This window comes from Vipera berus, assembly GCF_964194415.1.
Source record: "Vipera berus genome assembly, chromosome: W".
NCBI lineage: Eukaryota > Metazoa > Chordata > Lepidosauria > Squamata > Viperidae > Vipera > Vipera berus.
In genome coordinates this window covers 59,079,812-59,151,900 of record NC_138210.1, presented here as the reverse complement: position 1 = coordinate 59,151,900, position 72,089 = coordinate 59,079,812, and the positions used below count along the sequence as shown (strand labels likewise).

The 72,089-nt window shown below is 41.8% G+C and overlaps 1 protein-coding gene and 1 pseudogene across 5 annotated transcripts; one reads left to right on the top strand and one right to left on the bottom strand.

The window, feature by feature from the left end:
- Nucleotides 1-20,860: 20,860 nt before the first annotated feature.
- On the bottom strand, nt 20,861-27,712 carry LOC308676533 (serine protease 27-like; annotated as a pseudogene). Its single transcript has 6 exons — nt 27,545-27,712; nt 24,287-24,313; nt 24,043-24,205; nt 23,426-23,697; nt 22,686-22,852; nt 20,861-21,139 (listed from the first exon to the last, which is right to left on the bottom strand). The product of its transcript is annotated as a serine protease 27-like (transcript).
- A 10,151-nt stretch (nt 27,713-37,863) lies between these two features.
- On the top strand, nt 37,864-63,848 carry LOC308676532 (RING finger protein 112-like). Of its 4 annotated transcripts, none has more exons than XM_081342372.1 (15): nt 37,864-38,283; nt 41,538-41,614; nt 42,729-42,797; nt 44,860-45,157; nt 46,498-46,713; nt 47,282-47,419; nt 48,870-48,974; nt 49,069-49,119; nt 51,167-51,223; nt 52,790-52,876; nt 53,020-53,146; nt 53,999-54,129; nt 56,453-56,506; nt 60,237-60,308; nt 61,189-63,848. In XM_081342372.1, exons 3-15 carry the CDS (start codon nt 42,772-42,774, stop codon nt 61,747-61,749), a joined length of 1,923 nt encoding a protein of 640 aa, XP_081198498.1. In that variant the 5' UTR covers nt 37,864-38,283; nt 41,538-41,614; nt 42,729-42,771; the 3' UTR covers nt 61,750-63,848. The 4 variants fall into 4 exon arrangements, with proteins under 4 accessions (XP_081198498.1, XP_081198501.1, XP_081198499.1 ...); XM_081342373.1 differs by lacking the exon at nt 37,864-38,283 and adding an exon at nt 40,662-41,228; XM_081342374.1 differs by lacking the exon at nt 37,864-38,283 and adding an exon at nt 42,439-42,599 and having other exon boundaries at nt 41,550-41,614.
- Nucleotides 63,849-72,089: the final 8,241 nt, after the last annotated feature.

Sequence of the window (72,089 nt, the reverse complement as noted above, 5' to 3'; positions counted from 1 at the left end):
GCATGCGCAAAACAATAGGCTTGACAAAACAGTGGAGCCTAAGGGGAGACATGCAGCTGCCCTGCCCCCTCTGCTCTCATTCACTCACCTTTGCTTGGAAAAGCTTCTCTATCACTATCATTCACTCATGTTTTGTTTGCAAAAGCTTCTCTCTCGCTCTCTCATTCCCTCACTTTTGCTCTAAAAAGCCTCTTTCACACTCTCATTCACTCACACTGCTCAAAAAACATTTCTCTCTCGTTCTCATTCACTCACCAACTCAAAAGGCCAGCCACAGCACCTCCATTGACTTCCATGGGGATGCTTGGCAATGAAAACCACTCCCGCTATTGCTGCTAAATTTTTCACTTGCTGCTTGGTTCCGATTTAACCCGCAGAAACAAATACCCATGCCGGCCCCCATGGCAGCAGCGAGCCCCAAGGAGCAGGGTGCTCTCGCCGAAACACTGGAGCGTCTTTGGCAGCAGGAGTAGCAATGCCTGCCTGCCGGGCGGAAAAAACAGAAAGGTTGGCAGCGGTGGCAGCGGCGGCTGCTTTTCAGGCAGCTTAGTGCCTCTCCACTGTTGGTGACTCTGAACAACTGGCCCTGACCTCCGCCGACTGGAGGCCATTGGCGGAGGTCGGGGCTGGTGGTACAGAGTTGTCAGCTGATCAGAGGCCCTGTGTATGCATCCTCCCAGGCCCACGGGAGCTCTGGCGACTCCGTAAGGCCAGCCCCAAACTTCACAAGTGGAAATCGAGGGAGATTACCAGGAACACAAAATCGGCGTTTCTCAGCCCTCGCTGATCTCGCACTCCTTACAGACTCCCTCTCTTTGTTTCAGTTTGCTTTCTGCATTTGGAATGAAGACATGAGATTCGGCATTTCTCCACACCCGCTGATCAGTGCGTGTGGAGAAACGCCCATTCCCTCTGCTGAGCCATCCCAGTTACTTCCCTGGAGCACCTCCATATCTCACAAGGGCACATAGGGAATCTGCATTTCTCCGCGCCCGCTGATCAGCATATGTGGAGAAACGCCCATTCCCTCTGCTGAGCCATCCCAGTTACTTCCCTGGAGCACCTCCATATCTCGCAAGGGCGTACAGAGAATCCACGTTTCTCCGCACCCGCTGATCAGCGTGTGTGGAGAAACACCCATTCCCTCTGATGAGCCATCCCAGTTACTTCCCTGGAGCACCTCCATATCTCGCAAGGGCGCACAGGGAATCTACGTTTCTCCATGCCCGCTGATCAACGTGTGTGGAGAAACACCCATTCCCTCTGCTGAGCCATCCCAGTTACTTCCCTGGAGCACCTCCATATCTTGCAAGGGCGCACAGGGAATCTGCATTTCTCCGCACCCGCTGATCAGCACGTGTGGACAAATGCCCTTTCCCTCTGCTGAGCCATCCCAGTTACTTTCCTGGAGCACCTCCATATCTCGCAAGAGCACACAGGGAATCCGCGCTTCTCCACGCCCGCTGATCAGCACATGCGGAGAAATGCCCATTTCCTCTGTTGAGCCATCCCAGTTGCTTGCATTGCAGAAGGCAAGCATTTGGAACGAAGACACGAGATTTGGTGTTTCTCAGCCCGTGCTGATCTCGCGCTCCTTACAGTCTCCCTCTATCAAGTCTTCATCCCAAATGCAGAAAGCAAGCTGAAACAAAGAGAGGGAGACTGTAAGGAGGGCGAGATCAGCACGGGCTGAGAAACACTGAATCTCGAGTCTTTATGCCAAATACTTGCCTTCTGCAACACAAGCAACTGGGACGGCTCAGCAGAGGGAATGGGTGTTTCTCCACGCGCGCTGATCAGTGGGTGCAGAGAAACGCCGAATCTCGAGTCTTTGTCCCAAATGCAGAAAGCAAGCTGAAACAAAGGGAGACTGTAAGGAGCGCGAGATCAGCACGCGCAAAGAAACACCGAATCTTGAGTCTTAATTCCAAATGCTTGCCTTCTGCAACGCAAGCAACTGGGATGGCTGAGCAGAAGGAATGGGCATTTCTCCATGCACGCTGATCAGCGCGCACGGAGAAACGTGGATTCCCTGTGTGCCCTTGGGAAATATGGAGGTGCTCCAGGAAAGTAACTGGGATGGCTCAGCAGAGGGAATGGGCATTTCTCTGCGAGCAGAAGAGGTCTGTTAGGGAGGCGGTGGCCCGGTGTTGTTTACCTCCCTCCTGTGTGTATGTGTCGGACCCGTGGGGAACGACTGGTAGAGGTGGCTGTCCGGCATTTCCCCCCCTCCTGTGTGTGTGTCGGGCCCACGGGCTCGACACACAGAGAGATGCAAACACCAGACTGCTGCCGCCTCTACCAGCTGTTCCCCACGGGTCCAACACACACACACACACACACATAAACGAGAGGGGGGAAAATGCCGGACTGCCGCCTCCCTACCAGCCGTTCCCCACAGGTCTGACACACACAGACACACACAGAGAGAGACAGAAAGAGAGAGAAAAGGGGGAAAAGAAGGAGGGGATCTGGCAACACCAGAGACTCCATATGTTGCTCAGAAACACCACCACACCTGCATGCCCCATCCAACCGACCCACTACTTACCTTTCCAGCAGTCCTCCCATCTCTTCCTCCGCTGCCACCATGTGCAGTCCAAAGAAGAAGAGGTTTCTGGGCAGTCCCACAAACCAAAGAACTTCAACCAACAATTCAAACTTCACAAGTTTTTTCTTTTCCATGAGAAGTTTGAATTGATTGGTTGAACTTTTTTAGTCCCACTTTTTTTTGGGACTGCACATGGTGGAGGACTGGGAGCTGCAGGAGACAGCTAAAAGAGCCGCATGCAGCTCCGGAGCCACGGGTTGCCAACCAGTATCATAGAATGCTCAGAAAGCCTATTGCAGGGCTAGGCAATCTTGGCCCTTTTTTATGACTCGTGGACTTCAGCTCCCAGAAATCCTGAGCAAGCCATGCTGAGGGGAAAGGGACAGGTTTCCAAACTGAGCCATGCTGGCTCAGGAATTCTGGGAGTTGAAGTCCTTGAGTCATAAAAGAGCCAAGGTTGCCTTCCCTGCACTAGAGGAGGACATTACAATTATTTACAGGGTTATTTCTTTAGGAACTAAACTTTTAGAATCTAAAACAGCTAATTCAAAAAAGCCAACAGGAAAGAACCTCACATTTTTCATCTGCTTCTGTCTTTTGGAAAGTAAAATTAGATAACAAAATAATCTATTTCCTATGTTAACATCTCTGCAATGAAATCAATAAATGTAACAGGAAAGAAATGAGAAACATTTTTCTCAATGTAATATTTATTTATTTATTTATTTATTTATTTTTGGGACTTATATGCCGCCCTATCTCCCGAAGGACTCAGGGCAGCTAACAACAATAAAAACAACAATACAAAAGTTAAAAGAAATTAAATAAACAGCCCCAATAAATAAGTTAAACTAAACAATTAAAATTAAAAAACATTTCAAAAAACCCTGTCGTCAGTCCAGGTCACCCTGATGAAAAAGGAATGTTTTAAGGCCGCAGCGAAAGGACCGGATATCCGGGGCCATCCGCAGCTCAAGGGGGAGTTGGTTCCACAGGGCTGGCACTCCCACAGAGAAGGCCCTCCCCCTGGGGGTCGCCAGCCGACATTGTGTAGCCGACGGCACCCTGAGGAGGCCCTCTCTGTGTGAGCGCACTGGGCGATGGGAAGTCGTTCCCAGCAGCAGATGGTCCTGCAAATATCCCGGGCCTAGGCCATGTAGGGCTTTAAAGGTAAGTACCAGCACCTTAAATCTCACCCAGAAGACAACCGGTAACCAATGCAGCTCACGCAGGAGGGGTGTAATATGGGAGTATCAGGATGCTCCCATCACTACCCGCGCGGGCGCATTCTGCACCAGCTGGAGCCTCCGGGTGGTCTTCAAGGGCAGCCCCATGTAGAGATCATTGCAGTAATCTATCCGGGAGGTAACGAGTGTGTGAGTGACCGTATGTAGGGCATCTCGGTCCAGATAGGGGCGCAACTGGCGCACCAGGCGAACCTGGACAAATGCCCCCCTAGCCACGACTCCAATATGATCTTCAAAACTGAGTTGTGAGTCCAGGAGGACACCTAAATTGCGTGCCCTATCAACGGGAGGTAACACCTCTCCTCCCATAACCAAAGATGGAACCTCTTGGACAAGTTGAGATGCCGGTACGTAAAGCCACTCAGTCTTGGCCGGGTTCAGCTGGAGCCTGTTCTTCCCCATCCAAATCTGTACCGCTTCCAGGCAACGGGACATCACATCGAGGGCATCGCTGGGTTGGTTTGGGGTAGAGATGAAAAGCTGGGTATCATCAGCATATTGATGATACCTCACTCCGAAACCATGGATGATCTCACCCAGAGGCTTCATATAGATGTTGAACAGGAGGGGCAAGGAAGCGAAGGTTGGAGACAGGACTAAAGTTATTTAAAATAGCTGGATCCAAGGCAGGTTTCTTGAGGAGGGGCCTTACCACCGCCTCTTTCAAGGTGGCAGGGAAGCACCCCTTACTCAAGGAAGCATTAATAACTGCCAGGAGCCAGCCTTGTGTAACCTCCCAAGCTTCATAAACCAGCCAGGAGGGACACGGGTCCAACAAACACGTGGCGGCACTTAATTTCCCCATGATCCTGTCCACTTCATCCGGAGTCACAGGATCAAACTCTTCCCAAACATTATCGGCCAAACTCATCGCTTCCCCCTCGTCAGATATTGCCCAGTCGGAGTCCAAGCCAGCCCAAATCTGAGCGATTTTACCCACCAGATACTCACTAAACTCCTCGGCCCGTCCCTGCAAGGGGTTCTCTCCTGTCCCCTGATTTAAAAGGGAGTGGGTCACCCTAAACAGGGCGGCCGGGCAGTTATCTGTGGATGCAATGAGTGTGGCGAAGTGAGCACACTTCTAGGCTCTCTAGGCCCCTTCTCCGGCGCTTCATCTCCTGCAGTTCTATGGAGAACCAAGGAGCGAGCTGGGATCTGTGCCGGGTCAGAGGCCGCAAAGGCACAACACAGTCGAGAGCCTCCGAAGCAGCCCGTTGCCAGGCATCAACTAAGGTCTCGACCGGGCTGTGGGAAAGGGAGGAAGGAATCAATCCAAGTGCTGTCTGGAACCTATCTGGGTCCATCAAGCGCCTGGGGCGGAACCACCTGGTCGGTTCCATCTCCCAGCAGTGGGGAGTGGCATGACGGAGGCCCAACCACAGGAGATAATGGTCTGTCCATGAAAGGGGTTGAGATGTTGGAGTAACCCCACCCAGACCATTAAGCCACTGCCCAGAGATAAAAATAAGGTCGGGCGTGTTTTCCCCCTCGTGAGTCGGACCCTGAATAATCTGGGTCAGGTCCATGGCTATCATGGAAGCCATGAACTCTCGGGCCACCCCCAACACACCGCCCAGGGAAGGCAGGTTAAAATCTCCCAGAACCATAAGCCTGGGAAACTCAACCACCAACCCCGAGAGAGCGTTGAGTAGCCCGGGCAGGGCCATTGCCACGCAGCTGGGAGAAAGGTACGTGAGCAACAGACCCAACTGACCCCCAGGACCCCACCTCAGGAGGAGGGACTCACATCCACCTATCTGAGGGGCAGTGGTCTCCCGCGGACAAAGGGCCTCCTTAATAACAACTGCCACCCCCCGCCCCTACCCTGAGCCTGAGGCTGGTGAAGCACACGGAAACCTGGTGGGCATAGCTCAATAAAAGGGACCCCTCCCTCCGGGCCCAACCAGGTTTTGGTAATGCATGCCAGGTCTGCACCTTCCTCCTCAAACAAATCCTGGATGAGGGGAGCTTTATTCACCACAGACCTGGCATTCAAATAAACCAGCCTGAGCTCAGGTACCTGTCCTCCCCCACCCCTGGAGAAGCAGGATGAAGCCAGAGGGTCGGAGCACGCCACCGCTCGAAGATAGCCGGGGCACAATCCCAAGTTTCGATATGGCCCTCTGTTCATCTGTCTGCCACCATTCCCAATCACCATGGGGATCACTGTCCCCACCCCATCCCCTCGGGCCCCAAGACACCCCCTCACCGCTGCGACCATTTACCAACCTGGACTGAGAAAGGTCCAGCAAAATCCCCCCATCTTTCTGCTGGAACTTACATCCCTCCCCCCTCCCTAACCCATTAAAAAGTTTAAATAAAAAATCCCTAAGCCTCCTTTTTGTGCCATGCCACCTCTTGGGATCCCAGGATCCATCATTAAGGAACCGGTGGCACAAACCAGAGGGCCACACCTGGGAGAGGGGGGAATCTCTCAGGGCAAGCAATGTGCCCTCAGAATAAATCATCAATAAGATAAAAGAGATAAAATAAGCTAAAAGCAGGAGGAGATGAATCGGCAGGAATCAATACAACGCCAATTGATGATAAAATTACAGAGCTGGACAGCGACTCCCGAGCGAGGTCACCCTCTCACAGTGACAACAAGATCAGGGAATGCCACTATAAAGCTCTGGGCAGGTCCCAGAGAGGGAAAAAGAAAAGTCCAATGACTGGGAGGTAGTAATAGTCCATTTGTCGGTGGAGGCATCCATAGTTCCAGCGATGAACAGATGTAATCAAGTCTCTAGCTTCAGGTTCCAGGCCCGGCCAACAACAGCCGGGCCCCCCTGCTGCCCAACATCACCAGGCCCCACCGACAACACCTCAAAAGCCACCACAAATGTAAAATGGCAGCAATAAAATTCAAACCAGTCATCCATCCCCATCTCCAATTAAACTCACGACCAAAAAGGGCTATAGCAAGCCTCAGAATATAAATATCGTCCAGGGAAATGGGGTGGTCTCATCTCTAATCTTTGGGCGGCATCGTCGGCAGCCTCGATCCTCAACGCCCCAGCGCCCAGATCATCAATGGCCTCAAGGGAATTGTCATGGCCGCCACAGGCCCTAGGCGTCTTGCCGCCCTGATCATCACCCCGAACGGGCCTCAAGAGATGTTCCTGCAGTCGTCGTAGGCCCAAAAAGCCTCGCCGTAGCATTCCAACTGCCGTAGGTCCCAGGCACCTTGCCGCCCAATTGTCATCCCGAACTTCCTCGAAAGGAGTCACCGCAGTCACCGCAGGCCCCAGGCGCCCCACCGCCCAGATCATCCCGACTGCTTTAGGCCCCAGGTACCTCACCACCCGACTCATCTCCGGCGGCCTCAAAGAAGTTGCTGCGGCCACCTCAGGTCCCAGGCCCGGACCACCCAGACCACCACACCACCATCTCCCACGGCCTCAAGCAAGTTGTCACGGCCCCAGGGACTCCCGGTGCCCAGCCAAGGCCGTGCAGCAAGCAACAGCCTCATCAGGATTCAACAAGCCGAAACTTGTCCTCCTGCATTCTCTAGCTCAGCCGCAGGCCGTGGCCATCTTCTCCGGAGGTAAAAAAAAAATGTCTAATTTAGCTGATGCTAGAAAAAATAGTATCTTTTGTACATACTCTTGAAAACTATTTTGAATCTAACCATCTATTACAACTAAACCACTTTAAGTTATACAATTCTTAAGAATGAAATATTCTTAATTTGGACTTTACCTTTCCTGTCTGGACTGTTATGTGTTTTGAAAAATAGATTATTTGGAATTTAGTTATGTTGCACATCAGTCTTTAAATAATTAACCTAGTAAATACATAACAATATATGATGTTTTCCATGGTGAGCTTAACATCAATAACAACATTTATTAAAAAGGCTAAAATATTTCTGGTGGTATTATCTGTACATTAAAATTTTGTTTAGTCACAATCTTTCACTTTTCACATTCTGGAGAAGCATTGGTCATGTATCCTAGCAAAAGATGTTACATATGTGCATAAGTGTAGTCAGTAGCATATGCCTTTTTAAAAATGTCAAACATGCAAAGAAACAAAAATAAGTCCAAAATATCTTTATTACATCCAGAAATCCCAACTTTGCAACCAATATTTCTCATCCATAACTATGGCACCCTAAGGATACCTGCATACATGCAAATGCTTCTCTGGGATCAGTAACGCAGCAGGGATTGCTTTTTCCTTCCAGTAACAGATTGCTGGGAAATTCCAAACATGGCCTTGAGAATTCCAATGTTTGTTACAAATTTTTCTGGATGTGGTTGGAAAGAGGCTATTTGGCGCCGGAGACCATTGCCACGAGGAACACAGGTCTGGGTCGGGGTTCGGAGCAACTCCGGGTGGGGGCTCAGCACAGGCCGCGGCATGGCAACTGCGGGGAGGGGAATCCCTGCGGCATGTGGCTCCGAGCCGCAGGGACGGGGTTGCAAAGGATGGGCAGCGACGCCATAGCAAGACACCGGCATCACTCCCAGTGACAGTACCTCTGAGTTCCGGCACCTTTTTTTTTTTTTTAGAAAAAAAGCACTGCTTAAGGGAAACTTGGCTTGAAGCCCAGACTCAGATAAGACTCTTTGTTTTTCCCTGACACTTTCACTTTTGCAGACTGCGGCTGGGAAAGGGGAAAAACAAAAATTCTTGGGCTGCTTTTCTGGGTTGGGGACCATATTGGATTATAAAGACTACATACAAAAACAAAGAGTGTTCCTTACCCAGCCTTAAATGGGAAAAAAATCATCTTTAACACCTCTCTCCAAAGGTTGCAGCTTGATATATCAACAAGAAAATGCTAATGAATCTCAGAAAGAAATTATTTCCATGTTGAAATCATTCCAAGAGACAATTGTTTTATTTCAGGATGAGACTAAAAATAACGCAAATGATATAAAAGTACAATTTTCTAACCTAAACTTACAAATCAAGACAATTTAATTTAATTTAATTTATTAATATTTCTATACCGCCCTTCTCCCGAAGGACTCAGGGCGGTGTACAGGGCAAGAATAAAACACAGAAATTACAAAAGATAAAAGATAATTAAATACATGCCCAATTGAAAAATACAGTTAATACATACTAAAAACCCCAATAAAAATAATAAAAACCCCACCAATCCCCCCTCAGGCCAGGCCAGCTTGCTCGAACAAGTATGTTTTCAGATCGCGGCGAAAGGAGCGAAGATCGGGCGCCGTCCGGAGCTCAACCGGTAACTGGTTCCATAGCTCCGGGGCGCCCACAGAGAAGGATCTCCCCCTGGGGGCCACCAGTCGACATTCTCTGACCGGTGGCACCCTGAGGAGGCTCTCTCTGTGGGAACGCACATGACTGGAGCTCTCTCCTCCTCTTTATTCCTGACAACACCAACCCTGTCAATAGGTTGGGATGGGAGAGGATGACTGGCTCAAAGTTACTTAGTGAACTTCCACAGTTGAGAACATGGGTCCTCTCAGTGTTAACTATGGACCTCAGTGGCTAGCTAATTGTTCTTTTAGTTGCTGAAATATTATGGATTGGAAAAGAAATAAAGGTTTGGATGCATCCTGACAGAGAAGTACTTTTCTTTTAACAAGCATTTAAATCAAGCACATTCGGTATAAATCTGAAAAGAAGAAACCTTTTTCACAGTTAAATTTATAATGCTTATACCTTTTGGCATTTCTTGATAGAGATAATTAAATTGAAATTAACTTCCATGAAAAGGTTACTTGTCCCACAATGTTATCACAATATATATGATGATGATAGATATCCATTTAAATATATCCAGTACTTACACAGAAGAGATCTAATATATATTAGTTTATATTGAATAATATTTCAACACTTGCTGCACCCAAACTCATTGCCTTTATTGGGTGATGTCATAGGGAACTTATTTACAATGGCAGAAGAAGAAATGGAAATAAGGTAAATGTTAAAAAGCTTGGTTTCTTACTTAATTTCATCAAACACTGTCGGAAGTGGTTTTTCCTTGAAGATTAATGTATTGGAGACAATAAAGCAATGAGAAGCAATGACACCAATGATGAAGTCTCCTGACTGATGATAGGTCAGAGGTGGCAAGTGAGGAACATGCAACCCACATTTAACAGTTGGAGTCTTGCTAATATGCAAGGAATTAGTAGAAACAGTAATGCCATCATCCCGCACACAGATCTCTCCTCTGTTCCCTCCATTGTTTACTGAGTTATTTTTTTCAATCCTCTATTGTTTATATCTAAAGGTTTTAGTGGAAAATATAAGTTATTAGATAACAGATATGAGAATCTGTGGTTGCACCTATATCTTGGCCATATCTGTAAATGATAGAAAGTATCATCATTTTGTAATTTGCTATGTTGTTACTGAAATTCAAGCAACTACCTTGAATTCCTATTCACTGTAAAATAGTATAGACCCTGGAATTTAGTAATTGAAAATATTAATGATAGAACAGATCCATACTTGTTCCTAACTCCTGCCTACAACCTCTGAATGCTACAGGAGATATACATTACCTTTCCTAGTTTTATTATTCAATTACTGTATGTTACCACCTTCAGCCACTCTATTCAAGTGGTCTGGGCTTGGCAAGCAGCAACATTAATTACAGTACTTCTGATAATAAAGTTGAGGAATCCCCAAGGAACTGCAGATAGGAGCACGTTTGTGAATTTTGAAGACCAGAGGATAAAATGTCAGTAAGTATGAATATATTCTTTATTATTGTTAAATTTCTGTAACAACTTATATTGTCTGAATAAATATAAAAAGAACTAAAAAATAAAACAAATTATAAACAAGAATAAAATACAAGAACATGACTTTGTTGTTAGTTGCGAAGTCGTGTCCGACCCATCGCGACCCTATGGACAATGTTCCTCCAGGCCTTCCTGTCCTCTACCATCTTCTGGAGTCCATCTAAGCTCACGCCTACTGTTTCAGTGACTCCATCCAACCACCTCATTCTCTGTCGTCCCCTTCTTCTATTGCCCTCAATCTTTCCCAGCATTAGGCTCTTCTCCAGTGAGTCCTTCCTTCTCATTAGGTGGCCAAAGTATTTGAGTTTTAGCTTCAGGATCTGGCCTTCTAAAGAGCAGTCAGGGTTGATCTCCTCTAGGACTGACCGGTTTGATCGCCTTGCAGTCCAAGGGACTCGCAGGAGTCTTCTCCAGCACCATAGCTCAAAGGCTTCAATTCTTTGGCGCTCAGCCTTTCTTATGGTCCAGCTTTCACTGCCATACATTGCAACTGGGAAGACCATAGCCTTGACTATACGCACTTTTGTTGACAGGGTGATGTCTCTGCTTTTTAGTGTGCTGTCTAGATTTGCCATGGCTTTCCTCCCCAGGAGCAAGCGTCTTTTAATTTCTTGGCTACAGTCCCCATCTGCAGTGATCTTGGAGCCCAGGAAAACAAAATCTGTCACTACCTCCATTTCTTCCCCATCTATTTGCCAGGAATTGAGAGGGCCAGAGGCCATGATCTTGGTTTTCTTAATGTTAAGTTTCAACCCAAGTTTTGCACTCTCCTTCTTCACCCGCAACAAGAGGCTCTTTAGTTCTTCTTCACTTTCTGCCATTAGAGTGGTATCATCTGCGTATCTTAGGTTGTTGATATTTCTTCCAGCAATCTTAATTCCAACTTTTGATTCATCTAGCCCTGCCTTTCTCATGATGTGCTCTGCATATAGGTTAAATAGGCAGGGTGACAGTATACAGCCTTGCCGGACTCCTTTCCCAATTTTGAACCAATCAGTGGTTCCGTGTCCAGTTCTCACTGTTGCTTCTTGACCCGCATATAGGTTTCTCAAGAGACAAATAAGATGGTCTGGTACTCCCATCTCTTTAATAACTTGCCACAGTTTGTTATGATCCACACAATCAAAGGCTTTAGCATAGTCAATGAAGCAGAAGTAGATGTTTTTCTGGAACTCTCTAGCTTTCTCCATGATCCAGCGTATGTTAGCAATTTGATCTCTAGTTCCTCTGCCTCTTCGAAATCCTGCCTGTACTTCTGGTAGTTCTCGATCCACATACTGCTGAAGTCTAGCTTGTAGGATTTTAAGCATGACTTTACTAGCATGAGAAATGAGTGCAACGGTGCGATAGTTTGAACATTCTTTGGCACTGCCTTTCTTTGGAATTGGAATGTAAACTGATCTTTTCCAATCCTGTGGCCACTGTTGAGTTTTCCAAATTTGCTGGCAAATTGAGTGTAGCACTTTTACTGCACTGTCTTTTAAGATTTTGAATAGCTCAGCTGGAATACTGTCACCTCCACTAGCTTTGTTGTTGCTCAGCTTTTCTAAGGCCCACTTCACTTCACATTCTAGGATGTCTGGCTCGAGGTCAGTGACCACCTCATTGTGATTATCTGGGACGTTAAGCTCATTCTTGTATAGTTCTTCTGTGTAATTTTGCCACCTCTTCTTAATCTCTTCTGCCTCTGTTAGGTCCCTACCATTTTGGTCCTTTATCATGCCCATTTTTGCATGGAATGTTCCCTTCATCTCTCCAATTTTCTTGAAAAGATCTCTGGTCCTCCCTATTCTATTGTTTTCTTCTATTTCTTTGCACTGTTCATTTAAGAAGGCATTCTTATCTCTTCTAGCTATTCTCTGGAATTCTGCATTCAATTGGGCATATCTATGTTTTTCTCCCTTGCCTTTCGCTTTCCTCCTTTCCTCAGCTATTTGCAAAGCTTCCTCAGACAGCCATTTTGCTTTCTTGCATTTCTTTTTCTTTGGGATGGTTTTGGTTGCTACCTGTTGTACAATGTCGCGAACCTCTGTCCATAGTTCTTCAGGCACTCTGTCTATCAGATCTAATTCCTTAAATCTATTTGTCACCTCTACTGTATATTCAACAGGGATATGATTTAATTCGTACCTGAGTGGCCTAGTGCTTTTCCCTACTTTCTTCAGTTTAAGCCTAAACTTTGCAAGGAGAAGCTCATGGTCTGAGCCACAGTCAGCTCCTGGTCTTGTTTTTACCGACTGTATAGAGCTTCTCCATCTTTGGCTGCAGAGCATATAGTCAATCTGATTTCTGTGTTGACCATCTGGTGATGTCCATGTGTAGAGCCGTCTCTTGGGTTGTTGGAAAAGAGTGTTTGCTATGACCATCGTATTCTCTTGACAAAATTCTATCAGCCTGTGCCCTGCTTCATTTTGTACTCCAAGGCCAAACTTGCCTGTTATTCCAGTTATCTTTTGGCTTCCTACTTTAGCATTCCAATCCCCCATGATGATAAGCACATCATTTTTTGGTGTTACTTCTATAAGGTGCTGTAGGGCTTCATAGAACCGGTCAATTTCATCCTCTTCAGCACTGGTGGTTGGGGCATAGACTTGGACTACTGTGATATTGAATGGTTTCCCTTGGATTCGAACTGAGATCATTCTGTCATTTTGAGGATTGTATCCCAGTATTGATTTTCCTACTCTTTTATTAACTATGAAGGCTACTCCATTTCTTCTGAGGGATTCTTGCCCGCAGTAGTATACCTGATGGTCATCTGAATTAAATTCACCCATTCCTGTCCATTTTAGTTCGCTGATACCTAAGATGTCGATGTTCAGTCTTGTCATCTCTTGTTTGACCACGTCCAGCTTTCCTTGATTCATGGATCTTACATTCCAGGTTCCTATGGAGAAAAAATCTTTACAGCATCGGACTTTCTTTTCACCACCAGACACATCCACAGCTGAGCGTCCTTTCGGCTTTGGCCCAGTCGCTTCATTCTTTTTGGCGCTACTAGTACTAGCCCTCTGCTCTTCCCCAGTAGCATATTGGACGCCTTCCGACCTGAGGGGCTCATCTTCCAGCGTCATATCGTTTTGCCTTTTGGTACTGTCCATAGGGTTTTCATGGCAAAGATACTGGAGTGGGTTGCCATTTCCTTCTCCAGTGGATCACGTTTTGTCAGAACTCTCAGCTATGACCTGTCCGTCTTGGGTGGCCCTGCACGGCATAGCTCATAGCTTCATTGAATTACGCAAGCCCCTTCGCCACGACAAGGCAGTAATCCATGAAGGGGAAGAACATGACTAATAACAGGCAAAATAAAAGAATAAAAATATGAACCATCGAGGTATAACAACTATATATCAAGTATGAAATAATATATGAAAGTTAAAATTAAAACAAAGAAACCATTATTTTAACTGCCATAAAGTCCAGTCCAGAAGGATACAATATTTTTATTCACTTGACAAAGAAGAATATATCTGATTTTCTGAAACACTCTTGGAGAAGAGCAAGAAACTATTATTTTAAAACCATCTAAAAGAAATGTTCATTGAAGGGTTTCCAATGGAGATCAGAACTTAAGTTTAAAAGAACTTTGAACCATTTTCGCACAAATCATAATCCACAAGTCGATTTTTTTTCCTATTCTTGCACAGAGTAGCGTTGATTTCTATCAAAACTGAATAATGCAGAATTACAATCCTGTTACATGATCTTCTGTGAGGGGAAGCTGGGCAAATATATTGGTGGCAGCTATTTTGTCAACAGAACACCTTCAGCAAATAAAAGTTATTAATCTTTTTTTTTATTGAAAAGTTTTAACATACAATTTTTCTTTAAAAACCCCCCTCCCCCTCCCTTCACCCTCCCCCCTACCTCTCCCCCCTCCCCCCCTCCCCCCCCGACTTCCCAGAGCTAAATACAAGGTATATATAAAAAAAACCAATCATAAACAATCATATACTAACAACTATAAGCTCTAAAATCCATCACTCTCTAGCTTATATAGGATAAAACAAACCTTAGTAATATTAAATATATATATAAAAAAAAACTAAAAGAAAAAAAAAGAAGAAAAAAGAAAGAAGACTTATTCAAATGCTACATAAAACTTCTTAACCCTATACTTATTCTGGATAAACTCAATCCATTTTCTCCATTCCATAATATAGCGTTCTTGCGAGTGATCTTTCAAATAGGCCGAAATCTTCGCCATCTCTGCCAGGTCGGAAACCTTTAAAGTCCACTCTTCTATAGACGGCAATTCCTCTTTCTTCCAATACTGACCTATCAAGAGTCTTGCTGCCGTAATTAAATTCAACATCAACTTAGTGTCCACAACTGTAGCATCTGTAATTATTCCCAACAAAAAAAGTTGCGGACAAAACTTTATCCTCTGTTTAAAAATCTTCTGCATGTTCCACCAAACTTTTATCCAAAAGGCCTTAACCTTTTTACATGTCCACCATATATGAAAATATGTTGCATCTTCATCACCGCACCTCCAACATTTAGGCTGATAATTCGGATACATACTTGCGAGCTTTTTGGGATCTAAATGCCATCTATAAAACATTTTGTAAAAGTTTTCTCTTAAATTTTGAGCTTGTGTAAATTTTACGTTCCTCACCCAAATCTTTTCCCACGTGTCCATTGTAATAACTTCCTGGATGTTTTGGACCCATTTTATCATACAATCCTTAACAAGTTCTGTTTCTGAATCAATCTCTATCAATGCAAGATATATCCGTTTAATATGTGCCGGTCCCTGATTTCTAATTTGCTTTATCAAATTTTCATCAGTCATTGTAAAACCATTTTTCTGATCTTCTTTCCACCTGGCCCGTAACTGAGTATATTGGAACCAGTTTTGAACAACCTTCTCTTCTCGCAAGAGACTATATGATTTCAAACACCATACATTTCTTTCCAAACTTAGGATCTCCTTGTACGTAGTCACATCATGTTTGAAACCAGCATGTATATTTTCTATTGCGTGTTTTGGAATTGCCCACAGTGGTATCTTGCAATCTAGCTTATGTCTGTACTTCTTCCAAACTCTCAGCAATGCCTGTCTTAAAATATGCACTCTAAACACATTGTCTACCTTCTTGTCATACAACAAATATGCATGCCAGCCAAACAACAAATCATGGCCCTCAAGATTTAATAATCTCTTCTGTGTCAAATTAATCCAATCACTTATTCCTACTAATGCAGCAGCTTCATAATATAGTTTAAGATTGGGCATTTTAAGCCCACCTCTCTCACGAGTATCCTGCATAATCTTAAGTTTAACTCGTGGCTTTTTCCCTGCCCACACAAATTTATTGATACCTCGCTGCCATTCCTCCAAATTAGAATCTTTCTTAAGAATCGGTATCATTTGAAATAGAAATAAAAATTTAGGCAGGACATTCATTTTCACTGCTGCAATCCGTCCCAACAAAGACAATTGCAATTTTTCCCAATTCTCCAATTCTTTTTGAATTTTCCCCCATAGTTTTTCATAATTATTTTTATATAACTTTGTATTAGAGGGCGACAAAAACACCCCCAAATATTTAACCCTTTTAACAATCTCAAATCCAGTTAGTCCTTCTAAAAGAGCCTTTTGCGAAACTGTCATATTTCTGACCAAAATTTTGGTTTTCTGTATATTAACTTTAAATCCAGAAACCTTCCCATATTGTGTTATTATCTCCATCAGGTCCACAACAGAGTTCTCTGGCTGGGTCACTGTAACAACCAGATCATCTGCGAATGCTCTCAATCTATAATCCTGATCTCTAATTTGTATCCCCTTAATTTTTTCCGAATTCCGTATTTTAACCAATAATATCTCTAATGTTAACACAAATAACAAGGGCGATAACGGACAGCCTTGCCTTGTGCCCTTCTCAATATTACATGCTTCTGTCAAGCTATTATTAACTATAATTCGGGCAGTTTGATTTTGATATAATGCCCTAATCGGTTGCAAAAAATTTTCCCCAAAATCCATTTTGTCTAAAACTTTCAACAAAAATTGCCAATTCAATTGATCAAAAGCTTTTTCAGCATCTAAGAAAATTAGTGCCGCAGAGATCTGGTTGTTCCTTTCCAAAAACTCTAACACATCAACTATATGCCTCACATTATTTTTCATTTGCCTACCACTAATAAACCCCGTTTGGTCCCCATGAATCACCTGTTGCAGAACCCTCATCAATCTATTAGCCAAAACCTTAGCAAATATCTTGTAATCTGTATTTAAAAGCGATATCGGTCTATAATTTTTAACTTGAGTAGCATCTTGGTCTTCCTTCGGAATCAAGGAAATAAAAGCTGTTCTCCAAGACGGTGGCACCTTTCCCCCCCTCTGGATTGTCTGGAACAGTTCCTTTAACGGTTTTATCATCTCTATTTGTAGATTTTTGTAATAGGCCGCAGTCAAACCATCCGTACCTGGTGCTTTATCCACCTTCAATTCCTTAATTGCTGTAACAATTTCTTCTTCTGTAATCAATTGATTAATCCCTTCTTTTTGTACTTGCGTAAGAACCGGGATGCTAGCATTTTCCAAATATATATCAATGTCTTTTTCATTAATTTTCTCCTTAGCATATAATTTAGAATAAAAATCCACAAAAGCGTCCTTAATAAGGTCCTGTTGAAACACAACCCTTCCTTTATGCTCAATCTTGTCTATATTAGAAGCCCTTTGTTTTTTCCTCAATCTATAAGCTAACCATCTACCTGGTTTATTAGCGTTGCAAAAAGTATTATGCCTGGCAAACCGCAAATTGGTTGCCACTTGGTCAGCCATTAATTTATCAAATTGTCCTCTTAACAATTTAATAGCCTCCTTAGTTTTCACATCCTCTGAGTTCAAAATCAAAGCCTTTTCTTTTTCCTTTATTTCATTCTCCAGTTCTTTCCTCCTTGCTTCCACAGCACGTCTATGTTTATTATTCATATATATCAACACCCCTCTCATGTAGGCCTTGCTAGCATCCCACACCATATCCATAGAGGTACCTTTGTTCATATTAGTTTCAAAAAAATCCTTCATCCGCTGTTTACATTCTTCCACATTTCTCTGATTTCTAAACAAATTCTCATTTACGCGCCACGAGCGCCTGTCTCTTTTCTCCTTATCAATCTCTAACCAAACTGGACTATAATCAGAGATAGTTCTTGCACAAATCTTCACCTTTTTAGTCCTCAAAAAAAAGTCATTAGTCACCAAAATAAAATCAATCCTCGAAAAAGATTGATGTCTATCAGAATAAAAAGTATAATCCTTTTCCTGCAAGTGTCTCTCACGCCAAATATCTCGCAGTTCCAAGTCATCCTTCATTTCAAAAAAAGATTTAGGCAGTCTAGCATGACTTGGAATGCGCTTAAAAGCTCCAGCCTTATCCATCTGTACATCCAAAACACCATTCCAGTCCCCCATAAAAATAAAAGATTTATAATCCAACTGGGTAAGCTTTGTATGAAGTAAACTAAAAAAGTCAGCCTGTTGTTGTTGTTGATTAGGGGCGTACAGTCCAACTAAAAGCGTCTTTTTGCCTTCTAGCAACAAGTCTATCAGTACATATCTTCCATGCTTGTCTGCTTCAATTAAGTCCGCTGTTATAGCACTTTTAATATAAACAACCACTCCATTTTTCTTATTCATTGCAGAGGCAACAAAGTGCGTACCCAGTCTTGAGTTCAATAAAAGCTTTTGGTCCATAGCCCTAATATGCGTTTCTTGCAAACATATAACATCTATCTTGAATTGTTTTAAATATTGAAAAACTTTCTTTCTCTTCTGTGGTGAATTTAGTCCATTAACGTTCCAAGTCAAAAATTTAGTTGCCATGCATATCCTCCCAAAGCTCTTGAAGCACTGCTTTGATAGGACTATCTTCTTTAGGCCGTGCTCCTCCCACTGCTTGGCTATGAGTACGTTGTGAAGATTCCGAAGACTTTTGCTGGTCTTGTTCTTTTATTTTCTTTGCTCGTTTTAAAGCAGCACGCGTTACCCTTTGCTCTCTAGGATCATCCAAAGAAGCTATAGCTTGATCTCCTCCAGCACCGTTTTCCTCTACTTCAACCTCTTGATGTTCTCCCTCTCCAGATCCCTTTGCAGCTTCCAGAAGTGTTAATGGGGTTGTTTTTAAAACGTTATTATAGAAATCACGCGCTTGCTTCACAGTAATCAGCCGATACCTTTTACCTTCATACATCACCATCAACCCATCTGGAATGTCCCATCTGAACCTTATATCTCGTTGCTTGAGCTCTTGCACAAGAAATGTGAAGTCTTTCCTTTTCCTTAAAATCTTTGGAGGAATTTCTTTTAAAACCAAGACTTCTTGATCAGCAATCACAACTTTAGCATCATAGGCAGCTTGTATAACTTCATCTCTAATTTCTCTTTTTGCAAAGTAGACCACCACATCTCTAGGCAGCTTTCTCTGTCTAGCAATCCATGAATTCACACGGAACACTTTATCCATAGCTCCTCTTATTTCAGATGCTGGCTGATTTAATACCACTTCGAGAGCCTCAGAAATCAGCTGCTTTAAATCTTCCTTAATATTCTCTTTTAAGCCTCTGATTCTAACAGCAAACTGCATCTGGTAATATTGAGCAAGACTTAATTCCCTTTCCATTTTATCTCTTAAATCTTCATTCTCCCGTACTTTTGCTTCTAATATGGCATTCCTTTGAGTCAAGTCATCCACTTTTTCATCCAAATCATCCACACATTCCGCCACTTTATGCACTGAAGACAAAATGTCTACCTTCATCACGCTGCACTTCTGTTCCATCCTCTCTTCTATTCTCTCCTCCAGTTTCTCCAATTTCTCCTCCATCTGTGCAAATTTATCACCCATTGATTGATTAATTGATTCCAAAAGTTTATCCAGAGCATCTCGTAAGTCCTTCGTTGTCAATACATCAGGAGGGTGCAACGCCTGTAATGATGATTGTTGCACCGGAGAAGATCCACCACTCCGAAGAGTTTTAGGGGGAGGTTTAGCCGCCATCTTTTACTTTCACTTGTGACGCACTTTCACTTAAAGTTTAAAAAATCCATCAAGCTCGAGAGTAAAATAAAATAATCCTCTTCACCTTTTCCTCTTGTACCGCTCTGCCTGCTCCTTTTAATCCATAGTCCTTTCTTCAGGCAGGGGTGGTCGCAGACGCCTGGCTCTGCTCCAAGAAATCCGGAGCAGAGACGCCGGCCAGCTGGGAGCAACCCAGGCTTCGGGGGAGTTCAATCCTTCAGCCGCCCAAGCTGCAAGCTCAGGCGGCCCCGGAGAACTCTACCCCTACCTGGGGCCTCACCCCCTCCTCTTCTCCCGAGGAGGGGGCTTCAAATTCGCCCGAACAGCTGATCGGCGCTGTTTCGGGCGAAAAAACACTCAGCTGAGCCGCGGGCAGCCCGGGAAGGCTGTCTCCGTCGCCGCGGAGCCACCGGAAGTCCATCTAAAAGAAATGTTCATTGAAGGGTTTCCAATGGAGATCAGAACTTAAGTTTAAAAGAACTTTGAACCATTTTCGCACAAATCATAATCCACAAGTCGATTTTTTTTCCTATTCTTGCACAGAGTAGCGTTGATTTCTATCAAAACTGAATAATGCAGAATTACAATCCTGTTACATGATCTTCTGTGAGGGGAAGCTGGGCAAATATATTGGTGGCAGCTATTTTGTCAACAGAACACCTTCAGCAAATAAAAGTTATTAATCTTGTAGTTGCTATATTTCATTATTGCTTTATTCCTTTAGTCTGTCTTCAATACCTATGACAACCCAATATTATAAGGACTCTTAATAAAATAGGAAAACAGCTCTGTTTCATATGCTCATAATTATATAAGCAAATCATTGCACACTGAATTTCAAGAACTGTCTTGTTTGTGTGTATTTTTATATGCAAAGTATAACACAGCACATCTAGCCAAACTGTACAGATCTGGCTTTCCGTGAAATTTCTGGCTTATTTTATGAAGCCTCTGTAGGACTCCTCTACACCTGCCATTCCTGAAAAACTGATATAAATTTACATTGCTATAACTCTGAAAAAAATAATAAGTATGAAAAAATATAAGAAAGGTTCATGGCTTATGATTCTTTAATGTTATGTAAAAGAATAAGAGGAAGGGGAAAGGGAAGAGGAAAAAACAAGAATTAGATGAAATTATGGGGATGATATATATATATATATGATTCCAGAAGAAAATACCATACAGTGGGAGCTTTGTCATACAGATTTGACAAAGATCAGTTTCCACAAACTACAGCAGGCAATCTAGACAAATTCAGACATGCTCTACCAAGTTTTGTTACTATATAATAGAGATAATATTGATAAACAATGAAAGAAGCATAGCTATATTAGCAATAGCAACCAAGGAACATCCATTGTTAGGGATAATTACGTTTAGGGCACTAATGAAACTAGATTCCACTTCTGGAGCATGTCTCAAGATCCATCTGGTGTGGGCGCTAACCCGAGTGTAGACGCCAGGGCGTTTGGGGGCAGCACAGACATCTCCCTAGCTCACTACACCAGCCAAAACCCAATCTCCATTCCATGGACAAAGCAATGGCCCCCCTGAGTCCCCCTGTAAAATAAAGAAATAAAGCATTACTCTCTAAGAATATAACATGAATTTTCTGTCAGAAAGGGTTCTTACATATGACTGATAGGTGAATCTTACTTCGACACTAGAAATATGATCATATTCTACTGTCCAAAAGCTATGAGCAACAGTTTGGGTAGAACAAACTACTCTGTATTTCAAGAAAAGAAAATGATGGGAGGGTTCAGAAGGAATAATCTCACTGACTTCCACTCATGTCCACAGCATCTTCTACATGGGGTGATTGCCTCTCTCCACCTAATGGTAAACTGATCTTGTTCTATCAGCATATTTGTAACAAAAGCAAATATTGAAAACATTCACAAAATCAAAAAGGGAATAAATCTTGCTCAGGGAAATAGATGTAAACAGACAAATAACAAATAGATGTACACAAACAAAATAACTCAACAGCAACTTCATTAGCAGATGCCTTTACAATGGAAAGGAACTAGCTCACATTAAAAGGTGCATTAAAATGTATGGGGCATACAGAAGCCATTTAATGTTTATTTAATTGTTCAATACACATTATGAACATTGCAGAATGTTTAATGCTGTTTAAATGTTTAATATCCTTAACCAGTCCCTTGAAAATTTGATATCTATATTCAGGAAACATCCTAGAATTTATGAATAATTTTGGTAATATAGCAAGTTCCTGTCCTCACCCCAGCTCCTGCCAATCTAGTGGTTCGAAAGTGTTCAAATGCAAGTAGATCAATATGTAGCACTTCAGTGGGAAGATAACAGCACTCCATAATGTCATGTTGGCCACATGACCATGGAAATGTCTTTGGACAGTGCTGGCTCAATGGCCTTGAAATAGAAATGAGTACCCCCCCCCAAGTCGGCCTTGGTGGAGCAGTGGGCTAATGCCTCCTTAAGTAACACCAGCTGCCTGCAATTAGTGCAGGTTCGAGTCCCACCAGGCTCAAGGTTGACTCAGCCTTCCATCCTTCCAAGGTAGGTAAAATGAGGACCCAGATTGTTGGGGGCAATAAGCTGACTTTGTAATAATGCCGCTTGGGGGGGGGCGAAAGCCCTAATAAGCAGGCATATACATAGAATGAAGGCTATTGCTAAGCACATTGGTTTGTGCTTAGATTGTAAGCCGCCCTGAGTCTTCGAAGAATGGCGGGATATAAATGGGATTAAAATAAAAAAATAAAAATAAATATAGACTAGCGGAGTAAAATCCGCAGGAACTCATTTACCTTTCCCTTAACCTATATGTATAGTTGGGGGTGGGGGAATGCAAGCTGCTTAGAAAAATAAGATTGGGGGGGGCGAAAATGTTGTATTCAGTATGGTGTAAAGGTTAGGTCACTAGGCTAAAAACCAGGAGACTGTGAGTTCTAGCCCAACCCTAGGCACTAAACTAGCTGGGTAGCCTTGGCCAAGTCATTCTCTCTAAGCTCTAGAAAGAAGACAAGGGCAAGCCACTCCAACAAAATCTTGCCAAGAAAAGGGACTTGACTAGGAAATCAACAGAAGTCAAAAGCACATGCACACAAATTATTATTACCTGGCAAGCATCCTTCTTTCCTTCCATGTAGCCTGCACATATCATGTCATCTTTTATTATGGTCGCCATCCCAGGCTCTTTAAAGTCACTGTAAAGAGTCTCACAGGTAGCCCTGTCAATAAGGGGAAGAAGCACTTCCTGCAAAATCTCGGGTTCAGGAAGTGGGACTGAGAGAAAGAGAAAAGAAAGTTATTTCTTCAGATTCCATCAAAGGGAAAAGCAGAACATCTAGGTAAAAGAAGGAATTTCAACAAACTGAACAGCTTGTCAATGTATTTACTGCTGCTGAAATTTAAACAAATTTAAACAATTACTCATCAAATATTATACCTGCTCTTTAAACAATTATTTAAATCACACAAATTCTAAATAATTATTAAAGGTGCATAAGCTCCTTTTCTCTTGCATGTGTCCAGGCAGTTATTAAAATCCTTGATAATTTAATTCTATTTTTACTCATTGTTTTTCCTCCAGAAAAAGTATCCTTAATGTCAGGCTTTCTGAATCCATCTGAAACACTTGCTCCATTCCAATAAAGCCAATTAGTAGAAGTTGGGGGCAGGGTAAGATTCTATTTATTTTATTACTATTATTTTATTATTTTATTTTATTTTTGGTGTTAAGGCTTGTATTTTTGGAACATATATACCTATGAGTTGCTACAAACACCAATAGATATGGAACTTCAGATATATATAACATAATATATCACATAATATAGAAATATATCTGATACTCACCTTGTGATTTAATGTTCCCCCATCCTGCAACCCAACAACCCAATCTGGGAGGGAAAACAATGGAAAGTCCTGGTAAACAGGCAGGCTGGATAAGCTGGGTGAAATTCACAGAGCTTTCAAGTTCCATTAGTGCAATATCATTGCCTTTTGACAGCCCAGTGTAGTTGGCGTGGGTGATAATTTGCTTCACATTCACTAGTACCGACTCTGGTCCCAGATAGGAGAGATTGTAGGATCCCAAAAGAACAGCAAATAGAGAGGGATCGGAGATACTGTAGATAGAAAAATTGGCTAATAAAACATAAGCAGGATATGAGAATGAAAACAGACATATTGTTCAAAATTCAGCTAGGAAGAGGAGGAAGTTGAAATTGATAGAATCTATTAGAAAGGGTGTGACAGTAAAATCACTTCCCTAGGAATGGGAGAACAGTGTTTGTCATGAGTGTCAATATTAGCTAATAGCTTGAATGGTAGAAAGAATGGTAGAAACTGACCTTGGGGGTGACAGATCTCTTGGTAAAGGAAATGAAGTTTTATAAATTAGTTTCAGAAGTCTGAGAATCAACCCTGTGGGGTTTTGTATGAAGGGAGTAAAGTTTGGAAACTGTTCTCACCTGCTAAAGCAATGCGCTGCTGTGAGAACCCAGCGTGAGGCAATGAGGGTTCTCCCACACTGATGTGAGTCTAAAATCTGTATGCTGGCCTGCCATGGCCATGAACCCACCTCAGCCTCTGTACCTCCTACTATTCGGGCAGAGGGGATAAATCGGCCACAAGCTGTGGGGAGATCAAGATAGGCAGGTTAGTGTCTGGGTCCTGAGTTCTGTACAGCTGAACTCCATGGAAAACTTTATTCACCTGGAGGTGCCTGGGCCTCTGTAATGCCTGTGAAGACAAGAAGAGAAACATCAAAAGAGACTGAATGGACCAAGAAAGGTAGCCAAAAATAAAACAAAATATGCTACATTAGATCACTTTTTAGATCAGCAATGTCTATAATGACATTGTTTAGAATTAATTATTCATTAATTGATAATTAACATATGAGACTTGGAACTTTAAAAATATGCTGTGTGTCATTCAAAAATGGTCATTCCCATTACAGCACATATCACTACTTCACTTATCTGTAGTAAATAAAGGTACAGATCTGAAGGAATTCTTGACCCAACATCATCCAATGAGTTTCAGGGCTTGGGAGGATTTGTGTGAGATAAAAAGAGTAAGACAACTTCAGCACTTTTAAAAATCAAAGCTTACTTTGATCCCAAAATAAAATTGAGTTGATGAGAAATATATGAGGGAATAAAATAATGTATGCATACGTGTATGGATAATGAGGACGTATGGATGGTGTGTAACACTAGATAGATCAATTTTATTTTTTCATATTTCCTCTCTCCATTTTCTTTTGCTTCTTTCTTATTTCATCTCCATTCTTTCCTTAATACCATGTTTACCTGAAAGTAAAACCTACCCCCAAAATAAGCCCTAACTTGATTTTTGAGGGTGGGCCTAATATAAGCCCTACCCCAAAAATAGACCCTAGTTATGGGGCGAGACACACACCTACAAATCAAGCTAGGGTGGAGGTGGGAGATGGAGGTACCCCACATGCTCTGCTTACCTGGCAGCTAGGCCTCTCCTTGCCAGCCCACTTCTTCTGCAGTGTCTCCAGGCCTGCATTTCACATTCAGGCCTTTCTACAAGGCCTCTGCAGTTGAGAACTGAGCTATGGATTGAATCCATTGCTCCATTATCAGTTGCAGAGGCCTTCCGGAAAGGCCTGACTGTGAAATGCAGGCCCAAGCTCCATTCTGAGCTATAGAATGAAGCTGCTCCTTCAGTCACAGAAAAAGTGGGCCAGCTGGGTGGGGCTGTCGGTGCCAGTGGTGAGTGGAAAAGCCACCCCACAAAAATAAGACCTGGTGCCTGTTTTGGAGGCTAATAATAATAAAATAATAATAATAATAATAATAATAATAATAATAATAATAATAATAATAATAATAATAATAATAATAATAATACCCGGTCTTATTGTTGGGGAAACATGGTAGCAATAGCACTTAGATTTATATACCATTCCACAGTGCTTTACAGCCCTCTCTAAGTGGTTTACAGAGTCAGCATATTACCCCCAATAATCTGGGTCCTCATTTTACCAACCATGGAAGGATGGAAGGCTGAGTCAGCCTTAATGCTGCCTATGTTGAAAGGGAATAGCATGATGGATAGGTGCATAAGCATGTATGTCTGCCATGTACAGGAAATTAAGCAAAGCATATGTCTCTGTTTCAAATGTGGGCATCCATAATCTGTACCATTGTTTCCTTTTCCATCAGATCCTACTTGGTAACAAAATAATAATGCAGCTAGGTAACAAAATAATAATAAAAACAATAACATACATATTGCTGTACCCAAGAAATTTCAAGAATCAATAGTTTACAAAAAGTTCCCCCAAATCTCCTTAAATAACTCCCTATGTCATTTTGGGGAGCCATAAAGATAATAGGGAAAAAAGTGCTACCAGAAGAAATGATTTATCTGTGCTATGGTATCATCTCTATTTTTAAGAATACTTTTGGAAAATGCATAAGTCTCATGGTCACTTTTTTAAAAAAACAAAATAGTATAAACAATATCAGCAGCTTTCTTTCACTGCTGGAAAAATATGCCTACCAGCTCCTTGAGACAGGCAGGGAAAATAATTAGACAAATAGAAGTTAAAAAGCATTCCTGAAGGACCATTGGAATGGATCAATTTCACCATTTTTACTACTGCTAAATGGATAACTTGCAATTTCTCATATTCTTAATCACATCTATTTTATGAAAAGATGGTCTGTCCTGGAAACAATTTTGTAAGAGTACCCAAAACATTCTCTCCAAATGCTAAATGTGGCCCCCAGAGCACAGTGATTTTTGACTACTAATTTAGTTTATACCTTATTTATTTTCTCTTTTTGTCCATATATGTATGCGAGAAAAGACAGAAATAGCAAGAAGGAAGAAAAAGTTTCAAAACTAACCCAGGCCAGGCCCACAGAATGTCAGTAGTTATACTTTTCCTGTTTTACTCTTATCTGTATGTAAATATGTCTAAATGTACGTGAAAACATTTGAATCTAGATTTCTGAGTCCAAAGCCAACATTCTGTCTAACATTTTGTAAGAGACAGAATTACTGAGCTTAACATTAAATAGCAACACAGTAGCACATCTTTACTAATTTTCCTCAAAACACACAAAAACAGTTTCCAGGTGGTGAATCAGTTCCTTTCTGTCCTTCAAACTGTAAAAGAAAATATAATCACAGCTGAATAAATCTTATCAATCCAAACATACTTCTAAAATATCCAATAAAACAAAACAAACCCTTTCTCAGAATCCAAATAATAAATTCAAATTATTTTTTAGTTAAAAAAAGAACATTACTTAAAACTCTGCTATTTAACAATCCTTTATAATGCCAGCCTCAGCTCAGCCTCTTCCAACAATATTTGGAAGAATGCCCTGGAATCTATGCGTCAAAGTAATTATTTTATTATCTACATTTATCAAACAAATGCATAGGTAATCAGAACACCCAGTAGATTTTTTGCCCGACTTCAGAAATTTCTCTCCTTAAAAATAAAAGACAAGGATTTCTTTGAATAATTGTTTTGATTAACATAGGAAAGAAATACCTAATATATTTTCATACAATCTATGACCAAATCTAGGGTCTTACCCAACTGCATTCATTTAACAGTAGAACCATTTCTAAAATCAAAGCAAGTAAAATAAAATTAGTAACTTGCCCTGGGCTAAATAGGGTAAACCAGGGGTCTTCAAACTTGGTCCTTTTGTGACTTGTGGACTTCAACTCCCAAAATTCCTCAGCCAGCTTGCCAAGTTTGAAGACCCCTGGGCTAAACTTTACCTTTTATTAAAAAGGGGGGGGTAGATTTCTCTCATCATCTGTTTATGTTTAATGTTTGTGTTTAATTTTTCAAAGTAATAAAAAATTGGGTACCTAGTAAACAAGAAAGGAGGGATGAATCTTTTTGTATTTTATACACCCACCTGTTTTGAAAAAAATAAGTGCCTTAAAGAAAAAATATTCTCTTACCCATCAGAAGAGAGAGAAGGGCCAATTCTTCAATCCCAAGAAATCTCACCATCTTTGTTTATGAGTCTATCTTGATTGACTTTAAGTCAAGTAATAAAAGAAGAAAGAAGTTAAAAGGTAGACAAAGCATAGAAGAATATGAATAACTGTCACTGTACTCTGGCCTCCTTTTGTAAACTTAATACTCCCTATCTAGCTCCTCCTAGCATCTTAAAGGAAACAGTTTGTTGTTTTTGTTTAAATAAATTACTTGTGATTAACTTCTCCAAGGGAACTGAGAGTTAACATTTGACTCCTTCCCAGAGTAGGGAGGAGCTTTTTTAATTGTATTATTCAAAGACATGGGTGGGACTGTAAGAACCCAGATAGATCAAAGACCAATCAGGTATTTACAAAGAGCATAAAAGGAGTACAGAAAAGCAACTGTGTTATGTGACTATTCATTCCAGAGTGGCCATCTTTCCAAAGAATACTGTATTTGAACATAGAATGTGCATTTAAGTTTTCTCACTTTACAGATTTCTAGGACCGTTCATGTGCAACTGACCCCACTGATTGAAGCTTCTGGATGTAGTATAATGACTGTGGAGGGCACCATATTTGTAAAATATCACAGATCTTTTCTTGGAAAAGCAAACTTACAATAATTTCATATTTGAGAAGGAAAAACCAGTAATGGACCCACTGTAGGTCCATGGTTTGGTTCTGCTTCAGTAAAGTTATTTGTGCCCCAGAAACAATGAAGTTCTTTTTATCTGTCTAAGAATGTAACGTGAAGCATTACTGTACAATGAAATAGCTATGCAGCCTGTATGTCTTGTATTCTGTCTGTTTAAAATCATATAGTCAAGTATTGTTCAAGTCTGATTCAGCTTATGATGACTTTATGGATGCATTTATTTATTTGTTTATTTATTTATTTTTATCCTGACTTTATTATCTTTATAAATAACACAAGGTGGTGAACAAACCCAATACTCCTTCTTCCTCCATGCTGGTTTCTCAGCAACAGTATGTGTTATGTTCTTGGTTTGGTTAGGCATTGATGAGGCAGAGTGGTGAAACAGCAAGCATGTTTATTAAATAACAACAGAAGCAACCCTAACGGCTGCTTCACAGCTAGATTCAAGGTGCTGGTGATGACCTATAAAGCCCTAAATGGCATGGGTCCGGATTATCTCAGGGAGCACCTGCTGCCAGCATCAACTTCCCATCGTCCTGTGCAGGGAGGGCCTCCTCAGGGGCCCACCGGTCAGGGAATGCCAGCAGGCGATCCCCAGGGGGAGGGTGTTCTCTGTGGGCACGCCTGCCCTATGGAATCAATTGCCGGTGGAACTCCGGATCGCCCCCGACCTTTGTTTGTTTTGCCGGGACCTAAAAACCTGCCTTTTTGAGTTAGCTGGCCTGGACTGAGGGGTTTTAAGGTTTTTAAATTCTAATTTTAAATTTTGGGGCTATTGATTTAATTTTATTTTAATTTTTATATTGTATTGTTTTAATTTTGCCCTGTAAACCGCCCTGAGTCCTTCGGGAAAAGGGCGGTATATAAATTGAATTAAATAAATAAATAAAATAAATATACAGATCGCCTCTAGGTGGCAACCAATAGATGTAAAGCAATAGTTCGTGTGCGAAAGCATAGTTACTTGGAGACAGACAGTCTGTGTTTCAGTTAAGCAATCACTCAACTGATTAGAACAATTAAGGCCAATACATTCCACCCTTTCCCCCTAGATAGTTCATACTCTCAAATGCTTGATATAGTCCTGTAAATACTTAGGAGGCCTTCACGACCATTCCGAATGCCTGGGGGTCTCTGGAGGCTCCCGGTCTACCCGCTCGCCTACAATGCTGGGTAGGCTGGGTCTTTGAGGTCCACTTGCTTCGGGCCAACTCAAGTCCCTTTGGCTGACCTGTTCTGGTAGGCTCAAACCAAAGTCTATTTGGGTGGCAGAGTCTGCTAGGCTGGAACTCGGTGCCGCTTGCCAGTTCTGCTCAGTGGAAACAGTTTGTGTGTCTGGGGAAAACTCACTGCCAACCACAACCCTGTCTCCTTGGCTGAGAGTCCTGTCGGAGCATGCAGGCTCCTCTGTTGAGCCATTGTTGCGCTGCCCCTGTGGATGGCCTTCTTGAGAGTCTTGAGCCAGCAACTGATTCACTAGCCTTCGACGCAGTTGGTCAATGTGCCAGCAAATGACTTGGCCATCTTCCAGGACCACCTCATATGAAAGTGGCCCTGACACCTTAGCAACCACAGCTACCACCCACAAAGGCCCTTTCTCATAATTCCGGGCCCAAACCCGATCACCAACTTGAAAATTCCGTGGTGGCTTTGGCTGTGCTGTGTCCAAGGCAACTCGGTCAGGGTGCACCTGATCCAGCTTAGTGATTAAATGTTGGCCCCATCTGAGTTCGGCTGGGCTTCTGCCCATGGCTGTACAGGGAGTTGTGTGTTGGCAGAGTAAGAAGTATGCCAGTCTGTGGTGCCAGTCCCCTGTGACATCCTCTTCAAGGATTCCTTGGTCATTCGGACCATGTGTTCTGCTTGGCCATTCAAGGCCGGGTGAAAGGGAGCCGAAGTGGCATGCCTTATTAAATTAGCCCTGAGGAAGGACTGAAATTCTGCAGCAGTGAATTGGGCCCCATTGTCTGAGACCAATACGTCTGGTAACCCATGCGTTCAAAGATCCTGCACAGTTCCTGGATGGTCCTGGCAGTAGTCATAGTTGGAACTGGTGTATCCTCTAGCCATTTGGAGTGACTGTCCACCACAATGAGGAACAGCTGTCCCTGAAAGGGCCCAGCAAAATCAATGTGGATTCTTGAACACGGTGTGTGTGTGCCCTCCCATCGGTGGATAGGGGCTTGCAGCATCTCGGGTCTTGATTGCTGGCAAGTGTAGCAGCCATGTACTTGGGCCTTAATAGCTTTTTCTAGCCCAGGCCACCAAAGGTAGCTCCTTGCAAGTGCCTTCATACAGACTATTCCCAGATGTCCCTCGTGCAGAGACTCTAAAGCCCTGGGCCTCAAAGAGCTCAGGACTATGACCTGATGTTGTGATTCAGTGTCAGCCTATGCTCCCAGCAGTTGAGTCTGAGGAATCTGAGGAGGAGGAGGAGGAGGAAGGGTTTGGAGAGCCTTTGGTGTCGGAGGGAGAGTCTGATGCACTGCAGGACTCTCAGCCTGGCTCCGCCAGTTGTGTTCCTCATGAGGCTCAGCTGTGTGAGGAGGAGGTGTCAGACTCAGAGGAGTCACAGCTGAATCTGTTCAGAGATGCTAGAAGCAGAAGGCAATCCAGCAGAGTAGAGCAGAGAAAACCTATGAGGCAACTCAGTGAAAGGAGGAGAAGGCATTGAAAAGCCACGCCTTGGGATAGATAATAAAAGGGGAAGGCGTGGGCAGTGCTGGTTGCTGAAGGCAACTGTTCGGAGACATTCAAAGAATATCCTGGTCTGTTCTTGCTAATCTGTTTGACTCTTGTTTGACTCTTGTTGGATGTTTTGAATCATGTATTTTTGGTTGAAGAAAATATTCTGCTTTTTTGTTTGAAAGACTTTATTATTTGGAACTTTAAATAAATTTGGGTTGGGTTTTTTCCAGCCCATTGATTGTTAAAAGGAAAAAGTGGTTGTCCCTGACACATAATCAGGGCCGGTCGTAGGCTGGAACAGAACACCTGACTCCCCCAAAGAATGCAACCCTTATGAGCTGAGAGCTCATCTCTCCTTGTGTAAAAACTCTGGAATTCTGGCCCTGGACATTTGTCTGGCCATCCTGTGTGTACCCAGTTTAACACATGGGTAAGCTACTTGTCCACAGCTGTCTCAGCAGTCATGTCTTTAGCATGAAGGGGAGACTCCGGCAAATCCTAGATAGCCAGGATGCGTGCCAGAGCGGGATCTGGCTCTACATGTGGCAGGGGAAACCTGCTAAGGCCATCTGCATGGCCCATTTTCCTGCCCGGTTTGTGAATCAGCCTGTAGCCATAGGCTGAAAAGAAGATAGAGCACCTCAGGAGACAGAATCTGAGGTGTCTGTTTGTTTATGGTGAACAACCCTAGAAGTGGCTTGTGGTCCGTGAAGACCATGAACTGGTGGCCATACAAGTAGTCATGGAAGTTTTTTATGCCGACCACTATGGCCAAGGCTTCCTTGTCAATTTGTGCATAGTTGCATTCTGCGGACGACAGGGTCCTATAGTAGTAGGCAATGGGAGCCTGTCTCCCGTCAGCCATCAAATGGCTCAACACAGCCCCAACCCCATACAGAGATGCATCACACGCGATGCAGATGGGCAGCTTCTCATTAAAGTGGGTGAGGACTGAGTTCGAGGACAGCAGTGATTTGACTGCCGTGAAGTTTTTCTCGTGGACACTAGTCCACTGCCACTGTGCCTTTTTGTCCAAGAGCTGGTGTAACGGCTCTGCCACTGTGGCCTTGTGTGGAAGAAAGGCATGGTAAAAGTTCAAGAGCCCCCAAAAGGCCTGAAGCTCCCTCTTAGACTTTAGACTGAGGGGCTTGCTGGATTGCTTTAAGCTTGGAGTCCACTGGATGAATGCCTGGGGCATCAATGCAGAACCCAAGGAACTGGTTGAATCTACCCCAATCTCGCACTTCTCTCTTTTTAGTTTCAGCCCTGCATCGTGGAATTGCTGAAGGACAGCTTTAAGCCATTCAGCCAAAATCTCCACTGACTCCCCTGCTATGAGGACATCATCAAAATAGGGGCACACCCCTGGAATGCCCTTGAGCGTACGCTCCATCACTCCCTGGAAAAGCCCTGGGGCTACACTCATCCCAAACTGTAGGTGCTTAACCTTGAAGGCCCCCCTATGGGTGACAGTGGTCTGGGCTACTGCCATGGCCTGATCCATGGGCAGTTGCTGGTAGGCTTGCGCCAAATCTAATTTGGTGAACACACAGCCTCCTTGCAGTGACGCCAAAATATGGCTGACTACTGGCACCTGACATGAGTGCTGTTGAAGTGCCCTGTTAATAGTGCACTTATAATCCACGCATATGTGCACCTCCCCGTTGGCCTTAAGTGGCATAACTATGGGGGTCTCCCACACCCCACTGTCTACGGGCTGCAATACCCCTTGTCTCACCAGCTTGTCCAGCTCTGCATCCACAGCCCATGCATCTAGGGAAAGGTACTGCCTTCTCAGCTGGCTTTTGTACCTTCTCTGGTTGCTTCTGCAGCTGATTGACTTCGAAGTCCAAATCGGAGTCTTCCATATGCTCAGCGTCCTCGTGGTGTATGGCTTCTGGGCCGGGCGTGTGTTTGGAGGGCTGCAAGGCTTTAATAGCCCCTCCATCGGCCATCACCTCCTTCAAGGCATTTTGAAGCGCAAGGGTCTCTTTCGTCAATAGCTTCTGCTGGAGCTCTCAGTTTCTTAGTCTGCAGACTAAATGGTCCCTCAGTCTTTCCTCTAAGTCTGCAAAGTTGCACAGCCAAGACACCTGTTGAAGGGCAGCTATGAACTCTGTCACAGACTCACCAGGCTGTTGCTCTCACTGCTCAAATGCGTGCCTCCATGCTATGATGGATAGTTTTGGCTCAAAGTGGTCCCTGAGCTTAGGTGACTGACTCAAGTGGAGCAGGGGCGACCAGTTTCTCGGCTATGTCGAAGGTAGCCAGGCCGCACACACACAGGAGTGTCATGGCCTTCAACCTGTCTTCACTAACCTGGTTAGCGTGGAGTTGCACCACGTCAAATTCCTCCAATTTTCCGACTTTTGCCATGGTGAGTTGCTTGTTGCTTGCAATGCCTTGTGCTACTGGCTTCTGTGCTGGCCCTAGGACAGATCCTTAGGGTGTGGTGGTCTCCAGCATGGCTTGCTGGCCTCACCCCCTTGTGACTTCAGGCTCTCACATTTAAGCAGCACATCCCACCTTCGTTGCCACTGTTATGTTCTTGGTTCGGTTAGGCATTGACGAAGCAGAGCAGTGAAACAGCAAGCATGTTTATTAAGTAACAACAGAAGCAACCCTAATGGCTGCTTCACAGCTATATATACGGATCGCCTTTAGGCAGCAACCAATAGATTTAAAGCAACAGTTTGTGCTGGCGAAAGGACAGTTAACAAACTTGGAGACAGACAGTCTGGTTTTTAAACAATACAGCTGTTAAGCAATCACTCAACTGATTAAAGCAATTAAGGCCAATACATTACAGTATGGAAATAGTTTGTCATTGTGTTCTGCTGTGGAAAAATATCCGCTGGAAGATCTGTTCCTAGCTAAGTCCAAATGAACCAGGCACCATGACAAAGTTGAGGTTTATTAAAACAAATTGTTATACACAAACATGCCTCCAGCTAGAGGGATCCAGAAGCAAGAGTTTGAAATCATTATGTACACTATACATTCATGTGATAATTTCCATAGCAATACGTGAAGTGTATACAAGATGTTAAAGCCCATCTAGATTTTTCAACATTCCATTATCTTATTCTATACTTCTACCAGAGCTTTACTATCTAAATTGCTAAGCTTGTAAGCCGCCCTGAGTCTTCGGAGAAGGGCGGGATATAAATGGAATTAAAATAAATAAATAAATAAATAAATAAATAAATCAAATTGTAGACTAACAGTACTTATAGCATTCCTTTTAATTCCATGAATAAACAACCAAGCAATCATGTGTGAAGGTTTGCCTGATATCTTTAGCTCACCTCTAGGTCAATCCATTCTCCAGTTCTTCTCTTTTTATCTGCTTTTAATTATTACAATGAAAGAGCTAGCTTGATGTAGCGTCCAAGGTATCAGACCAAGAGACTGTGAGTTCTAGTCCCAGTTCAGTACAAAGCCAGCTCAGTAAACTTGGGCATGCACACAGTCTTTCTCAGCCCTATGAAGAAGGCAAGGACAACTCACTTCCAAAATTTTTCCAAGTATCCTACAGGGACTAGTCGTGGCAGCCCAAGTAGTAAACATTGACTCAAAGGCACACTCTTCCCCCTATCCCCCCCCAAAAGAGCTACCTTTATAGTGATTACATAAATTATATCAACAAACAAACAAACACTATTTCCCAAAGAGTGGGAAACCTGAAAATACAAACCCGAAAATCGAACTGACGTAAGCAAATTCAGAGAAAATAAAGATTTTTATTTTTATTATTTTTATAAATTTATAATTTAATAGTTTATAGTCATCTTTTCTATTAGCCTCTCCTATTAGTATCATATGATTATATTACTTTGTTGCTGTATATACACTGAGAGCTTATGCCCCAAAGACAAACTCCTTGTGTGTCCAATCACACCTGGCCAATAAAATATTCTATTTTAAAATACATCTGATGCACTTTTATTCATTAAAGCATTTCCTCTATCTCTCTCAAATAAAGAAACAAACAATAGCTCCTGAACACAAAAAAAAAACAAAAAACAAAAATAACAACTTAAAGATAAAGATAAGGAAGAAAAAAAAGTACAGGAAAATCTGGAAATATCACTAGGTGGCAATATTGACATACTGTTTTCATTCTCTTGCACATGCAGAAACCTATAGCTAATGTAAATTTTCTGTTGGTCTAATACATAATTCCTATATATCTTTTTGAACATCTTTTGAGTTTTACTCCTTCAGCTTTTCCTTTTCAATTTAGTATGCTCATTGTAGACTAAATTTTATCTTCAGACTTGTGTTCCATATGACAACATATTAACTTTTTCAAGAATTTTGAGTCCACACAATATATTTAAGCTGGGTACCCAAATAACCTTTTTAGGAGGGTTCCCATAATATGTTCAGCTATAAACTAATAAAATAAGCAAAATTTGCACAATATAACTAAGACATGTGTATTGAAATCCACCTAACTGCAATTCAATATTTAACAAAATTTAGCATATTGAATAAGAGCAATTGCAACTCCTAGGTCAGGGATAGGCAACCGCGGCTCTTTTATGACTCATGGACTTCAACTCCCAGAATTCCTGAGTCAGCTGACTCAGGAATTCTGGGAGTTGAAGTCCATGAGTCATAAAAGAGCCGAGGTTGCCTACCCCTGTCCTAGGTGAAAAAAATCATATTTGGACTGTAAGTTATAGAGGTTTTTGCATTTTTTTAACTGATATCTAGCTGGTTTTTAATGATATGATAGCCTTATTTTTAAAATCTTGTTTCTTAGGTTTGTTTTTTTTGTTTTTGTTTTTTTTGTTTGTTTGTTTTTGGTTTTTTAATATGCATATTAAGTCTAATCAAAGCTTCCTCTTCATAATAGGAGATTGGAATTATAGATATAAGAACATGGAAAGTCATATAGAGTATAACTTTGTAGTTCCAGATCCTAAGTACTGTAAAATAAACTTTATGGAAAACCTGGAACAGTGCTAGGAAGTCCTATGTAGAGAGTAAAAATCTGGACAACCCCTAGCCTAAAGTGAAGTAGAGTTATTTTTTCTACCTTCTTGGTATCCAGTGGTAGCTATATTTTCGGAACCAAGATCTGCTGGACCTGCTATAAGCCCTTTTACTGATTTGCTTGAGCATTAGGCTATCTATACATTTTGCTTAACAAGATCATCTTTCATTAACAGAGTGGTAAAAGCCAAAGAGTCCCTATTGGATGAAGAGAACTGGCTTATCACTTCCATTCTATCTATCTATCTATCTGTCTATCTATCTATCTATCTATCTATCTATCTATCTATCCATCCATCCATCCATCCATCCATCCATCCCTATAAAGATGAGACCAACAAGTCAAACTCAACTCAAAGGAGACTTTGTGGAAAAGAAAATAATTAGCACTACTCTTACATTGAGTACAAGGGTGGGACATTTTATATATCTTCAAAATAATTGAAAAACCAAACTTCTAGTAATCCCACATCCATCACCAAAACTAAAGGATGCTAAGAAATGTAGTTCCAAACCAGCTGGACAAGCCACCAGTTTGCTACCCTTGGCATGGCAACTGAAAATTGATAGATTCGTCATGTGCCGTCAAGTCATTGTCTCTTAACAACCAGATAGATAGTTATTCTTCATGATGATCTGTCCCTAATCTGATCCTTCAGCTGTTCCAACAGTGCACTCTTCACTGCTGTTACTAAGCATATCCATGTTGCTTCCCCTTCTCATTCCTCCCACTTTTCCCAGCATTATAGCATTCTTTACAGAGCTGAATTGTCCCATAATGTGTCCAGAGTAGGATAATTGAAGTCTGATTATTTGTGTCTTAAGTGAGAACTATGGGTTGGTTTGTTTGATGATCCATCCATTTTTTTTTCTTGGCTGTTCAAAGAAAGTCTCAAGAATCTTCTCCAACACAAAGTTCAAAAGCATTAATACTCTTCCTCTCCTGCTTCTTTAAATTCCAACTTTCACTTCCATAGAGTCTCACAGGGAATACCATAACTTGCACAATTCTGATCTTTTAGGTACAATATAGACACACCACAGCTTTTGAATATATTTTCCAAGTCCTTCATGGTTGCTCTAAATCAGGTTTTCAACCAGTGGTACGGGTACCACCTATGGTTCATTGACACCTGGCAGATGGTATGTGGCCATCCTAGAAAAGTGGTTGCAGGGGAGGGGAATGAGCTGAACCGGTGGCAGCATTACACAAGCCTGAGCGAGAGATGGCTGGAGCTGCAAAGCTGTAAGGGCCCAGCGGAAGTGCCAGGATCAGCGCCAGGCTCCAGCTGAAGCTCGGCACTGATCCTGGCGCTTCTCAGTCCAGAAGAAGCACCGATCAGCTGGAATGCTACAGCATCTCCAGGGTTTTGTGATTTACATTCAGATGCTTGGCAACTGATTCATATTTATGATGGTCACCGTGTCTCAGGGTCATGTGAAGTGACCAAAACCTGCTGTAACCACCTAGCAGAGTGGGTGTTTTTTTTGTTTTTTTGGTCATCAGGTGCTTGACACCTTGCTAGGCGATTGGTGGTACTCAGATGTTGCCATATCCTAAAAGTGGTGAGTGAAAAGGTTGAAAAGCCCTGCTCTAAATAATTCAGTTAATCACTCTGACATCTCCTTCAATGCTGTCCAGATTATCAAAATGTCTGCATGGTGCACTCCAGGAGATACAACCCCCCTCCCCCCACACACACCATTTATCTTTTAGTAAAGGGGCTTGCAGTGTGCTTCCAGCCTCCCTGTATCTTCCACTTCTGTCAACTTGCAACTCCAAGTTCAAACATTATTGCCTGATTATTCAGTTTACTGACTATACCCACATTGCAGGAATTTGACATTAAGAAACTGATTTTTGAAAGAAAGAAAGAAAGAAAGAAAGAAAGAAAGAAAGAAAGAAAGAAAGAAAGAAAGAAAGAAAGAAAGAAAGAAAGAAAGAAAGAAAGAAAGAAAGAAAGAAAGAAAGAAAGAAAGAAAGCTCAGTTCAATTCCAGGTGTGTGTATTTCTGCATGCCTGTTTGCACAGAAGGGATGACAATGACTTTACATGAATGTTCTTCCAGCACTGCACGCCAAGAGAAAACTATGCAAACTTCAGGGTGGAACTGAATTCCGGATCAGAAACGCAGTCACCTTCTTAGTACGGTCGGTTTCTTTTCCTCCCATAAACGGCTGTTTACTCTCCTCCCTCGCGTCATCTTTCCATCAACCTTGTGACTTTGGTGGACCAATCCGCGCCACCTTCATTATCTCTCTCCAGCATGGGGAAGTAGCGATGCCTTCTGCCTCCAACATGTTTCTTTTCACTTTCGTTTTTAACTCCTTCGCCCCAAACGTTACCGAGCCTGGCCCGGGACAGGTAAGAGAGCAGCGGGTGGGGTCGCCTTCTCTCTCCCCTCCCCCCCTCCCCCCCCGGTCCCTTCTGCCTGCCTGATCCTCCTTAAGCTGTGCTTTGTCAAGTTCAGCTGACCGGGAAGAAAGCGTCGCGCGTCGTCCCCTTGAAACTCGACCTGCCTCCTGTCGGGTGGCGATATTTGTGGCATTCGCGATCAGTTCGCGTTTCTCTTGAGCTTCGTTTCGTCAAGGAGAGAACTCGGAGAGGGTTGGGAAGTGGACGTTTTCTCAGTTTTCTCCTCGCTAGAAAGAATTTTGATTCTGCCAGTGAAGGATCAGAGAGAAAGTGGTGGGATGGATATCTACCAGGCATGGTTTTCGAATAGTTTCCTCTGCTGTTTCACCAAACAATAATAACAATAAAAAAAGATTTAACAGGAAAATCCAATTGTCTTATTGGAACTACAGGATCTGGTGGTTTTTATTTGCATCACAGGTAATAAAAAGTGAAGAGGAGAGAACCGGTTATTATCTATATATCTATATAGATATTTATATCTACATATCTATATCTAAGCGCTCTCTGTCTCTGTCTCTGTCTCTCTACACACACACACACAGAGAGAGAGAGAAAGAGAGAGAACCAGTATATATACAATTTTTGCTACAAGTTGCCCTCCATAATAAAGATAAGATAAGGAAGGATGATTAAAATAGAACATAAACTTAAGGAGTGGCAGATAAGATGCTTTACAGCTTCAGATAAACATAGAGGATGGGGCAAAGCTTGTTTTCAAATCCTCCACATGTGAGAATTAGTAACAATGCCCAGGCCGGATGGATTAGACCCAGAGAAACTCAGTCGGACAAATTGCTATTCCAGTTTATTGGTTATTATAGCATAGCCAACTTCTTCCCAAAGGAACAGAGATGCTGTGAGATGAACACTAAATTAATTTGATTAAATAAATATATAGCAAGAGGTAGTTTTGCCCAATAACTTCTTCAGCAGTGTCATTAATTATTAATAAATTCATTACTTTGTCAATCCCAAAGCAGCCTTTTGCAAGAGAGTGTTGTCCAAATTGTTGGACTTCAAAATCCCAAAATTTTCAATCAGTAAAATGGCTGGGAATTCTGGGAGATGAATTTTAAGAAAGATAATTTGAAGTGTCATTGCAAGACTATACAATTGTGTGGGAGACTTCCTTAGTGTGAGATTTTGGATTAATTTAACTAATTCTTCATTCTGAAGAATTCTTCAATTTGCCCATCTCTTAACTCCCATGAATCAAGTTCAACTCTTGACATTTCTTAAAATCTCATCTTAATGTTGACAATCCCATAGAGATAGTTTTTTACACCTCTTTGGGGGAATTTTTTTTCAACTTCCCAGTCTAGTCTCTCGTTTATTTCCTGGTGGTGTCTCATCCAAGTACTAAACTTCATTTAGCTGTTTGAGATCAGACAAGGTCAATTGCTTTTACCTAGCTCAGACTACCCTAAAAGTGTAGGGGGGGAGGGTTAAGCCTAGAAGTCTTACTAATTGTAAGTAAGAACCACTACTGGATTAGCAATCAAAATTGGCTGCAAGAACAAGAAGATAATGTAAGAAAATTCTAAATGGAGGGAATCAAAATAAGTCTTCCTAATAGCAATTGTATTGTTCATAATCTATTTTATCACAAAAGGACAGAAATGTCTGCTGTTGTGTTCTTTGTCCTAATCTTTGCTATCTGGAGGTACCTATCCAGTGAGAACAGCCAGATACAGTACTCAACTATGAATTCCCAGTTTTATCTCCAACAGGTTCCACATATAGGGATATAATGTTAAAATATAATAATACAATACAATAATGTTGCTGCTAACTAACTGCTTTTTCCTCAATGCTTAATAGTGTGAGGATTTTTATAAGTTCATTGAAATAAGGTGATATGGTTTGATGTCACATGCTTCAATAGGAGCTTCAGAATGAAAATGTGAAGAGGAACATGTGAAAGTCATATTATTTCCTGACAGGCTTTTCTTGTTTGGCTGGCTTTTTTAATGTCCCCACCCTTCCCAGTCACAGTTAAGTCCAATGCATTTTTTTAAAAAAAATGAACCTAACATTAAAGCAGTCAGGAACAAAAGCAAAAACTATGGGTATGGTTGAGTAGAGCCAGCCCTGAAATAGTGGGTGATTATGTTACAGAAATAGAATATGGAAGTTATTACAAAACACTTTGTCTCTAGCAGTAGAAAACAGGGGCAGATGTTCAGAATAGTGGAAGAATCAATTTTGTCCTCTCTCTTTCTAATTTGTATGATAATGAAAGCTGTGGTTTTCTAAAACAAAAGGTGATATGTTTTAACATTTACTCTTTAGCTTGCTCAACCTGGAACTTGTTTTCGAGTTCACTTAAGTGTTATAAAGATTCATCTTAAGAAGCTACTGTCAAAGGTGGAAATCAAAATATATAATATTTGGAGAACTTCCTTACAAAAAACTCTTTGTGCTATAAAAACTTTGCATTTCTCACCTCAAAGCCAACCATCAAGAAGAGACACTTTCCTTCTTTGGTATGAAGGAGATGAGCAGCAGGGATGAAAAATGGCAGTTCAGTTTAAGCTAATGATAAAAGCCATATAAACTGAGATAAGCTTTCTGAGATAAGCAGAAATAATACTTCTAATCCTAAATCTCTCTTACAAGTTTATTGTGTTTTGTAATGACCAAATTAATGAATTCCATCAGCATTTCTTAGCTTGGTATCCTCTTTTTTTTCTTTTAACAAACCTGAAATCCCTTGCATCGGGGTGAAGTTGGACTACTGAACAGAGCTCGAGTGTTTATTGGCCGGATGCCCTTCCTGATGCCTATGTTGAGTTCACATCAGAAAGTTACTCATTGAACCCAGATAAACCTCTGCCACTAAAGATCGAATTAACTGCCTCCTGATTGTGAGGAAAGAGCTCCACTTCTAGGTTACGATACTGCTCTATCTACAGACCCTTTAATCCAGTATAATACTTAAACTTAAAATTAAATCACTCTCTCTTGGCCCAACAGAGTTGTTGTTGTGGGGAAAATAGGAGGAGGAAAGTGTATTGGATATGTTTGCCACCTTGAGTTGCCTGTAAAAATAATAAAGGTGGGATAGAACTAAATACATTGTTTGCTTAGATTTCTTCTAAGTAAACAAGCTGACTGAAATTAGAAGCAGGTCTTTTTGGCTGCACCCAGTCACGTAACTAACCCTAACCTTCTTTGACTGATTTTGACAATTTAAACAGGGTTATACTCAGAGAGGAGACCACAAGGAAATCCCAAGTCTAAAAGTTAGACTGGCAAATTGAACCAATCACTAAAGGTAATGATAAACTATGATTGTATTATTTCCTTCAAAGTAACATGGATGTGCCTGTAACATCACAAGAAATCAGGTTTTCACCTTTATCAGTGAACAAATATATATGACAACTTTAATAAGAATGTCCTGTTCCTTTCGTTGTATTAAATTAATCGAGTTTCCAGAACTAATGTTTACACATGATCAGAACTGTTTTGTTTTTTTAGTGAGCGTATGTTCCAAATCTTCCCTGGATGGCAGGGGAGTGGACAGAGGAAGAGGAAAATATTATTTTCAAATAATATAAAAAAAAAATCCTTGAGGAAAATTCCAAGGTTCTGTATGCTGCCTTTACTCCTACTGTACCCCCATAATAAAACTTTCTAGAATTTCCTAGGTCCCTTATATTTTTTTGTCCCAGCTCACTGTTACATAGCTTTTTTTCTTTTCTTTTTTTTTTTTTAAAATAGATTTGAAATTGCTGTTCCATACATTGACTTTTCCCAACTTAGCTTATTTTTAATGTCTTGGACTACAGTTCCCATCGTCCCTGGTTTTGTTTTTCTTTCTTTTTTTCTTTTGTTCTCATTGCTTAATTTTTTGCTTATCATACATTTGATTTTAAATCATGATTAAGAATACAAAAGAAATAAAAACAGAAATCTTTGTTCTGTTGAATAGGATTGCCTGTTCGTGTATAATGGTCAGACTGGGGCCATTAATTTTTGCATTCTTTTGTACAAATGCTTCTTTTTATTCCTTCCATCCCAAATAAAGTCAAAGGACTGGTCTTTCGTGACCCCTTTTCTTTTTTCTTCTTTCTCTCCCCCATCTTTATTTGTCAGATTCTGGATAAGTTAAGGATAAGGAAAAGCCAGTTTGGTCTAGTAGTTAAGACGCCAAGCCGGAAAGCAGGAATCCATGATTTCAAGTCCAGCCTTAGCCATGAAAGCCACCTGGGTGATTTTGGGCCAGTCACTCTCTCTTAGCCTAAAACTCCTAGCAGGTGTGTGGATACTTTGTGACCTTGATTTATTTATAAAAATAATAAAAATGGATACAAAATAAATACAAAGGATAAGGAAAAAAGAGGGAGATGACTCTCTTCTTAGCAATGTGATCTTCTCTGTCTTAGGAAGGAGAAGTTTGGAAACCCTCAGTATCCTGGTCATCACAGAATGGGAAACCGAAATAGTGCTAAACCGTGAGTTGGTTCTTTATTTTCCAAAGAAAAATATTTGGGGGAATAATACTGAAAGAATTAATGTAATAACTTGATCTAACTTTTCTCATAATCTTCACCATGGCCACCTCTAGTATGATGTATTGGAACATTGGTAAATATTGTAACTTAGTAGCAACAAATTATAGATTTTTTTTTTTAAAAATGGTTGAGTACCATGAAATTAAGATTCTGTGAGATTTTGCTATTTATTTATTTATTGACAGAAATTATGCTATTTTGGTCAAATTTTACTATTTATTTATTTGTTTATTTGTTTTTATCAAAACCTTTTCAGTTATTTCAGAATTCATTCCAACATTTGTATTTTTCTGCTGATTACTGTGTTTTTATTTATTCTTACAATTGATTTGCAGTTCTGTGGGAAATTGATGTAGTCTAAAAACTTTAATATGTAAACCCTTTCTAGAGTGAATAAATGACAGCTTTAAAAATTCAGATCAACTAAAAGAGAAACCAGAAAGAGAAATCAGTGGTATCTAAGTCCACCTATTATATATTTATCACTTAACTCTGACTATCAGTTCACTTTTCCCTTTATCAAACACTAAGCATGTTATTTGTTTACTTTTGATGAGTCATTTTCTCAAGAAAAAATAACGGGAAGGCAGTCATATCACCTAGTTTCCATTTTTCCACTTAATCCATAAAAGCTAACATTGCAAAGTTGACTTTCCCACCATGAAAAAAAAAACATTTCCACAAAGCGTTATGACAAATTGCTATGCAAAATTATAAAAATAAGCCAAAATACTATGTACTAGTGCAATTGTTTTGGAGTAAGGAAAGCAGTCTTTTCACTTTCACTCCCTGGAGGCAAAAAAGAGATCACAGGCCAGTGTAAAGCCAATAGTAGAAGACTGAAATAAGAGACGGTAGTGTTGTGGAAAGAAGAGACTCACGCCAGCTCTTCAGAGAAGGAAAAGTTTATTGCGCAGGTTCAGAGAGCAAAATGAAGCAAAAGGGTCTGAACCACGAGGGGCTCGTGACCAGACATATTTATACCCCTCATTTCCTGGCTGTACATTATTCCTTATTTGGTTACATTCTGTGCATTCCTATCAGAAAGACAGTTCACAGTCAACAGTTGCAGAGGCGTGCATGTAGCTGCAAAAACAGGATATGGCTATCTTAGCTCAGCATCTGTCTGAAGGACAAGAATATCTTATGCCAGACATGTCAAACACAAGGCCCGGGGGCCAGATCTGGCCCGTGAAGTGGTTTCATGTGGCCCGCGAAGCCATCCTGGAAACAGTGAGGGAACGGCCCCCACTGCCTTGGCCCTGGCCCAGAGACCCTCCTCCTGCCAGAGACCCTCAGATCTGTCCCACTCCTGCCCAGGCCCCCATAGGCACCCTTGATGCGAACGATGTAGAGCTGGCCATGCCCACCCAGTAGGCCATATGCACTTTAGCCACGCCCACCCAGTAGGCCACGCCCACCCAGGCCACACCCACCTGGCCTCCTGAGGGCAACCGCAATGCTGAGGCAGCCCTCAATGAAATTGAGTTTGAAACCCCTGTCTTATGCCCATTCAGCACTTTTGCAAACACCCTAGTTTTTCTCATTTTACAGACACTCTGGTATTTTTCCACTTTATTAGTGTAGGGTCCACATACAAAGTAGATGGAGTCATTGATTTTCTTCATTTGATATTCTCTTTTTCTTTTGTTTTTAATCTTTACTCCTCTTCCTTTTTCCTCCTCCTCCTCCTGATCCTCTTCTTCCTCGTCCCCCTCCATTCTCCAGATGAAGGATGGGTGTAGTACAAGACTCTGACCTGGGAAAATAACAATCAGATTTAATTTCTATGAACTATCTATGCACTTGGGCTGCAGGCAATGATATAGTTTGGTCATTTTAACTCTGGACTTCACCCTCCTTCCCATTTCAGATTATGATGCTCATCCTTCAAGGTGGAGCTTCTGGATTTCTCAACAACATTCTGGTCCTACAGTATCACATGAAGCTAAGCTAGAGCTTCCCACAGTTTGATTCAGTTCTTTCTCTTTGCTTCTTTCAGGCCGATCTCATCAACAGTCCTTACACCAAAGTCTGTAGGAGGCATGATCCAGGACCTTCAGGAAGACATCAAATGTTCCATCTGTTTGGAGTCCTTCATTAATCCTGTCTCCATAGATTGTGGGCATAATTTCTGTCAAGAGTGTCTGTTTATCCACTTGAATAATTCTCCACAGTCTGAGTACAATTGCCCTGAATGCCGCCATCTCTGCCGCCCTGAATGCATGAAACCAGATGCACGGCTGAAAAGTTTGGTGGAAAAAATTTCACAGTTTCCTCACCTGGAAGAAGTCAACAAGGTGAGATTGCATCTAGGTAGAACTAAGAAGATTTTACTTCATTGTATGCCAGGTGCAAGAAATCACAAACCAGGATAGAGTTCAAAAACACTACAAGTTTATTTCAAGCTATCTAGATAAAAGTATCTGATCTACTAATGGTAAAGACAAATTGGTTCCAGATAAGAGTTAATGGACTTTAAGGGGAGACTTAGGTCTCTTACAGGGTGTGGTGATTCCAAACTGATGCTGCATTTGACCCCTCCCTTGGCTCAACCTGGTCATCTCCTACATTGCAGATAGATAGATGGATGGATGGATGGATGGATAGATAGATAGATAGATAGATAGATAGATGATAGATAGATAGATAGATAGATAGATAGATAGATAGATAGATAGATAGATAGATTAGATAGATAGATAGATAGATAGATAGATGATAGATAGATAGATAGATAGATAGATAGACAGACAGACAGACAGATAGATTTGAAGTTGTTTCAATAAGCAGATGAATACATAAAAAGCAATCTTGCAGATGACCAGATTCAGAGCCACACAGGACCATAAAGGTGACAACCACAACTCTGAGCTACATCTGTAAGACAAGGTGCAACCAGTTCAGCTCCCAAAGTTGGGTGGACACCCAAGTATAACAGGAATCATTCATCATAGCCCAGGGCTGCCACATTTTGTATTAGTGTTAGCTTCCAAATGGTGCAATGAAATGTAGATCATGTTATAGTTATCCAGGCAAGAGATGACATGGATGAATGGGAGCAAGACTTCCAACCCAAGAATGGCTGAATTAGTGTACCAGATATTCAAAGGTCCACCTGTCTGCAGCTGTCACCTATCTAAAGAAGAGTTATAAGTCAATAAGGATCCCATGTTGTGGGCCACTTTGAACAAGGGAATACAACTCTCTACAGAATTACTGGATTAGCACTTCCATTATTTGGTGTAGGGTTATGATATTATTACTGTTGATACCTGACTATGCTGGTGGATGACATTTCCAATGGTTTCACATAGATGTCAAAATCATCTGGGCCATTCCACAAAATAGAAGTTTCTGAGCAAAGTTGTCATCTCCTCTCTTGATGGGAACCATTCCTTAGGAAGAGAAAGAACCATTGAAAGACAATATGTCAATAAAAACTGTCTTCATTTCGCACTCCAAGTTATATAGTCCTCTTCCCAAAAAGCTCACAAACAGCATGTTCTCTACCACTTGTGTCAATCTGGCATCACAAATGAGCTGCCCTAGTTTCTTCTATCTTGGCTCTTTTGACTTTGACTGAGTAGCCATGAAAGTTGTATACGACTTGTTTTGAGCTAGTTGTCTTCCTTTTCAGAAAATATCAACAGCTTCAATGACATTGGGGCAGCCAGTTCAGCTGGTAGGTTTGGATGAAAATGGGGATCTTTACTTGGATGCGGAGGCCCTGAGTAGCTGCTTAGAGCAGGAAGAGGTGAAAGATACTCCTGTCTGCTTAATTTCCATCATTGGGGAACAGCGACAGGGTAAATCCTTCTTGCTCAACTTCCTCCTTCGGAGATTTAAAAATCTGGTAAGTTTGAGCATATTTATTTTCTTAGTGTTTTAAAATGATTTGGATTGGATGATACTTCTCCTATCATCTTACAGTGTTCTGTTGATTTTATTCAAGAAATCAAGCATGCAAAATGAGTATGTGCATTGCATTTTGCACATTTTTTCCAACTTTCTAAAGAATATGAGAAGAAGGAGAAATAAATAAGGCATACTACTTTCCTTGTCTGAAAAAGCAAATGTAACAGCTTAATCACTGAAGGTAGCCTAGTATTTCATCTCTCATGGTATCTCACTGGTGGAGTACAAATGCCTCTCAAGGAGTTTCTAAACTCCCAGGAGATTTATACCATAAATAAATGGCAAAAATAATTAATGGATAAATAGTAAAAAAGTAAAAGTAAAATAATAACATGCATTTCACCAAAAAGCAAACTGATGAATTTTGCAGAAATAAGGAGAAAACTAGAGAAAGTTGCTTGCCCAAGTATTTTTTTGATATATTGGAAAATGTATGTTATTTGACTAACCATGCTATTGCAGCAGCTACATGTTTCCTGTCTCATTTATTTCTTCCTTGCTGGCAGGCTGTTGCAGATGACTCTTGGATGGGTCACGAAGATGAGCCATTGACAGGTTTTGAATGGCATCCAGGAACTAAGAGCATCACGAAAGGGATATGGATATGGAATCAGCCATTTTTGGTCCCTGGTGAAAATGGAAAGGTAACAGTTTGAGAGTTCAATCCAAGAAGAATTCCCCTCTTCTTTCTGCCTTTTGTCTTCTTTGTAGCCCCTGTGCCAGATTTTTCAACAATTTTTTTAATTTATTGCATTTCACACCTCCTACACATCACAACAGTCCCCAAACTAGAGTTCATTAATGCTACCCAGAAGGTTGATAGTATGATAGAAAACATAGATCTTGCCAGTACTTTTTTTGTAAAAGAAAAAGGTGCCGGAACTCACACACGTCATACAACTTGCCTTGCCTACCCTACAAGGTTCTATCCAAAAAAGGTGCCGGAACTCCGTTCTGAGCGTTCTATGAGAAAAAAAGCCCTGGATCTTGCCATAAACAATGTTGCTTGGCCAAGCTGGAGGTTGATCTAATTGAGTTGTCTGAATGATTGATTGATTGATTGATTGCCATCAAGTCAATGTTGACTTGTCTTGGCAACCAAATAGATACTTGTCTTCAAAATGATCTGTCCCTAACCTGGTGCTTCATATCTTCCAATGTGCTCCTATCATTGTTGTAATTGTATCTATCCACCTTGCTGTTGAGTGTCCTCTTCTCTTTCCTTCCACTTTTCCCATCATTAAAGACTTCTGTAGAAGGCTAGTGGTTCATATAATGTGTACAAAGTCGTATCTGGTCATTTGTGCTTCAAATGAGAACACTGGGTTATTTTGTGTTATGTTCCATTTGTTTTCTTGGTGGTCCATGGTACTTTCAGGAGTTTCCTCCAGCACCAAATTTCAAAAGCATAATGGAGAACTAGGATACTAAACAGCATGTTGAGGCTTGTATTTTAAAAAAAAAATCTGTTCAGCACAAGAAATGTAGATTTTAAAAGGCAGCAGATTTACCAATTATGCAGAATGTGTGCTTGCCACAACGTGGGGAGAGAGAAGAGTGTTTTGAAAGCAGAAACTTGCTTTTTTACAGCCACATGTAATAGCTGCTATACTCAGCTATGTTTTGTGTGATTCTTGCCACTTCCTAACTGTTTTCCTTTCTTGCCTTGTTTTGGCCGCATCTCTTATCAAACCTAGATGAATCAATGGACCAGGTGCTGGCTGGACCCTACTAACCTATCTTTTCCATTATAAAGTGATTAATTTCCTGTATTTCTGTCATGATGGTATGGACTGTTTTCAGTAGTTTTATCTCTGTGGTTTTTATTCTGTTTATCATCATTTTGATTTTTTAAAATATCAAGAATGCTGGGAACTGTAGTTCAACCAGGACAGAAATCTAAAAGATTTACCATCTCTGCTAAGAGAATTTAATATACTTTAGAAATGAATTCTGTGGCTACGTACACAAAACATTCCTAAGATGATTATTGAATAATCCACATTGCACAATTTATTGAATCAGAAACTAGATGAAAAGGATGAATTCACACTATATGTATCCACTTATTTCTCTTCTCCATTCCATCTCCAGGTAGCTTTGTTCTTGATTGACACCGAAGGCTCAATGGATATAGAGAGAAGCAAGGACAATGGTGTTAAGTTTTCAGCTTTCTCTATGCTGCTTAGCTCCTATCAGGTGGAGTTCTAGAAATCAAATCACCTTTTCCCCTCTAGACTGTAACAATAACATACTTACCCCATTTTTGTTGTGTTTCTTAATTGTCTTTTAGATTCTCAATTTATCCCACAGACTGAAGGACCCAGACCTGGAATACATGGAAGTGAGTTGGGCTCTAAATATTAAAAGTGTGGTCCTTGTCCCAGGGAGACAATGCAACATTACCGGGCAGAGGTGATATAAAAAGAAAGTTCTCTCAAAATAGTTAAAAGAAGGGGGCATAAACTAAAGCCCAGACTTCTGGTGTCCTTTGATTCCTTTAATTCAGGCAACCAAACTGGAAAGGTCCTAGACTATTTTACCTGGTTACCTTGACTCAGAAGCAAGAATCTGCCAGCTGTAGTACTTAAACAGTCCAAATCAGTTTCAGTATACTACAAGCAGAGAATCAATGCCTTGCAAGAGACTCCATAAGTAGTAAGGTTATGCAGTACTTCGGATCCATTTACAGAAGATGCTGAGGAGAATGGAAAAAAAGTAAATGTAATAACCTTTAAAGCACCTGTATCTTTTTCCAGGATATTTGGCAGCTACAGAAAAGCCAAGTTAAAGTAAGAAAATATGTAGCTGTTTTAAGAGTTTTGATAGGTGTTATGATCATACTCCAAAGCATCTTTTCCAAATTGTCTCCAAAGTATTGCCAAATCTCATTCTGGTGTAAATATTAACAGGAATGTCAAATGATCGAGTCAGATTGCAAGAAAATCCATTTCAGTTGGATGATTAAGCATATTGACATGCTAGGGCAAACTGATCTCAAGAAGCCCTTTCACCTACATTTTGTCCCTGCTCATAGCTTGACAAAAAAACAGGGTAGAGATTGTGGAATGTAATGCAAATGTGGGAGGGAAGGTATCTAAGCAACCAAGTTGTCTTTGAGAGCCTGCAAGAATATCAAGGTCACTAATGCAGGTGCTCAATGGAGAAGTGGACTGAAGAAATATTATTGTTGGACTATGTGAACACCCAGTAGGTAGGGGCGAGGGAATATATTGTTTAACTAAGCAAGCTTTCTGTGGGAAAACCAGACATGATTTTGCTTCTTCTGTGCCAATGTAAATTTTCAGTAAAGTATTATACTCTTGGTAAAATCATGTCCCAGGAGTTTCTTTTTCTGAAAATGCCAACTGGACAGTTGACAACAGCTTGATTAATCTTTGTCCCAATAGAAAACATGGATACCTAATAGTTATCAGATCCCTATTACTGCTGTACCAGTGTGTGTATATGTGACCTACTATCTTTTCCATTTCCTAAAATCTACAATGAAGTTATCAAAAGAAATAGTTCAGGAAAACCAGTAAGGAAATTTTCAATTTTACATGGTTGACACAGCCATGAATGCAACCACTGAACAAAGGCTAGATCCCCACATCATGTTGGTCTTAGATACCAAATTAACCCATTGTCTGATTCTGCACATTCATTGGATCATTAGCTTATCTCTGATGCTTGGTTCATGCAATTCACTATGCCATAAGAAACACTCTAATTTTACAAGTAATTAAATTTGGCATGTTGTACAAATGCAGCTAAAATTATTTAATTGATCTGAATAAATTGATTGTCTCAATAACATTAAAAATATTAAATGGAAAACTAGCAATGCTTTGTCTTTCTATAAAAGCGATAGGTTAAGTAGTTTAAAGTGACTATTACATTTTAAATGGGGGGATATAACCCCCACCAGTTTACATACAGTACTGTACTTAAGTCTACTGTCCTGAATTGTCTGGAATCGGTCAGGATATAAATGTGACATAAGATAAATTTGTAAATTTAAGTAGGCATTATTCTTGTCTTACCATAATAATAACACCATCAAACAACAAAATCTGCCTATCCCATGTCCTTGGGAAGGGTTCAATATTTGGATAAAAATGTCAAATCCAGTTTAAACATCTGGCTGAACCATTATGATATCATTTCTAAAAATATAAATTTATGTGCAGGTTTATCTTTCCTGTCATCAGTCACCTAAGGTGGCCAACAGTAAAAACAATAACTCACAATCACAAAGTGAGAGAGGTGCTCACTTATTTCCTAAATCATGTTTTAGTTCTTCATTTCTGCTGCTGAGTGAACAAACAATAAGCTCAATGAAATTAAATCAGCTAGTTTCATAGTCACCCTCTTCTTTTATCCCACAGATGTTTTTGTACATAGCAAAGACTGTGGGCCATCAATTCAAGCTGAAGCCTGTTCAGGTAAGGAGCCCCATCTTTTCCCTTCTTTCTTTTTACATTCATGTTGTGTATATATATATATTTCCTCTTCCATTGTTACCATTCCCTCAGAATTGTTGCCCTTATACTTGGTCAAAGAGTCTCTTTGTTCCTGAATTCCTCTTCACAGCAAACGCCTCTTCCTCTCTGTTTTTTTTCTGCCTGGTACTCGCATCTCTCTTTCCTTTTCTTTCACTGTGAATACTAATGAAACTTTTTCACCCACTGCTATTTATTCATCTCTATAATGCATCCATTTTTGATCTCCAGAAAGGACAATAATTTCTTTCTTTCTTTTTTTTTACAAAAAGTCCAAAATTAGATAGAGCACCATATTCCCACCATATTCATAAAAAAGGGATTGGTTAAGTAGGATGGCTTATTTTTCCCAATTATACACACTTACTATGCTGTTGCTTTAAGAAAGTTTCTCTCTGCCTAGTTTGAATGCCAGAAGCTAACCAGGTAGTAAGAAAGTTCTTCAAAAAAAATGAGGGTTAGTGGGGTACCTTCATGCTCTTTCTCTTTAAAAAAATATTCAAAAAGTTACAGTACAAATTCAAAAAATAAAATTAAGTATGCTCTTCATGCTCTTTCTCATCCAAAGCACAAATAGACAATCTGCTGTGGTGTATGAGGTTTCAAGTTCCATCTTACAGAAATAAGAAACTCTGTTCAGGATTGTAATTTTTCCCAATAGGTATTGTAAGCCATTAAAAGTCCCAAAGTCATATCTACCCAAAATGAGAAAAAAAGGACACCAAGTGTTCGTACAGTTCCCTTTGGTGACAATACAGTATCATCAGCCCTACCTATTTTGATCTTTGTGAGCTGAAAAAGTGGAGGGAGAGTGTTATAAAGAAAAAGAACAACCGAATAGCAATATGAATGTAAGGGGAGGCACTGCTTTACTTTCACTATAATTATGATATGCTGGGGTAAATGGTTTTTTAAAAAATGAAAACCAATCTTTAAAAGTAGGACTAGCCTCAAAGGGAGCTACAGTCCGAACTATACTTCTGCAGAGAACTCACATATGATTCTTTTCCTTATTCTCTCCTGTCCTCTACAAATGATAAGACAGCTTTGCTCTCTCTCAGCTTCATAGACTGGGAATAGAAGGAAGGATAAGTGAATAAGCTTGCAGAATAAGAAAGGATCTGATAAAGGAGGAATGCCCTTAGAAGATAGGACCCATCATCCAGGGCCTGAAAGTAAGATTTCTCTAATAGGGAAAGATTCTACTTCCAAATGATGTGAATCACTCTCCCTGTTTTAGCAGCGTTGATGGACGTGCCAAATGGCAGGAGAAGGTGGTGAGATTGAAAATATCTCCTGTGGCTCTTTGTAATGGTTGAATCAGCCCTGTAACTTTACTGCCATATGTACAATTTACTTTCTAACTCACCTTTACTACCATGCAGACTAGGTTTGTTGTTCCATGCATCCAGTGGACATGTAGTGGGACCACAATAGGAGGGAGAAAAGGCAAATGCAGAATCTTGCAGCTCCTCTTGTTTGTTTGTGTTTTTTGTTTTTTTGTTGCAGCATCTTGATGTTTTGGTTCGTGACTGGTTCTACCCCGCCACCTATGGATTCCAGGGGGGAGAAGGTTATCTCCAGGACACCATCCAGGTAAACCTGTTGTAGAAATTATACAAAGATATCATGAGTTGATAATGAAGAGATTCTGTAGGAATCCATCTCCCCTCTAAAGCAGAGAAACAGAGTGTTACAATATTGCATCTTCTCCCTTCTATTTGTCCATTTAACCTCAGAAGCTGGAGGGTCAACCCAACCGGCATCCACAAGCCCTGCAAACGTTCAAAAGTACCGACACTTCTTGTTACCTGATGCCCTTCCCTGGCAAGACATTGGTGATGGGAAATGAAGGCACCATAGCAGGCAAGAACATCTTTCTTTCCATTACACCTTCTTCATGTTCCTCCCACAAGTCTATACATCCAGTATTTATATGAACGGTAGAAAAGAATAAACACAATTACTTCATTCCATTTCAAGGAGGAACATCAATTCCATAAATCCTTTCTGATTAGTGTTGGAGTTTAACAATAATTAGATCAATTCATTCTATAGTTTGAAATGGAACTATGAATCTTTGTTTTCTTAATTGGAGCTGAGATGGGGGAACGAAACCAGGAAATGGGTGTTTTTTCTCTTATTATGGTTTAAAAATTGCTCTGTATTCAAAAGGCAATGAAAAATAACTGTAGTGAAGCCAACAAGCTTATCCACTGTCCCGGTGTATTTTTTAATGAAATAATTTTTTATCCTACAAATAATTTTTGTGACCAAAATTCACCAAAATCTTCTCATTGTCCTATTTTATCTGTCTGGCTGATAGCAACATATGCCTTTTCTTCCACATCCTTTCCTTAGTCCTACTCACTACTGATAGAATTGACTTTGTAAGCCCTTCCTTTGCTGCATTAATTTCCGCCAAATCTATATGTTTACTTAAACGTTCACAAAGCTTAAGTCTTGAAGATGTAAGTAATATTCTAAAATCAATTTTATTTCTCCCACCACCAGCACCCACTCACACTGCATATAGACAAACATAGTGACTGTTTTTAGGTAGGATTGTTTCCTTTTAAGGCCAAATACAACACTCTTTTGCATTCTGGAGTTTTGGACTAAATCAGGTTGGATTCAGATATTTTCAACTATGATCTCCAGAAAGGATATATAAAAAAATGAGTGTGTTTGCCAAAACAGTTGAATTGTTTCTTGCAGGTATGGATGAGGATTTTAGAGAATGCCTGAAGGATTATGGGAATCATGTTGCCAGATCAGCTGGAATGCATGTACAGAGAAATCAGAAGAGCAAACCTCTCACCGGGACAGAACTTGCTAATAAGATAAAGGTGAAAGTTATGGGAATCAAATGACATAACCTACGACTTTGAATTTGTGTTTGGCATAGAGAGATTTCTATTACATCCAAAAGAGATCAGTCTCTTGAGCTATTTCTCAATGTCAGGAACTTTAAGATGCGTGGACTTCAAGTCCCAGAATTCCCTAATTCCCTAACTACTATCTACCAAACATCAATGTCTTCTTACACTATCTATTCTGACTCTTTTCCCCTCTCTCTGAGATTTCTAGTTTTTCTTCTGTGTTGTCACTTTTAAAAGCCAGCAGATGGAGCAGTTTCACTTTCCTAAGTTGTTCTTCTCCTTGCTGTGCTTCTGTACATTTGTTCTCAGAATTGTCCACTCCTTCCAAAGGAAAAAACAACTTCTCTTTTTGCTGCTGATGGTGGCATAGCTGTAAAAACATATATCTCCTCTCCTCCCTCTCACACCTGTGTCAAGGTTGCTGCTTTATTGGCAACTCTGCTATGCTGGTGCTGGAGTAAATGAGAGGGAAATGAAAGTGAATGAGAAGGAAATGAAAGAGACCTGGAGTTCTCTCAAGCAGCCAATCTTTGTGAGATGCCTTATTCTGGATAGGTGAAAAATGGTTATATGAGGAAGGACCCTGGAATCTGCAGTTTGGACTTAAAATTGTATGTTTAAATTGACAAACAGGAAATGTTCAGCACTCCTGTTCAAAACATGATTTCATAGAAACTCAGAGTTAAAATCCCTGCTCAGTTTAAAAATCCATTTAAAAACATCCAGAGAAATGATTGTTGAAGTACCACTTGAATACATTAAGCAAAGGGTAATTTAATTCCACTGTTACTTGGCACTGTTTGTAGCCAGTGGACATACCTACCACATCAAGTTGGTAGTTCTGAATCTCATGGTGAGTGTTAGTGCCCATAGTTTTTTGTGTGGCTTGGTTTGAGCCTTGTTACTACCGACTCAGAGGAAAGGAACATGGTTGCCTCCCTTCTTTCATCCAGTTGTTAATGGGAGGAATCGCATGATATGCTTTGGCTTGACATGGCACACTGATGCAATTGATGTTCCCTCATAGTTTGTCCAAAATTAACGCAAGCCTAATGAGATCTAGAACAGACATGTCAAACACAAGGCCCGGGGGCCAGATCCGGCCCGCGAAGTGGTTTCATGCGGCCCGCGAAGCCATCCTGGAAACAGTGAGGGAACGGCCCCCACTGCCTTGGCCCTTCTGCCAGAGACCCCCAGATCTGTCCCACTCCTGCCCAGGCCCCCATAGGCACCCTTGATGCGAACAATGTAGAGCTGGCCATGCCCACCCAGTAGGCCATACGCACTCTAGCCACGCCCAACCAGTAGGCCACACCCACCCGGCCCCCTGAGGGCAACCGCAATGCTGATGCGGCCCTCAATGAAATTGAGTTTGACACCCCTGATCTAGAATATGATAACACCCTCCCCCCCCACCTTGGCACATTTGTGAATATTTAGTGAGTTGATATATGTATTCCTTGCACGTGTATGTGTGTGTGCATGTGTGTGTATTAAAAAAAAATCCTCACCTTATACTCACTCTTGGGTCTTCTACCAGGGGCTTTATGAGTAAGATCTTAGTTGTTCCTAGCATTGTACATAATTGGACAGAGAGCTATGTTGGAGCCACTCTCCCAGCTTAGGAGTCACAACCCTATATACTGTTATTACTGCAACATGTGCTTTGGCCTTTACTTTTCACATTCTCTCTAGTACCTTCTTCAGGCCCTCATCCTTATCTACTATCACAATACTAGTAGTAGTACTACCTACTTGTGGTAATACATAATTTTATTAAAGATTTCTATATATCTAAAACATAAACATGAAAACATAAAATGGAGTATTGAGAAAAAAGGAAAATGTACAAAGTACATTATAGGCAGAAAGAGGAAAAAAACAAAAACACAATAAAAGAAATGACTTCTGATCTTCTTTACACCATATATAAAAAAAACTTCTAACCCTGATTCCTAGTCTGAGCCTTTGGTCCATTTCAATGCCTTTATGCTTTTGATATTTTTATTATAATTGTTGTGTTAATCATTAACTGTTAAGTTCTAACCATCTCAGAAAAAGCATCATTTAATCCAAAATTCTATGTGAAAAGAGTGTGTCATATATTGGGGAAAATATTGTGCGTGTCTGTTTCTGTATTTTGATCTGTCAATAGAAGTCTCTGTGCAGGTGGGTTATAAGTTGATTGTCTACATGCTGTATTTGGAGTTATTGTGAATAGACATGTATGACAGCCTTTTGTTAATCTACTTTCACATGTTGAACCCTCCTTTTTTAAAATTTCTTTTAGGATTTGTCAGAACTCATGAAACAATATCACACTGGTTTTTCCTCACCCACAAAGGTACTGACTTTCCCATTTTCCTTCTCTATCCTTTTTTAAAAAGGAAATTTTCCCTCAGAGCAAACTCCATATTTGCAGACTGCATGAACAAATCCACCCTGTTTTCTGGGCAGCTATGTATAAATCATTTGCTTTCATCCTCTTCTGTTTCATTTTGTTTTAATCTTAGCTTATCTTACAATTCTAATACTGCTTGATGGTTCCCAACAAGGAATTAATGGGGCCTGATAAACATAATGGGGCATGAAGAAGAAAACCAAAGAAATCTTGCTGAAGCTAAATTGGGATGGGCCTAGTTAGTGTTTGGATGGAAGAACATCCATTTGTTGAATTCTGTAGAGGTGGAAGATGGGAGGAGACTGTTTGATACTGGGTTCATTGCTTCAATGACAAGACGAGGCGAGTGAGTTCAGTAAAGATCATTGTTTATTTGGTAGCAGGAACTGAACTGAGAAAAAAGGGCTGCAAATGCAGCAATTTATACCCTGGCCTCTAGGCGGCGGCCAATAGGTTTAAAGCAACCTATTGCCGCCCTAGAGGCAGCCAATGGCGGCGCTGGAGATGGGTTGTCTAAGGAGCTGGGAGCCATTAGCCAGCTTCCCTGCTTGAGCAACCTTCCAGCAATTAACCCACGTGATATTCCCTGAGCAAGACAAAGCCCAATACATTACAGAGATTATCATAAATAACTTGTTATATATGGCTTTGGAGAACCATAGTAAGAAATCCAATTTCTGATAGTGATGGATTAACCAGTGGAACAGCTTGCCTTCAGAAGTTGTGGATGCTTCATCACTGGAGATTTTTAAGAAGAGACTGAACAGCCATCTGTCTCAAATTTGTAGGGTCTTCTGCTTGAGCAGGGGGCTAGACTAGATCAGGGCTTTTCAACTGGTGGTACGCGTACCATCTGTTGTACTTTGACACGTAGCAGGTGGTACGTGACTGCTAGCCAAGTGTAGCAAGGGAGAGGAATGAGCCAAAGCAACCCAAGCCTGAGGTAGAGAAGCCCCAGGACCAGCAGGGCTTCAGCTAGAGCCAGCAGGGCTCCAGCTGATTGGCTCCAGCTGATTGGCACTTCTGGAAGTAGCTGGAGCTGGAGGTGAACTGAAGAAAAAGTGGGGAGGAAAGGAGAGGCTATAAAAGGAGGTGGTTTGAGTGGGAAAAGGAAAAAAAGACAACAGGGAAAGCTGTTAGCTGGCAGGGGAGGAAACAGGGACAGAGAAGAAGAAGCAGCCATTGCTGGAAGAAAAGGTCCCTTGTTCGATTTTCCAACCAGGAGAATGCAATCAGTGCTGATGAAATGAAAAGCCAGCATGTCGGAAAGGAGGTGGGTTTATTTAGTTCTGGATCAGCTGGCAGCTTGATTGGGTTACCATAAGGATTTTTATACAGTTTTTACAGCGTTTTGTAATTCAGAGGCTCCTTTGTGTGCTTTGGTTATTGGAATATTTTAGTCTGTATTTTAGGCTAGCAATGAGTCCAAAGTGTTGACTTTTGTAGGTTTAATCCCTTTAAACAAATGTGATTAGTTTTACCCCCTTATCTTGAGTCTGTATATAGCTTTTAGAAACTTTCTTTGAAGGTAAACAGGCTTAATTTAAAGCTAAAGCTTTTCACATTTGCCAGAGCCTTTCAGTCTCAGATTGCAACATTGTGACACATGACACTCCAGGCAGTTTAAAGAGAAAAAACAAAACAAAACAGAGTTTATGTGTTTCTTTTGTGAGCCTTTCTTGCTTTGTACTTGATTCCTGTGTCTTAAGGATACAGGGAAGGGACTGGGGGGAGGTGCATTCTTACTACACTGTGGAAGGAGAACTAAGAAGGGCTGACCAGCTAGCTCAGGGGTCTACAAACTTAGCAACTTTAAGACTCCCAGAATTCCTCATGATGGCTGAAGAATTCTGGGAGTTGAAGTTCACAAGTCTTAAAAGTGCCAATTTTCAAGACCCCTGAGCTAGCTGGTAGTGGTGCATATTAATAAACATGGATAAATTAATCATACATTTGTCAGTGCAAAGGGAAAGTGATTCAGCAAAGGAACAGCCACCAAAGAAATTAGAACTGGTACTTTTTTCCTTTTTTTCCTACAGTTTGTAATAGTTTATTAGATTATAGAATAAAATACAAAAATACTAAAGCAAATAGAAGGACAGTGGGGAGGAAAAAGGGGGGGAAAGTGAGGGGAGAAGGGAAAAATAAGAGATTTCCTCTGTTGCAGTAGAAGGAAGCATTAACACTGAACCTCAACTTTTTACTTTTCCATAATATTATAAATTAGCCATTTCTATAACAAATGAATCTAATCAGTAAAACCCAATATCCCCCTCCCTTTTTTTTAAGTCATCAAGTTTTTGACACCTTGCTAAGCACTGGTGGTACTCAAATATTGTCACGTCCTAAAAGTGGTACAATCTGTGAAAAGATTAAATAATAATAATAATAATAATAATAATAATAATAATAATAATAATAATAATAATAATAATAATAAGAAGAAGAAGAAGAAGAAGAAGAAGAAGAAGAAGAAGAAGAAGAAGAAGAAGAAGAAGAAGCTGGAAGGGACCTTGGAGGTCATCTAGTCCAACCCCCTGCTAAGGCAGGAAACCCTATACCATTTCAGACAAATGGCTGTCCAGTCTCTTCTTAAAAACTTCCAGTGTTGGAGCATTCACCACTTCTGGAGGCAGGTTGTTCCACTGGTTAGTTGTCCTAACTGTCAGGAAGTTTCTCCTTAGTTCTAGGTTGCTTCTCTCCTTGACTAGTTTCCATCCGTTGCGTCTTGTCCTGCTTTCAGGCGCTTTGGAGAATAGCTTGGCTCCCTTTTCTTTGTGGCAGCCCCTGAGATATTGGAACACTGCTATCATGTCACCCCTCACCCTTCTCTTCATTAAACTACACATACCCAATTCCAGCAACCGTTCCCTATGTGTTCCAGCCTCCAGTCCCCCAATCATCTTTGTTGCTCTTCTCTGTACTCTTTCTAGAGTCTCAACATCTTTTTTACATCGTGGTGACCAAAACTGGATGCAGTATTCCAGGTGTGGCCTTACCAAGGCATTGTAAAGTGGTATTAGTACTTCACGTGATTTTGATTCTATTCCTCTGTTAATGCAGCCTAGCACTGTGTTGGCTTTTTTGGCAGCTGCAGCACACTGCTGGCTCATATTTAAGTGATTGTCCACTAGGACTTTGAGATCTCTCTCACAGTTACTACTATCGAGCAAGGTACTACCTATACTATACCTGTGCATTTGATTTTTCCTGCCTAAATTTAGAACCTTACTTTTTTCACTATTGAATTTCATTTTGTTAGATAGTGCCCAGTGTTTGAGTCTGTCCAGATCCTCCTGTATGTTAAGCCTATCTTCTGGAGTATTGGCTATTCCTGCCAGCTTGGTGTCATCTGCAAATTTGATGAATTCCCCATCTATCCCCTCATCCAAATAGTTGATGAAGATGTTGAAGAGCACTGGACTAGATGACCTACAAGGTCCTTTCCAGCTCTATTCTGATTGATTGGATTCTGCATTTGTAACCATTTCCATTAAAAAGTAGCAGATATAAAGCTAAATAGCTGACTTGGATGAACCTGATGCATACGTCCAACTTTATACTTCTTTCTTTATTACTTTCCTTGTCTCTTCTGGGATGTAAGGGAACTCAGTGAAAGATTAAAAAATTTTGTAGCCACATCTGCTAACCTTTCCTTTTTCCTTCTGCTCAGATGGCCTATACCTTCAACCAGAACAACAATAAAATGTTCCAGAAGAAATTTAAAAAGTTCATCCAAAAGCAGGTAGGAAGAGAGGAAGAGACCAGTTTTATTATAGTTTTTAATTTTTTTAAATGAGGATTTTGAAGAAGCAAATATTTGGAATGTGTTAGCGATGGAACAGATTTTTATGGTTTATTTAATTTAAATTGGCACGTGGGGAAGGGCAAAGGATTGACATTTGGTCAGAGTATGGTAGACTAGAATCAGAAGTGTAATATAAACCAAAAGGCTATGCTTTGAAAGTTCAAGTACAGATAGTTCTTGATTTACAACTACTGGGACTGAAATTATGGTTGGTAAGTGATGTGGTCATTAGGTAAGTTATCACATGGACAGACCCAATTCTACAAATGATTTTTCCATGGTTGTTAAGTAAATCACCACAATTAAGCAAAGTTGTTAAGTGAATCATGTGGTCACTAAGCAAATTTTGCTTCCCCCATTGACTTTGTTGAAAACTAGCTAGGACACTGCAACTGTCATAAATGTGAGCTGGTTGCCGAGCACACAAATCATAATCACTTAACTTCAAGGATAAATTGTTAATCACTTTTTTCAATCCTTATGTAACTCTAAACTGTCATTAAATGAATGATCATAAATTGACCACTACCTATAGTGGTGTTGGTCAGTATTTAAATGCAGAAAAAGTAAATAAAGTGATTTTTGTTTGACATTGTATGAGGATGGACTTAAGGCTGGGTGAAATGTGCTCCACAAATGAAAACTTTGAGGTAGATCAAGAGTAAAGCCTCTTGTGTTTTGCGAAATTTAGTAGATATTACACCAAAATTAGACCATTAGAGCAAATGAACAAAATTTGGTAGACAAACCATTGAGCCCTGGTTTCCTTCTCCACATCTGTCTCTATAACTTACCACCCTTTTGTCTTCAATCTTAGGATAAATTCTCACGCTCAATGTGGGCAAGCCTACGAGTGTCCCCAAATTCGATGACTAGGCGCTTAGAGGAGAAGCAAGAGAAGCTGCTCCAACAGTTCCGAGATTCATTTCAGGGTGACGAGCTGCATCGGACTGAATTTTTATTGTGTCTGGAGTCATACCTCAAGTGTGAAGCTAATGATTTCATGGAAGATTACAGACGCCGTTTCAAATCCAGTGCGATCAAAGCTGGGGTAGCCATTGGGGTGGGTGCTGTGGGGTTAGCTGGTGGGGCTGTTGGAGCTGGTATAGCGGCAGCCTTGTTGGCAGGAGAAGCCATTGTGCTGGGCACTGGTGCTACTTTTGCGATTGGGACTGTGGCCGGGGCAGGCACGTTTGGACTTGTGGGAGGAGGAGTGGGAGCTAGTGTGGGGAGCCGCTTAGGGAATGCTAAGAGCAACGAAGCCAAGAATGAGGCTAAAGGTGATAATGAGACTAAAGAAGAAGAAGAGGAGGAGGAGGAGGAGGAGGAAAATGTGTCAGATGAGAAGAGTCTTATTAGCCGATTAGGTGCATCTTAAGAATTGGAGCCCCTACCTCCTTCACCGAAGAACAAATACCTGCTATAAAGACATAAATCCCAAGAGTCTAGTCTCATGTTCACTCCTTTGTCCCAAGAACTATGAAGAATTATTCTGGGATAGCTATAAAATAGCATAGTTCCAGCACAAAGATTTGGACTTGCTATTGACAATAAAAGACAAAGGCAAATGCTTCATTCAGTGGCAATTAAAAGAATAATTATTTCTTCTGTAGCTTTCCCTCCCATTTGGGGGAGGGGAGGCAGACCCCAATGAATTACCACTCTTTTCACAGTACCACATTTTCCCCTTCTCTAGCATCTATTTTCAGATATAGAATAAAGGAAAAGTGAAAAATATATCCATAGCATTAGCTTTATTCATGGAGCTACTTAATGATACCCATTCTACAATAGTCTGCTTTGGTTCAAAATATAAAAGAGTTTAAAGTGGGCCTTGTTGTCATCTAAAAATTTGTCACAGGGTCCTTCACTCTTTGTAGATAGACTGTAACACCTCCCAGATGGAGCTGCATCAAGTTGTAGTAGCAGGTGCAGTTAAAGGTGCAGTTTATGTTGTGTCTCAGTTACACCCCTTCCTGAATAGGGAGGCCCTTCACTTCATCATTCGTGCCCCCCACATCTCCTGTCTCGATTATTGCAATGCCCACTACATTTATTTATTTATTTATTTTATTACATTTATATACCACCCTTTCCCGAAGGACTCAGGGCGGTTTACAGGGTAATTAAAAACCAAAATACAAAAGTTAAAAACAGTTTTAAAAAAAATTAAATTTGTCCCTGTATAAGTAAAACCCCAGTTAAAATAAGATTAATCCTCAGCCTGGGCCAGAGAGCTCGAAGAGCCAGGTCTTCAGGTCCCGGCGGAATGAACGGAGGTCGGGGGCAGTCCTCAGCTCCACTGGCAGCTGGTTACAAAGGGCAGGCGCCCCCACTGAGAAGGCCCCTTTCCCTGGGTGTCGTCCGCCGGCAATCTCTTACCGGTGGCACCCTGAGAAGACCCTCCCTGTGGGAGCACACTGGATGAAGGGAACTTGATGCCGGCAGCAGGTGTTCCCTCAGATATCCCGGACCCAAGCCATGTAGGGCTTTATAGGACATCACTAGCACCTTGAATCTCACCCGGAGGGCAACCGGAAGCCAATGCAGCTCACGGAGTAGAGGTGTTACATGGGAGTATCGGGAGACCCCCATCACAACTCGCGCGGCCGCATTGACAACCAGTGAAAATTATTCAGAATCTTCAGCTTTGTGAATTGCATGGGGTGTTTGTTTGTTTCCAGATCCAATTTAAGGTGCTGGTTATGACTTTTAAAATCCTACAAGGCCTATAAGGCCAGATTACCTGTGGAACTGGCTTTACCCCATTACAGTAACCTGCCCCACTTGGTCAGGCAGAGAAGGTGATGCTTCTGAACCCATTAGTTAAGTATTTTGACTGGTGGGCTCAAGGAAGAGAGCTTTCTCTGCCACTGCCTGCACTCTTTGGACATACACTGTCCAGAGTCCGTCTATGAGAGAGATGGGCTGTTTGCAAATATGATATATAAATAAATTCAAGGTTCTGATGGTCACCTTAAAGGCAACACCTGGCTCAGCAGGTGGCTGAGATCAAGTTAACTCTGCTGGTCCAGAGAGAACAGGGAGACAAGGCATGTTAAAGGTCCCTGTACTAAGAATATCATGTCATGGATCCTAAGCCTTCTCAGTGGTAACAACCTCTTTTGCAAATACCTTTCCAATAAATTTTCTGGGAACTTTAAAGGTTTCTGGAAGGTATTTGGGAGAGGGATGAAATGCTGGGTTCTGAGAATCATAGGATGTTCTTTGTGGTTAAATGTTTTTAAGTTGTACTGCTATAATAGATAGTTGATGATGATGGTGACTGATAATAGATAACAAACAAACTAAACATTTTTACAATAACATAACATTAATGTTAATAGCTGCACATTTACCAAAAAACTCCTTGCTGAGCTTATGATATACTGCATCATATAACATTACCAGAATAATAAAAAAAACTTCTAATGTTTTAATGTTGGTGTTTTATATTTATAAAGACTTGTTTTTGTATTTGTATTGATTTCATATACTTATTCTACACCATTCAGATCATTTTGCATTAAGATAGACAGCTATATAAATTTGTTTAATAAATAAATCCTAGGTCTCTGACTGGAATTGGAATTTCCAAGCAACACCAGTCAAATACATGATTCTGTTTGTTTGTTCTTTATATTGTGTTATAGGAAACAGGATGGGGAAATGAGTAGAGGGACTTCATTTTTCCCAAAAAGGAAAGGAAATCCAATTTCTACCCACTTCTTCCTTTACTGGGTTCTGTTGCTTTAAACAAAGTTTCTCTCAGCTCGCCTGGATGTCAGAAGCAAACTAAGGTAGTTTGTTATAGCATAGTTTAAATGAGGTCCTTTCAAGCTCCTGATTATTCAAGGAGCGGGTCCCTAGCATCTTTCTTATAACAAGAATTTCTGTTCAGGATGACCATTTTTTTCTTTCTAGGTGTGTTCAGTGTATTAAAAGCATCGCATTTCCTCCCAAAAAAATTGGTCTCACAGTCTCAGGTGTCATTATAATATTAGCATCCTAACCCAGTGTGATGTCTTGGATACTTCAGTAGAAGTAGAAAGAATTAAAAAGAATCATTCACAAGAATACAAAATAAGAGATGCTCTTTTGAAGAATGAGGAAAATTGCTTTGCAGATCCATGGATGCTCTGAAATTGGAGGATTGGGCAGCTATTTGTTTGGAGAGATGTGATGATTTCTGCCACTGGTGGAGCTTGAACTAAAAGATCTCATACAACCCTACGATTCTATAAATCTATTTTGTCCAGGATCTTCCAGTGTGACGGCTGATCCTGGTTAAAAGCTTCACAGGAGGATGAATGCCAGTGTTCATTTTACCTAGTACAATAAGCCAATAAATTACACAGAGTTGAGGAAAGTGGGGTTCAACATTTTAGTTCTGTGCCAAAATAAAAAGAGATAGTCTTGAGGCCCAAGTCCAAATCAAGCACCCCTGCTGAAATTCAACAAGCTCTTTTTATACCATAAAACCACATATAACCCAGAATTTCCTGATCTTTCATTATTTGTTTCTGATTTCTTAATGCCAATTTAGAGTAATATTCCATAATAAGCATGGTGTGTTGGGGGGGTTGCACTTAATTACCTAAGCTCCCTTTTAACAGGCTGATGACAAACTTTTACCATTGGATCTTTGCCTGGACATTTTTAACCACAGCTAAGCTACATGTCATGTTACCTTTCCTTGTTCTAGTAATGGCCCTGTTGTGTAGCCGGTTCTTTGCATGCAATAAGCGAGACAAAGGTTCCAAACAGTAACATGCTTTATTGGAGTCAAGCAGAACAGAACTGAAACAGTGGCTGCTGCGCAGCTACTTATATGGTTGGCCACTAGGTGGCAGCCAATAGGTTTAAAGGAACCCGTTCCCGCCCCAAATCTACCAATGATATTCCTGGAGACAACAAGTCTGGCTTGGTCCATAGCCATTACACAGACACACCATTGAATAACCGTTAAGCAGCATTTAAACAGACACGTGAATCAGTGCAAGCAAAAAACCCCAATACATTACACCCCTCCCCCCTAGAATGTACCCACATTATTTACTAACATAATCTTGAAGATAATTCGGTGGTCTACGAGACTGCTCAGAATGCCTGGGGATTCCGGGAAACTCCCGGTCTACCTGCTTGCCTGCCAGGCTGGGTGAACAAGGACTCTTGAGTTCAAGTGAAATTGACTCGAGTTCCTTTGGCTGGCCATTCCCGGTTGGCCCAAACCAAAGTCCAGTGGAGAAGCTGGATCAGCGGAGCTGCTGTACAGTTCGGGTTGTCCTTCCCTGTCTGAAGACCCAATTTGAACTTCCGGACTGTGTCCATCTATGGCCACCTCCTCGTTGTAATGTCTGAAAGAATCCTCAGAGCATGTGAACTGCTCTGTTAGACTGCTGGTTAACGGCTCTTGTTGCAGGCCCTCTGGGGAGTCCTCAGTTAGTAACTGTTCAGCAAACCACCATCATAGCTGATCAATATGTTGGCGAATGACTCGCTCCCTTTCCAGGACCATCTCATAGGAGAGGGGTCCTGAGATCTTAACACTTTTACTGGGCACCCACAAAGCCCCATGCCCGTAGTTCTGAGACAACACCCAATCATCCACTTGCAACCCCCTTGGTGCCTTTGGGCATGTGGTGTCTGCTGCTACTCAGTCAGGGTGCAACCTGTCCAGTTTTGTGATCAGGCTTCTTCCCCAGCGGAGCTCTGCTGAGCTTTTTCCCATGGTTGTGCATGGCGTAGTGTGCTGGCATAGCAAGAAATCAGCCAGCCTATGGTGCCAATCCCCCAAAACTATGCATTTTAGTGACTCTTTTGTCATTCGCACCATGTGTTCTGCCTGCCCGTTAGTCGAGGGGTGAAAAGGAGCCGACGTTGCGTGCCTTATTAGGTTGGCCCTTAAGGAGGCCTGAAATTTGGATGCTGTGAACGGCCCCGTTGTCCGAGACTAAGACGTCCAGCAGCCCATGTGTAACAAAAAGCTTCCTAAGCACCTGGATAGTCCTAGCAGTAGTCATAGTGGATATAGGAATTACTTCCAACCATTAGAGTGGCTGTCAACCACTATCAAAAACAGCTGTCCCTGAAAGGGCCCAGTGAAGTCAATGTGAATCCTTGACCATGGTGTATGAGTCTCCTCCCATCGGTGGACAGGGGACTGCGGCATCTCTGGTCTGGACTGTTGACACGTGTAACACCTGTGTACTTGGGCCTCGATAGCCTTATCTAACTCTGGCCACCAAAGGTAGCTCCGTGCTAGCGCCTTCATCCGGATGATACCCGGATGGCTCTCATGCAGAGACTGGAGCACTCGGTGCCTTAATGAACTGGGGACAATAACCCTGCTTCCCCAAAGAATGCACCCCTTATGAGCTGAAAGCTCATGTCTATATGTGAAATAGCTCTGGAACTCTGGACCCGGGCTATTTTCCAGCCATCCGGTGTGAACCTAGGACAGCATCCTGCTTAAAATTTTGTCTGCAGCTGGTTCTGCAGCAACATTCCCTGCATGGAGAGGAAGTTCAGGCAAATCTTGAATGGACAAGATGCAAGTGACTGGAGCCGGATCTGGCTCCACGTGTGGCAATGGCAGTCTGCTAAGGCCATCTGTGTGGCCCATGTCTTTACCAGGTTTGTGAATTAGCCTGTAGCTGTAGGCTGACACAAAAATGGACCACCTTAACATTCTGGGGGAAAGCATTTGAGGCGTCTACCTGTCTGTGGTAAATAGTCCTAGCAATGGCTTGTGGTCAGTGAAGACCATGAATTTGCGGCCGTACAAATAGTCGTGGAACTTTTTAATCCCAGCCACGATGGCCAAAGGCTCTTTGTCAATCTGAGCATAATTGTGCTCAGCCGAGGACAAGGTCCTTGAGTAGTAAGCAATAGGGGACTGAGTCCCATCATCTGACAAATGGCTTAGTACAGCCCCAACCCCATAAGGGGATGTGTCACATGCAATACAATCCGGCAAGTTTTCATTAAAGTGGGTGAGCACTGAATTTGAGGACAGTAGTGATTTTACTGCCTTTAAACTTTTTTCCTGAACCTTGGTCCACTTCCGCGGAGTGTCCTTGTCTAAGAGCCAGTGTAACAGCTCTGCCACTGTGGCCTTGTTAGGAAGGAACGCGTGGTAAAAATTCAGGAGACCTAGAAATGCCTGGAGCTCTCCTTTAGATGTGGGGCTTGGTGCCAGCTGAATTTCCTTCAGCTTGGACTCTGCAGGATGGATGCCTTCAGTATCGATACAGAACCCCAAGAATTCAGTGGAAGGGACCCCAATTTTGCATTTGTCCTTCCTCAGCTTGAGTCCCACAGTGCGGAACCACTGAAGGACGGCTTTGAGCTGCCTTGCCAGGACCTCAGTGGACTCTCCAGTGATGAGTACATTGTCAAAATAGGGGCATACCCCTGGAATAGTATGCTCCATGACTCCCTGGAAGATCCTTGGGGCTACGCTAACCCCAAATTGGAGGCACTTGACCTTAAAAGCCCCCCTATGTGTCACAATTGTTTGTGTGGCTGCTGTGGCCTCATCCACTGGTAACTGCTGATAGGCCTGTGCCAAATCTAACTTAGCAAACATGCTACCCACTTGCAGTGATGCCAATATGTGGCTAACGACTGGCACCAGGTACGTGTGCTGTTGCAATTCCCGGTTAATGGTGCACTTATAATCAGTGCAAATCCTGATCTCCCTGTTGGCCTTAAGTGGTGTAACAATAGGAGTTTCCCACTCCCCCCCCCATCTATGGGCTGTAGTACCCCCTGATTGACTAGCTTGTCCAGCTCTACATTGATTTTTGTGCTTTAACGCAAAAGGCACACAACGGGGCTTAACCCTAACTGGTGTTATGGAGGGATCAAGCTTAAAGGCTATTGGAGGGCCCATGTATTCTCCCAGGCTTGTGTCAAAAACATCTGCGAATTCCTCGCATACTGACGCCAAGTTCACCGCTTGTGTCCGGTGAATTCCAGTTACTTGAATTCCCAGTGCATCAAACCAATCAAGCCCAATGATTGTTCTCTAGCCCTCCACCACAATGATATTTAGGGGCCCCCAAAAACCCTTGAATTTTACAGCCAAAGTGGCCTCACCCTTGATGGCTACTTGGGAATTCTGGAAGTCTGTTAAAATAATATCAGATGGCCAAAGCTTGGCCCATCTCTTGCTGCAGCTGCATACAAACTGGAAAGTCTCAAGGGAAATAATGGATACAGCTGAACCAGTGTCCAGTTCCATCCTGCAAGGAATGCCTTGCAGCTCGACTTGTATTCAAAGTTTTTGTTTAAGGGAGCAGCGAGCTCCTGTGCGGCAGACACTCCTGCGGCTGGAGCAGAACCCTACTCTATGCTGCCCTGGGGCTGCAGTACCTCTCCTGAACAGCTCATCTGGTTGGCGGTCCTTCTGTCGACCTCTACAGACAGCTGCGATGTAGCCTGATTTCCCACAGGCCTGACATGTGGCTGTCCTGAATTTGCAGTCTGCTCCTTGGTGGTGGCCGCCACAGTCCAAACATCGAAGGAAGGGAACTGCCTTGTAAGGGGGTCTTTGTTCCTTGTCTTGGTGTCATTGAATCTTGTCAACTTCATGGTCAGAGTCGCTGTCTTCTCATTGGTTGGCATCCTCGTGGTGGATGGCTTCTTCATGTGGTGTGCTTTTGGTGGACCACAACGCCTTCATGGCCCCGCTGGTGGCTTTGCCCGCCATGACCTCTTTCAAAGCTTCTTGGAGCTAGAGAGTTTCCTTCACAAAAATTTTTTGTTGGAGCTCTCTACTCCTGAGTCCACAGACAAGACGATCTCAAAGTCTTTCTTCCAAGTCCATGAATTGACAAAGATGCAACACTTGCCTCAATGCCGCGATGAACTCCGTGGCCATCTCGACGGGTTGTTGTTCTCGCTGTTCGAAGGCATGCCTCCACGCTATCACCAACAGCTTCAGTTGAAAATGGTCACTGAGCCGTTTCTTCAGGTCTGCATAAGTAACGGACTCCAGCTGGGCTGGTGCGACCAAGTTCTCAGTGATGTCAAATGTTGCAGGCCCACACACAGAGAAGAGTGTTGCAGCCTTCAGACTATCTTTGGCAACTTGATTTGCCCGGAGGTCGCTCTCCACCCTCGAAATGTAGGACAACCATCTCTCTGGGTGCATGACATCGAATTTTTCGAGCTTTCTGACCTTCGACATGGTGAGAAGTCTTCGCGGCTTGTGTCTCGCATTGCCTCGTGCTGCTGGCTTCTTCGTAGGCCCTGGGACTGATCCTTAGGGTGGGGTGGTCTCCAGCTTGGCTTGCTAGGCAGACTGAGGTGGGTGGGACGCTGTCCCTACCAGGTGCTGTGCTGGTCTCACCCCCTAGTGACTTCAGGCTCTTATGAAAAAGCAGCATCACACCTTCATCACCAGTGTTGTGTAGCCGGTTCTTTGCAGGCAATAAGCGAGACAAAGTTTCCAAACAATAACATGCTTTATTGGAGTCAAGCAGAACAGAACTGAAACTCTCGCTGCTGTGAAGCTACTTATACGGTTGGCCACTAGGCGGCAGCCAATAAGTTTAAAGAAACCCGTTCCCGCTCCAAATCTACCAATGATATTCCTGGAGACAACAAGTCTGGCTTGGTCCATAGCTGTTATACAGACACATCATGGAGTAACCGTTAAGCAGCATTTAAACAGACACATGAATCAGTACAAGCAAAATCCCCAATACATTACAGGGCCCATTTGCAAATTTCTTTAGTGCAATTACAAAACCACTTCATGCCGTTTAGACTGACATTTCTTACATGTGAGGTATTGGTGATCAGTCCCCTCAGCTCTTTGCTAACAGATGCTAAAGAAGATGTCAGTTAATTGCTGAAGACTAGGTCTAGCAAAGACACAAAGACCAACATTTACAGAAGCTTCTAATTATTTGTTAGCAGGTTAATAGGCCCTCCTTTTCTAGAGCCACAGTTCTTAGGCCCTCACCAGAATTTCCTTAGCTGAGAAGGATATCAGTATGCAGCACACAAGCCAGATGTACTTCCCATAACAGTTCAAGGTTATAGGGTGACAAACATTTTTCTACAGGTTCTTTTCATTGGGAGAATCAGCCCTTTACCTTTGCTGCCATATGTACAATTTTGTTTCTAGATCACCTTTGGGAAGATTTGCCGACGGCATATTAGGTATGGTTTCTCATGCTTCCAGTGGACATGCAGTGGGAGGAAAACAATGGGAATGGAGTTCCTCTCATCTCTCTGTTGCAATGTCACATTCTCTTGTGGAGTGACTGGATTGTCTCAGCTATGTATGGATACTGTAGAGCAGAGGCCTCCAACCTTTCCAGGCTTGAGGACCAAAGGGAAGAAGAGCAGCTTCAAAATTGGTGCACGCGCGCACACACATGGGGACACACACCCTGGCATGACACTAGCAGCCCTGTTCACACATGCGGCACTGCTGTGCAAACCACCCAGGCTAGCAGTACATGTGGAAATGGACTGTGCTAGAATCCCCATTTGTGCCTGTGCGCATGCACAAATGGGGCTGCAGGCCCTAGTGCAATTGGGGGGGGAATGTGCACCCATGTGTGCACACACCAGCCAGCTGTTTCCACAGCCCACTGACTAAGAGCCTGTGGCCTGGTCCTGGGCCATGGACCATATGTTGGGGACCCCTGGTGTAGAGGACAGTATTACTCTCAGACCTGCCCCAGTCAGGTCTCTTAGGAAAGAAAGACCATTTTGGTGAAGTAATAGATTCTTTTACTAATGATTGCAGGCTGCAGTAAAGTCAGGCTAGAACTAAGTTTCCTGTGCAAAAAATTACATTTCTTTTTTTCCCCAGCCCAGCCCTCTCCCCATGACCAGTTCATCTTCAGCCAATGAAGAGCCACATAATTGTTTTGAGAAACACTGAGATATTTGGTGCAGTCTACATTCCATTCTCAGGGTGTGTGGCCTTGAGTGCTGGCACAAACTGGTTCTATGCTTCCCTGGTCTTTGTCAAGCTGTTATCCCCCTTCCCTATTTTCCTTCACATCCCCACACAGGTTATTCCCCATATGTCCCCCTACGATGCCCCTTCCTGTAGCTTTTGATGACAGGATGCCAGTGAGGTGCTGAGCCAAAAATGGCAGATTTGACAATTACCCCCCAAGACTGGGATGGGCAATTAATTTTCCCAAGGGGCCACCTGAGCAACTGGGAATGTTCTGGAGGACCAAATCAAGGTCTGATGTCCTCAAACTCCATCACCTCAGCTCCTTGGGCCACTTTAGATGAGATGGGAGTGCTGCATAGGTGCAGAAAAGTGCTTTATCTCCTTGTCAGCCTGCAGCTGCCAGCCGACTGAAGGAGTGCACTGTGACTGCACAGAGCCAGATCCAACTCGGCTTCTTCTTTTGCCCCTTGTGGTCCACTTATTTACATTTGATTTCTAATTTACAATTTACTTCACACAGAAATAGCCAGGGCTGGATGTGGCTCAGGAACCATAAAATGCCCAGGTCTGCCCCATAACATCATCCAGATAAACTTGTTGCAGAAAGCATGAAAAGCTGGTATTCTGTGTTCAGAACTGGAAGTTGGTCCTGGAGTCCATCTTCTCTCTGGGCGATGGTTTTACAATGGCTGCACATTGTTCCCTCTATTGGTCCATTCAACTTCATTGACTTGCTGGGATTCAGGAGCCCCAGAGACCCTTAAAAGCAGCAGTAGGTTGATGCC

Coding starts and splice junctions, on each gene's coding strand:
- LOC308676532 (XM_081342375.1), top strand. CDS start 42,772: ATGGGAAACCGAAATAGTGCTAAACC. Junction 42,798..44,859: donor AACCGAAATAGTGCTAAACC/GTGAGTTGGTTC, acceptor TGCTTCTTTCAG/GCCGATCTCATCAACAGTCC. Junction 54,130..56,452: donor AACTTGCTAATAAGATAAAG/GTGAAAGTTATG, acceptor AATTTCTTTTAG/GATTTGTCAGAACTCATGAA.